The sequence below is a fragment of the Rosa chinensis genome, chromosome 3 (assembly GCF_002994745.2).
Source record: "Rosa chinensis cultivar Old Blush chromosome 3, RchiOBHm-V2, whole genome shotgun sequence".
Lineage (NCBI taxonomy): Eukaryota > Viridiplantae > Streptophyta > Magnoliopsida > Rosales > Rosaceae > Rosa > Rosa chinensis.
The window spans coordinates 5,758,664-5,828,653 of NC_037090.1; the positions used below are offsets into that span (position 1 = coordinate 5,758,664).

General features: G+C 42.1%; 7 protein-coding genes and 3 long non-coding RNA genes across 12 annotated transcripts in view; 5 read left to right on the forward strand and 5 right to left on the reverse strand.

The window, feature by feature from the left end:
- The first annotated feature begins 11,077 nt into the window (after positions 1–11,077).
- LOC112193992 lies at positions 11,078–13,309 on the forward strand. The gene has a single exon (XM_024334257.1). It carries the CDS (start codon positions 11,078–11,080, stop codon positions 13,307–13,309), a length of 2,232 nt encoding a protein of 743 aa, XP_024190025.1.
- Positions 13,310–14,005: 696 nt separating this feature from the next.
- Positions 14,006–15,839, reverse strand: LOC112191762. The gene is made up of 5 exons (XM_024331165.2): positions 15,764–15,839; positions 15,398–15,693; positions 15,246–15,311; positions 14,808–15,172; positions 14,006–14,709 (listed from the first exon to the last, which is right to left on the reverse strand). The coding sequence occupies exons 1-5, from the start codon at positions 15,837–15,839 to the stop codon at positions 14,655–14,657; spliced, it is 858 nt and encodes a 285-aa protein (XP_024186933.2). The 3' UTR covers positions 14,006–14,654.
- A 6,905-nt stretch (positions 15,840–22,744) lies between these two features.
- On the reverse strand, positions 22,745–23,660 carry LOC121052256. Its single transcript, XM_040516911.1, has 3 exons — positions 23,522–23,660; positions 23,371–23,457; positions 22,745–23,297 (listed from the first exon to the last, which is right to left on the reverse strand). Exons 2-3 carry the CDS (start codon positions 23,391–23,393, stop codon positions 22,745–22,747), a joined length of 576 nt encoding a protein of 191 aa, XP_040372845.1. The 5' UTR covers positions 23,394–23,457; positions 23,522–23,660.
- Positions 23,661–26,851: 3,191 nt separating this feature from the next.
- On the reverse strand, positions 26,852–28,470 carry LOC112195395 (dormancy-associated protein homolog 3). 3 transcript variants are annotated; one of them, XM_024335822.2, is made up of 3 exons: positions 28,262–28,470; positions 27,867–28,034; positions 26,852–27,356 (listed from the first exon to the last, which is right to left on the reverse strand). In XM_024335822.2, exons 1-3 carry the CDS (start codon positions 28,374–28,376, stop codon positions 27,250–27,252), a joined length of 390 nt encoding a protein of 129 aa, XP_024191590.1. In that variant the 5' UTR covers positions 28,377–28,470; the 3' UTR covers positions 26,852–27,249. The 3 variants fall into 3 exon arrangements, with proteins under 3 accessions (XP_024191590.1, XP_024191589.1, XP_024191591.1); XM_024335821.2 differs by having other exon boundaries at positions 26,852–27,363; XM_024335823.2 differs by having other exon boundaries at positions 26,852–27,360; positions 28,262–28,469.
- Positions 28,471–41,956: 13,486 nt separating this feature from the next.
- On the reverse strand, positions 41,957–43,574 carry LOC112195343. Its single transcript, XR_005808534.1, has 3 exons — positions 43,307–43,574; positions 42,356–43,199; positions 41,957–42,225 (listed from the first exon to the last, which is right to left on the reverse strand). It is a non-coding gene; the product is annotated as an uncharacterized LOC112195343 (long non-coding RNA).
- A 1,664-nt stretch (positions 43,575–45,238) lies between these two features.
- LOC112193993 (F-box/kelch-repeat protein At3g06240) lies at positions 45,239–46,495 on the forward strand. Its single transcript, XM_024334259.1, has one exon. The coding sequence runs from the start codon at positions 45,239–45,241 to the stop codon at positions 46,493–46,495; it is 1,257 nt and encodes a 418-aa protein (XP_024190027.1).
- A 2,713-nt stretch (positions 46,496–49,208) lies between these two features.
- LOC112193994 (F-box/kelch-repeat protein At3g06240) lies at positions 49,209–50,832 on the reverse strand. The gene is made up of 2 exons (XM_040517265.1): positions 50,484–50,832; positions 49,209–50,090 (listed from the first exon to the last, which is right to left on the reverse strand). The coding sequence occupies exons 1-2, from the start codon at positions 50,582–50,584 to the stop codon at positions 49,358–49,360; spliced, it is 834 nt and encodes a 277-aa protein (XP_040373199.1). The 5' UTR covers positions 50,585–50,832; the 3' UTR covers positions 49,209–49,357.
- Positions 50,833–58,494: 7,662 nt separating this feature from the next.
- Positions 58,495–61,270, forward strand: LOC112193995. Its single transcript, XM_024334261.1, has 4 exons — positions 58,495–60,651; positions 60,797–60,937; positions 61,054–61,089; positions 61,175–61,270. Exons 1-4 carry the CDS (start codon positions 58,495–58,497, stop codon positions 61,268–61,270), a joined length of 2,430 nt encoding a protein of 809 aa, XP_024190029.1.
- A 459-nt stretch (positions 61,271–61,729) lies between these two features.
- Positions 61,730–64,637, forward strand: LOC112191642. Its single transcript, XR_002933047.2, has 3 exons — positions 61,730–62,090; positions 63,015–63,091; positions 64,414–64,637. It is a non-coding gene; the product is annotated as an uncharacterized LOC112191642 (long non-coding RNA).
- Positions 64,638–67,725: 3,088 nt separating this feature from the next.
- Positions 67,726–69,990, forward strand: part of LOC112194862 — a 2,824-nt gene continuing 559 nt past the window's right edge. The window contains exons 1-2 of the long non-coding RNA XR_002934170.2: positions 67,726–68,086; positions 68,998–69,074. This is a non-coding gene — a long non-coding RNA (uncharacterized LOC112194862). The remainder of the gene's footprint in view (positions 68,087–68,997; positions 69,075–69,990) is intronic.

The window sequence follows — 69,990 nt, forward strand, 5'->3', positions numbered from 1 at the left end:
GTTAGCAAAATCATGATTGACACCGGAGCAGCCGTTAATGTCGTCACTACTAGGACCATGCACTTGCTTGGGATCAAGCGGGAGAAAATCCAGTCCACGTCTCTTGCACTCAAAAATTTCGCTGGAACTGTGACAAAAACCTTAGGGTTATTGTTCTTGCATATTAAGGTCGGACCAGCAGAGGGGGTTTATGCCTTCTTCGTGACGGATTGCTATGCGGCCTACAGTGCCATTTTGGGCAGAGACTGGATCCACAGGAGTTACTGTGTACCCTCGACACTTTATCAAGAGCTTGTTATGTGGAATAGGGAAACAGATACGACGGAGGTGGTCAAAGCAGATCCCCGTCCATTCCCGGTCTCCGCAAATTATGGAGATGCCAGATACTATTTGGAGCCTATCATTCCATTGCAGGTTAGTGGCATCGATGGTAAGGGCCGCCCCACAGGGGTGACGGCCTCTAAACTGGTACAGTGGGGGCTCAAGCTCGCAAAAGAAGGCTTGGAAAGGCCTGGCCACGCTGTGCCCAAACCTTTAACCGATTAATGGATTACGACCTCTCGGAGGAGGGGATAGAGGCCTTCCACTCAATACATGAACGGCTGTCATCATACGTGGTGGAAAAAGAGGCTTATGATCGCATCGCGACCTTAGAGGTCGTTAATGAAGAACTTTCTGACCCGGAGGACGAGGATGAAGTCAGCATTCAACTCGCCCCGGCAGCGCTGGACGATACGCCTCCTAAAGTTAGCGACCCTACTGAGAAGGTCAATCTGGGCACAGTGGACGAGCCTATGGAGGTATCTATCAGCGCTTACCTAGAGCCTAGCGAGAAACAGAGGCTCACTGAATTACTATTAGAGTTTAAAGATTGCTTCGCGGAGAAATATGAAGACATGCCCGGCCTGTCACCAGATTTGGTGTGTCATCAACTACCAACTCTTCCTGACAAGAGGCCCGTCAAGCAGGAACCTCGACGAATGAATTCGGAGACCCAGATTCTCGTAAAGGAGGAGGTAGAAAAAATGCACAAATCGGGCATTATAAGGGTCGCCAAGTATAATCAGTGGCTGTCTAATATAGTGCATGTCCGGAAGAAGAAGGGCAAGATGAGAGTCTGCGTTGATTATAGAGACTTGAATCTTGCTACACCTAAGGATGTTTACCCCATGCCGGTCGCGGATATGTTGGTAGATGTTGTGGCAAGACATGAGTTGTTGTCCTTCATGGACGGTACTGCAGGATACCACCAGATTCCGGTCGCTGAAGAAGACAGACACAAGACCGCTTTCCGTTGCCCTGGCTTCGCGGGAGTTTTTGAATATGTGGTCATGCCGTTTGGCCTGAAGAATGTTGGCGTGACGTATCAGAGAGCCATGAACTTGATCTTCCACGACATACTGGGAAAGGTTTTAGAGGTGTACATCGATGACGTAGTCATCAAGTCTCAGAAGAAGGGGGACCATATCGCGGATCTCAGGAAAGTATGTGAGCGCATGCGAAGACATAGACTCAAGATGAACCCGGCCAAATGCGTGTTTGGGGTCCAGGCGGGAGACTTTCTGGGGTTTATAGTTCATCAGCGAGGAATTGAGGTCCCCGAAGACAAGGCGAGCGCAGTCATCAACGCATCTCCCCCGCGGACGAAAAAGGAATTACAGCGTTTGTTGGGTAAGATCAATTTCCTAAGACGTTTTATCTCTAACTCTGCATGCAAAATCCAACCGTTCTCACCCTTGCTGAGGTTACAAGGGCAGACTGAGTTTGTGTGGGAGCCTAAACATCAAGAGGCTTTCGACAGTATCAAGGCCTATTTGGCGAGCCCACCAGTCCTGGTTCCACCCAGAGCCGGGATCCCGTTAAAGCTATACATCTTCGCAGCTGAGGCCTCCATTGGCAGCCTGCTCGCTCAGGACGATGAGGGAGGTGTCGAGCATGCTATATTTTACCTCAGCCGCACATTGACAGACTGCGAGACAAGGTACACCCCTATGGAGAAGCTGTGCCTAACCCTGTACTTTTCAGCGTGCAAGTTGCGACACTACATGCTATCCTTTACCACTTGCATCATCGCTCAAACCGATCTGGTCAAATACATGTTATCACGGCCTATCTTGAGAGGCCGCATTGGCAAATGGGTATTGGCTTTCTCAGATTTTTCGCTCCAATATGTACCACAGAAAGCTGTCAAAGGGCAGGCCATCACAGACTTTCTCGCACATCATCCTACGTTAGAGATACCCGCCCTGAAGGAGTTAGAGATAGCCTCCACCACTACAACTCGACCTGATTTGGCGTGCATCCCTGAGTACGCGGTTTGGTACCAAGCTACGGTCTCTCTGCAGCCTTGGGTATTATTCTTTGATGGCTCCAGAACCGACACACTCGCTGGTGCAGGGATTGTTTTAGAAAACCCAGCCGGTGACCGCTTCTCTTATTCCTTCCAGCTAGAATTCCAATGTACTAATAATCAGGCTGAATATGAAGCTCTTATCATTGGACTCGAAGTCTTACTGGAAATGGGCGTACGGGACGTTCAGATTCGCGGCGATTCTCAGCTCGTTATAAACCAGCTCCAGGAAAAATATAGATGTGCAAGTTGGTTGCTCGTACCATATCTGAATCGCGCCATTGAGCTTCTGGACCAATTTACCGATGTCGATCTGGAATATATACCACGCGAGCGTAACTTTGTAGCTAATGAGCTCGCTCAGTTGGCCACAGGCATCACATTGAAGTATGGGGTGCGCGAGCGCATTTTGAAAGTTGAGCGTCGCACATTGCCTTCATGGCTTGCACGACCCGATCCACCAGATGATCCCGTAGTCGCGGTGCTAGACCCTATTGATGTGGATTGGCGAATCCCGTTGATTGAGTACCTCAAACAACCAGACCCCAGAGCTGACAGGAAGATTCGTTTCCTCGCGCTAAACTACTTCCTTAGGGGCGATGAGTTGCAGCGACGTGGGGAGGATGGTATCGACTTTCGGTGTGTCTATGGCCGCGAAGCTAAACAATTGATGTGTGAAGTGCACACAGGGATATGTGGAGCCCATCAAGCGGGACCTAAGATGCGCTGGCTTCTGCGACGTCATGGTTATTATTGGCCCAGTATTTTGAAGGATTGTATCGCCTTTGCCAAAGGTTGTGAGGACTGTCAAGCGCATGGTCCAGTCCAGCATGTTCCTAAGATTCCTATGCAGCCTATTATTAAGCCTTGGCCTGCGCGAGGCTGGGCACTGGACTTGATTGGGATGATCCACCCTCATTCTTCCCTTCAGCGCAAGTTTATCATCGTCGCCACTGACTACTTGTTTGGACCTAAATTTAGCCACTCACGTGTGTGACCATGTTAAGAAGAAATGAGGGTGAATTGACACCCATTCAAGACAAATAGTTGGTGAAGTCATACAACCGAGGAAAAAGTGTCGGTCGATCACCCAGCTTGGTTTGAGGTTTTAGCAACGGACGACCCAAAAATCAACAAAGTTAGACCATCGGCCATATGTTCGTGTTAATCCAAGTTCAAAAGGGTGGTTACTCATGTGGGCCGAAAGGAAAATTAATGTTCGGCCAAATTTAGGCAATAGTGTCGACTGAGGAATCCTCGCAAGGAAAGAGTTCGAGTCAATCTATGATATTAATTTTGAAGATCTCGGATATCAACAAAGTCGGAGTTTTACGTGACGAATCAATCCTAAAAGGAAGGAAATCCTGCTTCAATTCCACGTCTTGGAGGACAAGTTAGCTAGAGTTTTTGACTTGTATATATAGCACATTGTAAATCATTGTAAAGGTCCTGCACCACACAAACAAATCAATATACAACTTTTACTCAAACCTTTCTCTTACTCTTTCATAGGTACTTTGCCTTCTATTCAACTTTCATAACTTGTTTTCATTTTTAGTTTCTTACTTTTATTTCAGTCGTTACATTCAAGCATTTTACTTTCTTGTTCTTTATTTTATATGCACTTTACTTTTCGCACTTAGGAGTAGTTCGTAACATAGAATTATCATCCATTGATCTCTTTCGGCCAGTCCGGATTGGATTGATGCGATTCGCGATTCACACACATATCATCTCACAACGTTTTGACAACCGAATCCACTTCACCTTCGTCTTTACCGTGATTTGCGAGTACCTTCACCCAATAGATCTCTCGCTCGTCACCCGAACCTTTGAGTTTACCCAAGAAGTGAGTGTGATAGAAGATCCCGGTCAGGATTGACGCCTAACCGAAGTCCTTGCAACAGAGGCATCAGAACCTAAAGGCTGAGAGGGTTCCTTCCTCGGCCTACAATCATTTGAAAGAAGTCAGATCACGCACCATTCAAATCAGAAACCTCGCTTGGCCATTCGGCCGTGAGTTGGCACGCCCGCGCAATTTCAGAAGGACGATTCAACCACAAGTCTCTCGGCTCTCATTTCGGCCGAGACGATTTTGAGGCAAACATCTTTTGGCACGCCCAGTGGGACGTAAAACACTAAGGCGTCAATTGTGGATGCACTCCAATCCCTACTCAGTATACCGGGGAAATACTTGTCTTAAGTGCAACGAAGTTGGCCATACCTCGGCCGAGTGTCCGAAGCGAAAGTATACAAGAACAACTTCAGCCATGAGTAGTGGACCAGGGACGTCAGGTAGTGTGACACCATCACGTACCTCAACCCCGGTCACGTCTACGGTCACGACTGGTCATGGAACTACGGCTGCAACCCAGGCCGTCCTAGGGGTTACCAACACCTCAACCATTGGATTGTCAAGTATGGCCATGATCGTACCAAGCATTCAGACCGAATCTACGTCTATGACACCATTTGGATTGCCTTCCGGACAAATGGCTCTTTCACATCAAAACTCATCACAGTCTGGACAAAACCATTGGGGGATTTATCCAAATTTCAACCCTTCGGCCGAGGAGATAACTCGAATGATGGCCGACGAGTCCAGGAGGACTGTCCATGAGTTAAGGCTCTCAGTGGATGGTTTGGGTCGAGATTTGGCAGCAAGCATCAACAATAACACTAGTACCCAGATGACAAATCTCAATAACACCCTGCTCCTCATCTACCAACAATTGATGGCTAACGGGAATAATGGAGCACACGAAAGCATGGGACACCAGCATAACATGCAGGCTCAAATCCAACCCAACCAAGTCAACATGGCTGCTACGAACCAAATGAATATGCAACAGCAGCCAAGGATGCCAAATATGCAACAACAACCAAGAATGATGTATCCGCCTTATGACATGCCACCCGAAATGGGATTCGGCCAAGGATTTATTCCTCAGCCGAACCAAGTAAACAACAATGTGGCTCAAAATCATCAACAGAACAATCATCAAGGAGGAGGTCAAGACCGACCGGTTCGACTAAATGAGTTCCAAAATTTAGTTGAAGACCTTATGGGAGTCTTACCAAGACGGGTGGAGAGACCAAGTTATGCTAAACCGTATCCTGCATATATTGATACCATCCCGTACCCAGCAGGATATCGCATTTCCTCATTCACATTGTTCTCTGGAGATGCATATCAATCCACTGTAGAACACATTGGTCGATTCACGGCCCAGTGCGGAGAGGCTAGCTCTGATGACAACAAGCTAAGGCTATTCGTCCACTCCCTCACGGGACCAGCCTTTACTTGGTTCATCAATCTCCCACCCAACTCAGTCAATAATTGGAGGGAAATGGAACGAGTTTTCCATGACCAATATTATCGAGCGCAACAAGAGATTAGGTTGGCTGACTTAGCTAAGACGTTGCAGATGAGTCATGAGACTGCGCAAGAATACTTAAGCCGCTTCAAATTAGCTAGAGCACGATGCCGAGTAAGACTGCCTGAATCGGAGTTCGTAGATATGGCGGTAGCTGGTTTGAGCTTCAAATTCAGAGAACATTTTGAAGGTGTTACCTTCAATGATCTATTCGAGCTCGAAACAAGAATCGACCGGTATGATGCCATCTTAAGGGAGGAAGCTCAAAAGCGGGCAGCATCAAAGGGTACGTATTACAAGAATCAGGCAGTTAACGCGGTCGACCAGTTTGGAGTGGACTTAAACGAAGACTCGGTTGAAGTGGATTCGGCCGAAATGGTGATTAAGCAGCCCCGTGTGTGCAAAGCTTTGGAACGGGTTGACCCAAAGCAAACCAAACCACCACTAACCCAAAGCACAAACACGACAAAGACTAACGCACGCACTTACACTTTCAATATAGCTAAGGCCGATTTGATCTTTGATCAGCTCTTGGCCGAGAAAATGATTCAACTTTCTTTCGGCCATATACTCCCCAAGGCCGAAGAGATCAAGGGGAAGACTTTTTGCAAGTATCATAATTCATGGAAGCATGCAACTAACAACTGTGTTATTTTTCGTGATATGATACAGGATCTCATTGACGCAGGAACCCTCAAGTTCCCTGAAAGTAAGCCAGCAATGAAGGTTGACACCAACCCATTTCCCGAAGCCCAAGTGAACATGGTCTATGTCAGAGTCCCCAAGGATGGGGATGCTCCAAGCAAAAAGGCAGATTCTAGCAAGACTACTGGTAGGCTCCAATCATCGGCCCAGCCAACGGCCGGAGGACTCACTATTGGGAGTATCAAGCTTGAGCCACCAAAAGTAGCTGTTTTATGTACTCGTTGCCAGGAAGAAGTCATGCTTGAAGGAGTTTTAAAACTCCAAAAACCAGAGCAGGTTGATAAAACTTCTAATTCGGCTCAGAAAGCCGAGAGTGCACCAACAAGAGCCAGAATAGGGAATACACCTGAAAAGGTGCATTCCAGAGTAGAACTTCGGGGTAAAGGAATTATCTCGGCTGAAGTAGGTAAGGCCGAGACGGACAAACAGAGATTCAGGTCTCAAGTTACCACGAAGCGACCATTGACCCCAGATGTATCGAACAAGTACGGTCCGCACAGTCCAAGGGGAAGTCCGAAGGGTGTGTTCCATCGTCTTGATAAACCAGACAGAAAATTTTCCGAAAGGGAGCCAGTTAGGCGGCGCCTGAACTTTGATCGGCCATTTTATGATGAAGAATATTACGGCCGAAACGAGAAGGACAAAAAGAGATATCCTATAAACGAAGGTTGTAGTCGTGATAGCTATAACCGTGATGGAAACTCCCGGCCACTAAGGACTTTCAAGCCTCCTGTGGTTTCTGACAATCGTTGGCACGGCCGTGTTTCAAGGGATCAGCCGATTGCCCCCATGACGAAAACACAATTGAGAAGACAGCAAAGGCAAGTAGCCGAGGCTAAGAAAGCCCGACTTAGCGAGACAACCAGAACTTCACCTCCGCGACCCGTTAAAAGGTCTGGATATGAAACGGCACCGAGAAGGTTTAGAACATACGTGAAAAAGAGCACTGATCCTCCTGTGGATAAATCAACTCGGGATACTGAAGACATGCAAATCGACTCAAGTAGGAAGGGGATATTGAAGGTTCACTTTAAAGAGGCCCCTCACCCAAAACCGTTGGTTGTAGTGGATAGGAATCGAGATCCACCCTTTACAGCGGAGGGACTCGTAACTATGCGAAATTATCATCTTTTGCATTCGGCCATTGATTGGTATGGTTTGACTAAGAAGGAAAGCAAGCTTTTAAATGAGGTGCGTAGCGATCGCAACAGATGCGAAGAACTTTGGGCACCTAATGTGAGAAGAGGCGTGAGAGCCAAATATCAAGCTTATTTGGAAGATCAGGAAATAAAGGCTGATTATAATTCTCTTCCCATTTCAAAAGGCGACCTACAGTATTTGAGGGAATACTTTAGTATCCACTCGGCCGAAGAATTATTCGGCCTAACGATTGAGGAACAGAGACTTGCGTTCATATTTGAGGAACGCATGGAGAAGATGGATAGAGAAAGAGGGGAAATTCTTCACACCCTGAATTCACCCAAGTCTTCACCCGGTACACCGGCATCGGGAGAAGAAGAAGAAGAAATTTCTGAGTCGAATGGTGATGAAGAGCCTTTCGTAAAGCTTTACAAGGACCTGAACCCGCCCTTTTCAATTAAGGGACTTAAGAGAATGAAGAAGTATCATCGAAAGAATTCTGCTCTTGCATTGTACGGACCAACAAGCAAGGAGATGGACACATTGCATATGATCGCTGAATGCCCAAAGTCAGCAACCCTTTTGCTGGACTTGGATTCTAGCCTTGGTTTAAAGGTTGCTTACCAAGCTGTCCAAGAAGGCATAGAGCTTAAAGTTGGTAATGAGAAAATTCCAATCTTCGATAGAGACCTGAAGTATTTGAAGAGGTTCCATAAGATCCAATCTGCGGTCGAGATATATGGGATGACTACTCAGGAAAGAGAGCTGATGAAACATTTCGACCACCATGTCCGCGAAGAAGAAAATCGTCAACAAGCTCAAGCAAACCAAGATTTGGCCAAATGGTTAGAAGACACTGACACAAATGATAAACAAGACCAGTATTTAGATGACTTAGACCTTGAAGTCGATGGCCAAGGCGATCAGGGCCTATTGGAGGACGATCATGGCCTATTGGATGAGGATATGGGGGATTATGATGACATAGGGGGTTATGATGAACAAGTTGACTACGATGATGTTGATCAGGTTCCTGATGTTCTAACCTCCAATTCGCCAGTTGATACCACCAAGAACACTTTAACTGAGACAAGTGTGCAACCTTCGGCTAGGGAGGCCGAGGAAGCTAATGTCCCAACATCTCAGGACATCAATGACTTTGTGGTGAATATGATTAGCGTTCTGACAACAACTAAGGATGATTTCGACTTGGTGCAAAAAGAGGGAGATTTGGCTGGTGTATATTTTTCTCGGCCGAGTGAATCCATGATCCAAGTAAAAAATCCCATCCTCATTGACGCTTGTATAGGTGGATACAGATTTTCGAGGGTTTTAGTGGATGGCGGATCAGCTGTCAACATCCTTCCTTACTCCGTTATACGTCAACTCCACCCTGCCAGGTATGGCTTTGTTCCAACTGATATTTCTGTTTACGACTATACAGGGGAAGAGGCTGAAGTCAGAGGGGCGTTGCCATTGACAGTAATTGTAGGAAAGAAAAGCTCAACAACTTGTTTCTTCGTCGTTCCCACTGATAATTCATGCACTGCCATACTGGGTCGTGATTGGATCCACCAGAATACTTGTATCCCGTCTTCAGTACACCAACTTCTTGTTTTGTGGAACGGGAATGAAGTCGAGGTTGTACGGTCAGCTCAGACCGCAGATAAAGGAGAAACAGCCATTGATATGGTATATGTGCTTCCGTCTGAGTTTCAAGCTCAGCTGGGACAATTGAATGGAATGGAAGGGGATGTGCGAGAAGAAGTTGAATGCCAAGCTCCAGCACAGGACTTAGCAAAAGCCTACTTTCCAAAGCCAACACCAGCTATGTCTAAGCATATCAAGCCATTGTATATCACGGCTCATTTGGAGGGATATCCGATCTCTAAAGTGTTGGTAGATGGTAGGGCAGCCGTGAATGTGATTCCTATTTCGATTGCCGAAAAATTGAAGAAGACCGACAAAGATGTTGTATCATCTGAGATCGCCATCCGAGATTTTTCAGGTGGCAGGAAGCAGACCAAGGGAATTCTACCCTTAGAGGTCACAGTAGGCAACAAGAGCATGATGACCGGTTTCTTTGTCATAGATTCCAAACCTTGTTATAATGCTATCCTTGGGAGAGACTGGATACATCAGAGTATGTGCATCCCGTCGTCCATGCATCAGCTTCTGGTTTTCTGGAATGGGGACACCGTGGAAGTAGTGGAAGCTGACTCTCAACCATTGAAAGCTTCGGCTAATGCAATTGATGCCCAATACTACGAGGAGGAAATTGGTTGCTCAGAAATTCAGAGGGAAGATGGTACTGGCCGAATTACAAGGATAACCATGCGAAGAGCACTGGCCCTAGGCGCCGAGAAAGTCCACGAGGACTCGGAGCGGCCAGCATTGGCAGACCTGTTTGATCCCATAATCCATGGATAGTGGCCTAAAGAAGGAGACACCATTGGCCGCGGTTGAATCAACAATGAGGAAACTGCTGGCCCATTGGGCCGAAAACTCTCTTCAGAGTGATTCGACCATGAATTTGTTAGAATTTATCACAGAAGGAGCACCAGAGGATGAACTAAAGCTAGAAGACATCGGCCCTGCACCGGCCGAGTTGGAAGACGACCTTACTGAAACTCAAGACCCACTAGAAGACCTGAATTTAGGGACCACCGAGGAGCCTCGGATAGTCAGGATCAGCAAGCTCCTGCCACCCAAGTTGAAGGAGGACTTGAAGGCTCTGCTGACTGAGTTTCAAGATTGTTTCGCATGGAGTTACCATGAAATGCCTGGTTTAGATAGAAGTATAGTAGAACATAGGTTGCCTATACAGTCCCATTGTAAGCCTTACAAGCAACCTCCTCGGCGATGTGCCGCCGAGGTTTTGCCTGAAATTAAAGAAGAAATGGAACGTTTATTAAAGGCCGGATTCATTCGAACGGCCAGGTATGTTGAATGGTTATCTAATATTGTGCCAGTAAGAAAAAAGAATGGCAAAATGCGCATATGTGTTGATTTTAGAAATCTAAACTTGGCCACACCCAAGGATGAGTACCTAATGCCTGTGGCCGACTTGCTTGTGGATGGTGCGGCCAAACATGAAATTCTTTCTTTCATGGACTGGCACGCTGGCTACAACCAAATTTTTATAGCGGAGGAGGATGTTCACAAAACGGCCTTCAGATGCCCAGGCGCAATAGGAACATTTGAGTGGCTAGTTATGCCATTTGGACTAAAAAACGCTGGAGCAACCTATCAAAGGGCCATGAATATGATCTTTCACGACCTAATTGGTCACACAGTCGAAGTATACATTGATGACATTGTGGTAAAGTCGGCCAAGAAGCAAAATCATTTGGCCGACCTTTGACAGACATTCGTACGGATGCGAGCTCACAAACTAAAAATGAATCCTGACAAATGTCTTTTTGGAGTATCGACCGGTATGTTCCTTGGTTTTGTAGTTCATAAAAAAGGAATTGAAATCGACAAAAATAAAGCCAAGGCAATTATGGATGCACCTGCTCCTAGCACGAAGAAGGAACTCCAATCATTCCTGGGAAAAGTAAATTTTCTAAGGCGCTTCATCTCTAACTCGGCCGGCAAAATTCCGCCATTTACTTCACTTTTGAGAATCAAGGCCGACGATGAGTTTGTTTGGAAAACAGAACACCAAGCGTCATTCGACCTACTTAAGCAGTACTTATCAAACCCACCCGTCTTGGTACCCCCAGTGCGTGGAAGGCCTTTGAAGCTATACATATCGGCATCGGATAACTCAATAGGAAGCCTACTAGCGCAAGATAACGACAATGGCAAGGAATGTGCTGTTCATTACTTGAGTCGGATCCTCACCGATGTGGAAACTCGGTACACGCCTATTGAGAGGCTCTGTCTTGCATTATTCTTTTCAGCCATCAGGCTTCGGTACTACATGTTACCCTCGGTCGTCCAAGTCATATCCAAGACCGATTTAGTAAAGTACATGCTGACTCGGCCAATCATACGAGGCCGAATTGGAAAATGGACCATGGCGTTGTCTGAGTTCACGTTTCAATATGTGTCTCAAAAGTCAGTCAAGGGTCAAGCATTGGCTGACTTTCTTGCTCCTCACCCTTCGACCGAGTTTGAGGGAGCTGAGGAGGTTGATATTGGGATCATATATGTGGCTTCCATGACCAATAACCACTGGACCATGTATTTTGATGGGTCTAGTACTGAATTTTCCGCCGGAGCTGGTGTTGTCATTGAAACGCCTGAGGGACAAAAGTTCCAGTTCGCTTTCCAACTAGACTTTACATGCACAAACAATCAGGTGGAATATGAGGCTCTTTGTGTTGGTCTGGAGATTCTCCAAGAGATGGGAGCACGACGAGTTCTGGTGTTCGGGGATTCTCAATTGGTCATTAACCAAATGAATAAGGAATTCAAATGCACAAGCTGGGGACTTTTATCCTATCATGCTTTAGCTGACCAGCTCGCCAACACGTTCGATCGAATCTCTTTCGCCCACCTCCCAAGGGGACAGAACATGGAGGCCAATGAGATGGCCCAATTAGCCTCAGGGTTACGGATCCCCGCAGGAGACGACTCCCGAGTCATCAAGATTGCCAAACGTACCCTCCCGGCTTTAGAAGAGAGAGGAGTCTCAGAGGATGTTTTTGTTATCGACATCGAGCCAGATGATTGGAGACTCCCCATTATCAAGTTCCACAAAAATCCTCAAGGTAATCATGACCGGAAGACTCGGTACTTGGCTGGACATTTCGTTATATACAAAGAAGCAGTGTACCGCAAAAGCTCCGATGATCTACTCCTTCTTTGTATAGGGGGGCAAGAGACTTTGGAAGTCATGAAAGATGTCCACGAGGGAATATGTGGTGCACATCAGGCCGGAATCAAAATGAGATGGTTAATTCGAAGGCACGGCTTCTACTGGCCAACAATTTTAAAGGATTGCATTGAATTCGCAAAGAGCTGCAAGAAATGTCAAATTCATGCGCCGGTGCAAAGAGTTCCGGCCGACGTCCTCCATCCAATTGTTAAGCCATGGCCGTTTCGAGGTTGGGCCATGGATATTATAGGGAGTATTAGACCACCATCATCAAAACAACACGTATGGATTTTGGTTGCCACTGATTATTTCACTAAATGGGTAGAGGCAAAACCATACGTTACTATTTCTAGTCAGACAGTGATCAAATTTGTGGAGGAAAACATTATACACAGGTTTGGGATACCTGAAACCATAACAGCTGACAGGGGTTCGGTTTTCATAGCCGAAGCAATGCATGAACTCACAGGTAGTCTGGGTATCAAGTTGACTCACTCGACACCTTACTATGCCCAAGCAAATGGTCAGGCCGAAGCCAGTAATAAAGGCATTATAAACATACTCAAGAAGATGGTTCAAGAGAATCCCAGAGATTGGCACAATCTGTTATCAGAGACCTTGTGGGCTTTTCGAACGTCCAAACGTACAGCCACAGGGACAACGCCTTTTGCGCTAACGTATGGGCATGATGCTATGTTACCTGTTGAGGTGAAATTGAAATCACTTAGATTCGCTGCTCAAAATGAAATGGTAGCTGACGACTACACTCAGGCAATGATTCAGGAACTTGAAGAACTTGACCAAGAACGAATGGACGCTTACAACCGAATGGAAGCACAGAAAAAGGCTGTGGCCCGTGCGTACAACAAACTAGTTAAGTGTCTAAGTCATTTGCTGAGGAAGATTTAGTTTGGAAAGCAATTTTGCCTATCGGAACTAAAGATAAACGTTTCGGAAAATGGTCGCCAAGGTGGGAAGGCCCGTTTATCATCGATCAAGTGTTAGGAAAAGGTGCATATCAACTGAAAGATCAAGATGGAGAGCTCCATGCAATGCCTATCAACGGGCAATTCCTCAAGAAATATTACCCCACTACCTGGGAGATGATGGAGCAAGAATTATAGTGTACCACCTAGGGAACACCGGCCGAGTATCAGACTTGTAAACTCGGCCGCCTATGTTTTGTTTTATGTTTTTGCATAAACAACGTTTAAGTGTCTCTTGACATCCATTCATTTACGATGTTGGAAGTCACTTTTATTTTTGTCGGTCAAAGTTAAACATGAAGTGTTGGCCGAATCAACCAAATTTGTATTGTCCAGAATCAAGTAATTCATTTGGCCGAGTTAAATATGTCGGCCGAATCAACTAAGGTAATTTTAGCCAAGGTGAGTAGGAGGGTCAGCCAAGCTGAAGAAGTTGGTTTAAACAAGCTCAAAATAAGGTGCAAAACAAGTATTAGAACCTGGTTGGCCGAGATATATGAAGTCAAAAGAGGTTAAACCCATTGACAAAATAGCGGCCGAATGATCAACCGGTCATTGAATGTGAGTCCAACAAATAAGGTCGGTTAGACTTTACAAAATTAAGGCAACCGGGTGAGTTAGGATCCTAGGACCATGTACAAAATATAAGGCCAAGATGAATATCAAATCCCACTATAATTACTAGTCAGAGGGTAGAAGAGACCGAAGAACTTCCTTAACCTTTTCCAAGTCTTCCATACCTTGGTCGACCTTTCGCTTCAAAACGCATTTCTTCTTGTTGTACGACTTGACCGATGACAAAATCAAGCTATACCTAGTGAGATCTTGTTGAGGAACAATGGTTCGGATGGAGACCGAAGTGATTTTGACTTGCTCTTCAGCTTCGACCAATTGCTTTTTCAAATCACGCACTTTTTGCCTTCCCTCATCCAAAGAAGTCTTCAACTTATGAAGTTGGCCAAGATCGGTAGACTGGCGAATGTCTTTATACTCACTCATCAACTTCTCGCCGGTTTCAAACTCTTTTTGGGCTTCTAGGCAGGGAGAGAGACTAAAATTTGCACGGGACAAAAGGGCATGAACTTCATAAACTTCTACTTGAGATAAATGGTTGGCTGAAATAAGTACTTCAACCGCCTCCTTGAAAGCAAGAAAACTAGCCTCGGTTACTGCTCTCGTATCATAACCCAAAAATTGTCTGACCGATTCTAGTGCCTTCTTGGTTTCAGTTGTTTCAAGCTTTTCCTCCACCGGGCTCGTGTTGTTATCTAGTGTATCGAGAAATTGAAGTAGCTCCAGACCAAGATCGCCTGTTGTTTGATCCTAAAACAAAAAAAAAAAAACAAAAAAAACAACGAGCCCGGTGAGAAGTTGTTGAGTCAGCTAGGACGAACAAATCTTGAAGTTGTTGAGTCACTCACCACAGGCTCAGCCGACGATGGGGCACAAACGATAGCTTGATCATTTCGAGGCGTCCCTTCAGTAAGAGAGGTGGTAAGCATTCCAGACATATAAGGATTTGGTTGAGTTGGATTGAGAAGAACCAACTCCAAGGTTGAACTGCTTTGAGTTCCTCGTACATGCACAAACAGTAAAGGTTCAAGTTGTTTCTAGAATATGGGAGCGATGCATACCAAGCCAGATTGAAATAACTTACCGGGACAAGTGTTTGGTTGTTAAGCAATGCCTCTCGGCCAAGTACGCCGATGTCTTCCGAATCCTTAGCAAGGTTATGTGAGTTTGCGAGTGGTTGGTCGATATTAAGAAGCTGGTTCTCACCCAAGTCCTGCAAAAAAGGATAGTCAATAATCACAGACAAGCAAAAAATAAAATCGAAGAAGGGAATATGAGAAACTTACATCCATGTCAATTTCAACCATGTTGCTTTCAGGAGGATGCGAAGAGTGATCAATGCGGTCATCTCTCTACCAAGATAAAGAAAGTCATTTAGCCATGCACAATTCATATAACCAAGACGAGAGAAACACACAACTTTAAATCATGAACCTACCTCGTGCTCAAAGTTTTCTGACTGTGCTTCATCAGGCGAACCTCTACTGTCGGCCGAGCCCGTGTTATTGTTTGAGGCATTACTAGTTTCGGCCACATCCTCAGCTCCAGACATGATGTGATTTTCAGCTAGAACATTTTGGCTATTATCCACATCACCCTCGAAAATTATGTCTTCACTAACCATAATGTCAGCCGGATTCTTGACCGAACTCTCCACCGCGTCAGGTGACTTCTTTACCTTCTTGGTAGGCAGAGCTCTTCCCGACTTTGATTCTCGTTTCTTTGAGGTTTGCTCTGAAAGATAAAAAAAAAAAATTAGCAATTAAAGAAATTAGCGATTGTCGGACAATGAGTTGGGGTTTACCTTCCTTAGACTTTTCTTTGGGTTTCGATTTGGCAACCGGTGCCTTCTTCTTGCCATTACCTAGAACACAAAGCATAACGTTAGAAATGTATTTGAGATCAAAGGAAGTTGTTTGGTTGAGATTACTCACCTTTGTTGGTGGACAAGCCCGGGAATCCGTACAAGGCAATACGCTCGGTTGTCCGCAGGTCCTCTCCAAGTTTCTTCTTGATAAATGTTGACCACCAAGTTTGGAAAGTCGGAGTTGCTCTATGATCAGGTTCGCGGGCGCTCAGGCCGGATCTCTCAAAGTTGCCAAACTGAGTCTGATAATAAAGAGTGACGGCCGAACAATGCGCGGTGTCTGTAAACCCATCTCTCCATGAAGAAAAATGATTCCGGGACATTAGAAAGAAGGCTGGACAACTTTGTATGAAGCCAAACTGACGCGCAACAAAGTTTGGAAGGTAAACCTCAACCCCTGGCCGACCCAGTGTACCCTTGAGACCATAGTTTATGTCTCGAGAAATGAGAATGCTCCCCCAAGGTAGAAGTACTGACAAGTCCAAAGACCTCTCCCATGGTTTCGTTATGTTTAATGCAAGACAAGAAGGATAATCTCGGCTATAACATATGGCAAACTCTTCCTTGGTCATGCTCTTTTTCGAAAGGAAGAAAGCAAAGCATTCTGCTACCGAATGTGCATGAGGACCAAGAGAGATGATCTGGCGGCCGAGAATCACAGTGGAATCAAAAAGATGACTTGGTCGAAGCTGACGAAAGTAAGTTTGCACCCATACCTGGAACATCCATAATGGCCCTCCAACATCCAGTGTCATATTGTTGGTCACTACATTACGCAAAGTACGGTAAAGATAGGCAAGGACAAACGGACCAAGGGCTAAAGGTTTACCCAAGCTAAGGGCCTCCGCAATATCAGCAAACTCGAACAAGCACTTGTTCGACTTCGTGCAAAACACATATTTGCATAACCAATAAAGGAGGAAAGCGGCGTGCTCATGTTGCGTTGGTTCGTGCCTCTCAACCGTGGACACATCCTCGGCAATTGCATGTTCGGCGTAGAAAGTGCTATAGTTAAGCAACTTCCTCGCTTTGGCATCAGCTTTTTGTTTGGCTTTCTTGTCGTCCTTGTTCACTTTGGGTTTCAGGCTAGCATGAAAAGAGGAAGGAAGGTCAGCTAAGGCACATATCTCCTCTCCATTCGGCCGAAAACCAAATATTGCGGCCATATCTAGCAAGGTTGGACTCATTGGCCCAAGTGGCAGGTTCATGGTGTTAGTAGCAGATGACCAAAAACACAAGGCAGCAGCAAGAAGAGGCCGATCCATGTAGATTTCTTGTTCGGACATTTTAATGCTATCATAAATACCAAATTTTTTCCATGAGCGGCCGAAAAAGTGCTCCATCCGTGGCACCCATCTCTTCCACTCGGGTGTCGATTTCGGCCAACTACCTGGCTGTTTAGAATTTGTGTTCCAACTATACCAGCTGGCTCCGCGAGTCAAGCAAGATATGTCCACCAACGAATTTTCTAGAACCTCGTTGATGGCCGGCGGCATACCCAAGCTATAATGGGGTCCTAATACACACTCTCTTCGCGGTTCCTTGTTCTTTGCCAACCGACATATCACAGAGCTTTGGAGTTTGTCCATAGAAGCACTAAAAGAAGCTTCAAATTTGGTTGAGAATTCTGCCAGTTGTGCTTTCATTACAGCCAATTGTGCTTTTGTTGCTTCGTTATCCTCTAGCCCCGTTTCGGTTTCTGACCTATCATCGGCCATGGAAAATTTTGTTTAGCAACAGTGGAGTTTATTCAAACCTGCAAATAAATCACAGTTTCAGTGCATGATAGATTTTGATCCTTGTTTAACACAGAAACCAAAGTCTGCATGTTATTCAAAATTCAAATTTTGAAAAATTGGAAGTTATGCCTTTGGACTAAAGGTCAGTGTTCAGTCAACTCAAATTAGAAAACTCAAGGATTTGTGCCTCTATCCTATCATCGAAGAATGCTAACAGATGCCACAGTCAAATTATAAAATTTTTGAGCAAGATTACATATCAGAGTTGCCAGAGTTGTGCATCTACAAGCAAAACTAATGAAGTGCTTCAGGGGTAATGTTCTCACAAGGGATACAATGGGCAAGTAATGAAACCCAGAATAAAACATGAAAATTTCACTAAAGCAAAGCAAGCTATTTCAGTCTGGCAAAAATGGGAACATCTTACCTCAATGTTCGTCCGGACCCAAAGGTGTTGCTCCAAATCATCATACACAGGCCGCAAATCGTCTGGGTAACGGCCAGCATCAGATCACCCGTCTAACGTGGCTCACCGGCACCAAAGCGAGGCCCCAGGGTGAGTACTTAGATCAGTTTAGGATCTGCCTCAACTGAGAAATGATTTCAAGGTTTCATGGTACGCACTGCAAGAGACTTGAGTTATCAGTTTGGTTTGAGAGAAATTTGGTTTGAAGGACCTGTGCTCATCTCGAGAAGGAACTGGTAATTGAGCTCACTCTTATTTCAAGAAACTGAAGGAAGGAACGCAGGTCAGAGTTATCTAAAAGGATATGTGTATATAATAATGGGATAACTAATATATTATAAAGGTACGGTGCTGTTATATATATATATATATATATATGTATATATATATATATATAATCATGGTTTGGTGTCAGTTGGGAGAAAGCAAATATATTTAATGTTGGTGCTGTTGTGCATGTATTATATATATATGTATATATATATATATATATAATCATGGTTTGTCAGTTGAAAGAAAGCAAAGCAACAAATACCAATTGGTACGGTGCTATTATATATATATTATATATATATATAATCATGGTTTGGTTTGGGGCCAGCTGAGAGAAAGAAAAGCAACAAATATCTTGGTACTGTGCTAATATATATATATATATATATATATATATATATTATATATATATATAATCATGGTAGGGTGCCAACTGACAGTTTACGTGCAGAAGGGTGACTTTTCAAACTTGAAAGTTATACCCCACCAAGTTTAAACATTCAGCTGCTAATCATAGTGTGAACTCAGCCATCTGGACCTTGGATATTTCCTTCATCACTCGGTCAAGTGTAAAGTATGGGTGAGCTCAGCCGAACTTTAAGTGCCAGCTGAGGTTGCAAGTTGGGCCGTCCCTTTTAATGTTTTAACTAGCATTGGGCATGGGCGAGCATTATGTTTCAGACGACATACATGACCGACTATTTTAACAATTAAATAAACCATCCAAGCTCAAGCTCCCCGACATGGTGTAGTACAGTTAAGTTTGTGGGAGAGAATTTAGGTTTGGGGAGGCTTGCGACCGAGCATAATACCCCGGTTGAGCGATACATCACGATCGAGGCTTGCGACCGAGCATAATACCCCGGTTGAGCAATACATCACGATCGAGTTTGGACAAGCAGGGTAAAGCCCAAGGTAGTATGCCAACTCGGCCAAATCCGTAAATTTTATTGTCTTGTTCGAGAGTTACGAGTTTGGATCACCCATCGAAACTTCTTTCAAGTCAATTCAATCGAGCTATATAAGGTATTCTACTCAAGTCTCATAACCACTTGGTTTTTCAGCCAAAGCTTATGAGACTAGGGGGGCAATGTTTGGACCTAAATTTAGCCACTCACGTGTGTGACCATGTTAAGAAGAAATGAGGGTGAATTGACACCCATTCAAGACAAATAGTTGGTGAAGTCATACAACCGAGGAAAAAGTGTCGGTCGATCACCCAGCTTGGTTTGAGGTTTTAGCAACGGACGACCCAAAAATCAACAAAGTTAGACCATCGGCCATATGTTCGTGTTAATCCAAGTTCAAAAGGGTGGTTACTCATGTGGGCCGAAAGGAAAATTAATGTTCGGCCAAATTTAGGCAATAGTGTCGACTGAGGAATCCTCGCAAGGAAAGAGTTCGAGTCAATCTATGATATTAATTTTGAAGATCTCGGATATCAACAAAGTCGGAGTTTTACGTGACGAATCAATCCTAAAAGGAAGGAAATCCTGCTTCAATTCCACGTCTTGGAGGACAAGTTAGCTAGAGTTTTTGACTTGTATATATAGCACATTGTAAATCATTGTAAAGGTCCTGCACCACACAAACAAATCAATATACAACTTTTACTCAAACCTTTCTCTTACTCTTTCATAGGTACTTTGCCTTCTATTCAACTTTCATAACTTGTTTTCATTTTTAGTTTCTTACTTTTATTTCAGTCGTTACATTCAAGCATTTTACTTTCTTGTTCTTTATTTTATATGCACTTTACTTTTCGCACTTAGGAGTAGTTCGTAACATAGAATTATCATCCATTGATCTCTTTCGGCCAGTCCGGATTGGATTGATGCGATTCGCGATTCACACACATATCATCTCACAACGTTTTGACAACCGAATCCACTTCACCTTCGTCTTTACCGTGATTTGCGAGTACCTTCACCCAATAGATCTCTCGCTCGTCACCCGAACCTTTGAGTTTACCCAAGAAGTGAGTGTGATAGAAGATCCCGGTCAGGATTGACGCCTAACCGAAGTCCTTGCAACAGAGGCATCAGAACCTAAAGGCCGAGAGGGTTCCTTCCTCGGCCTACAATCATTTGAAAGAAGTCAGATCACGCACCATTCAAATCAGAAACCTCGCTTGGCCATTCGGCCGTGAGTTGGCACGCCCGCGCAATTTCAGAAGGACGATTCAACCACAAGTCTCTCGGCTCTCATTTCGGCCGAGACGATTTTGAGGCAAACACTACTTCACTAAATGGGTTGAAGCAGAACCTTTGAAGGAGGCTTCTGGAGCCACCATTCGCTAGTTTATTTTGCGTAACATTCTCTGCAGGTTTGGTATCCCTGAGGTGCTGGTTTCGGACAGGGGGGCAGCGTTCATGGGAGGCCCGGTCGAGGAACTGGTCAATGATTTTGGCATTCAATTCATACATAGCACTCCGTATTATGCTCAATCTAATGGTCAAGCGGAAGCTAGCAACAAGACAATCATCACCTTACTAAAGAAGATGTTGGCAGAGAACCCTCGACAATGGCATGACACTTTGTATGAGACACTTTGGGCATATCGCACTTCTAAACGGAATCCCACCGCCACGACGCCGTACGCACTTATGTTCGGTCATGACGCTGTCTTACAGTTAGAAATTAACGTCCATTCCCTCCGCGTGCAAGAACAGCATCATCTGATTGGTGAAGATTACGTTCAAGCTATGTGGCAGGAACACGAAGATTTAAGCGAGCAGCGCTTGGCAGCTTTGGACAGTTTGGTGATGGAAAAACAGCGTATCGCACGCGCCTATGATAAGAGGACGCGTGGTCGTAGTTACAAAGAGGGCGACCTCGTTTGGAAGGCCATTTTACCCCTAGGTGAAAAACTAACCGGTCGCGGTAAATGGACGCCGCGATGGGAGGGACCCTTTGTTATTCACCGGATCATGGAGCGCGGGGCTTTCCACCTCAGGGATGTCGATGGTGACATCCATCGCAACCCCATTAACTGCCGTTTCTTGAAGAAATATTACCCAAGTGTTTAGGAGTTCGAGGATCCACCTGGCCCTGTTCTTGTCCAGGCGGGGGGGCAACCTTAATCTTCATCGGCTAGCATCCTTTCTATATAATCACTCGGCCTTTTCTTTGTGGCCTATAGTTCTTGTCTCTGCTTCCCCGATGAACATTGGGGGGCACCTAAACATCTAGTTAGACCTTATCAGTGGTGTGAAGATTATGTAACAGCCTATACATGAGGCTTGTATCATTATTGTATTCTGTATCCAAGTTATCCCAGTTGCTTTTTTGTTCAAATTGCATATCTTGACAAAGGGTGTGAAGATTAGATGTGAGAGCCTATACAAGAGGCTTCGTTTTAGACTAACAATTTTTTTGCAGATTTCCGTTTAAAACAAAAAGTTCATTCATAAAGTGGCTTTGCGGCCAAAAAGCATACAACAGAATAGAGCAATACAATTTCACATGCAATTACAAGGCCAAAAGTGGCTCTGACAGGAGCGTAAAGTTCAAAAGTGACTGGATCCGGTTGCGGGGAGAAGGATCTGGGCGCTACACCTCAATGTATTCTTCCTCTTTTCACCCAGATCCTCCTCCGATCTGAATCGCCACCGCTGTCATCAGTACCGGAGGAAGAGGGAAGGGAATAATCCTTCATACCCCTTCCTTGAGCCTTCCCTCCGGGCAGGAGTTGGGGTCCGGGGCGAGCGCGACTCACAACCACATCTACCTCCTGGGGAAAAACAAAAACCTCGTACCCAGGCCCCAGAGGTAGACCGCGGAGGAAGAACAGTATACCTCAAAGTGGCCTTCCGCCCTTCCTCCCCATGCTCCTCGCGGGCAGTCTGAAGAGTTGGACTCCTCAGAATGTGTTTCTGCCGCGTTAGGAGCTCGGCATGTTGTTCGGTTTAACTGAGACTGGCAAGTTCATCCAGATTTTCAGAAACCAAAGACATGCCGCCGGACCTGAGATTAGGCCATGAGGCCTACCCAGGTCTTGAGATTAAGACATGAAGCCTAAGAATTTGTGGCTAAGGGTGAAGGAATCATGGAGGGAAGATTTTAGAAACTGAAGAAAGAGCAACAGGTCTTGCGAGGTTATCTTTGGGAAAAACATGTTGGTTTGGTTATCGCTGTGCTCTGGAAACCGGTTTAGACTAACCGTGCACAGCGCAATAAGCGGTTGGGGTACTATCAGCGCCATCAATAAGAGAATCAATGCAGTTAAATGCGATAATCTTGGAAATGGAAGATATTGAAAACGCGTGGGAAGCAGGGCAGTCTCCAAAGAGATTACCGCCCAAATTGGGGTTATCTTTTCAACGGTTTTGCTTTTCATTAATTATCAGAGTTTAAATGATATTTGGGCGGGGCAAAGCGGGCTAAATATTAAATATTAATGTTATTCATACAAGGCAAGATGGGCCTAAAACAAGGGGCCTAAAGTTTCCGACCCGCATGGGTCAAGCGAAGCAAAAGTTCATCTAGACGAAAACTAGCGTCGGCAGCAGCTCGCTCTGCTTGTCGGACAGCTTCGCGTGCTTGGGCCAAGTTCTGAGAGATCGCTTCGAAGGCTGCTAAGGGCTGGTCTATCTGAGGTTCCTCTTGCTCAAGTTGGGACGTCACCACCACCAACTGGGCCTTTGCTTCGATCAGTTGGGCTTGGAGGTCCTGAATGTGGGTGCGAAGATGGTTCTGCGAGATCCGTAGGTCCCTGACGCGAATAGCTCGATTTCCCAAGGAGTCGCGAGATGCCTCTGCTTGTTGAGCAAGGCCGCGATAATGAGCCTGAACCTGTCTAGCCTGCGCGGTCGCTGTCGTTCTCTCATTAATCCGTGCCGGGAGGTTTTGTAGAAGTTCGTATATCTCAACAAATTCAGCTTCAGTGATAGTGCGCTCGCGGTGAAGCACCATCAAATATTCTTGAGCTCTGGTGGGCGCACCCGGCAGTAAAATGTCAGGACCCAGCGTGTTCAGATGGCCGACGACGAACCTGTAAAGGAAAAGGTTATGGAAGTTTGGGCGAAAGTGTGGATAATTCTTAGCATGAACTTCTTGCTTCTTACCAATCGATCAGCCAGTGGTTCATCTCCTGCCAAGGGGTCAGCACGAGGGTCCGAGCGACTGCGCTTGCGAGCTAGAGTAGCTGCGACCTGTCAAAATCAAGAAGTTAGAATAGCCCGCAGAACATGATCCTGAGGATAGAGGATTTCTTACGGTTTGTGGATCGTCGTCATCAGAAGAAGAAGAGTCTTCGGCTGCGGGTTCAGCGAGCACTGCTTTCTGTTTTCCAGGTTATCCGGCGGCCAGGGAAGCACTGGTCGTGCGACGGCCAGGGCGCGGCGCACTCCCCTAGTACAAAGAAGTATGAGTAAAAGGGAGAACAATGAAGGAACTTGCAGAGGGTAAAGTTACGGTACTTACTTCTGGAGGAGGTTCACGAATTACGATGCCAGCCTGGGCCGGGCGAGGAGCTCGCGCCGGTCAGACCACTTGAAGAGGCCGGGGCCTAGTAGTGTCTTCAGAGAAGCGAGCGAGCATTTCAATATCTGCAGAATAAGGATTCCTCAGCTCGCCGAAGAGAGTTGCGAAGAGTTCAACGTCTGGTTGGGTCCAGCAATTGACGGAGACTTCTTTCCACCAAATCTCATATCCTTCTTCAGTTCCGTCTACAGCGTCGAGGGTCTAGGCCCAATCAGGGAGATCGACTAGGGCGAGCATGCTCTGTGCCGGCGGGGGCCCGAATCTGCGCCAAGAGGTGTTGTAGTTCCAGGCATCGTACAGAGGGACTGGTACCAATTGGATAAGGCTGAACTGGCGGGCAAAGTGATTGGGAGCATAGAGCTCGTAGCTGAGTTCTTCGGCGGCAATTCTGATGTCTGAGCAGGAGATCGCGAGGCGAAAAGCCAGGCGAGTGCTGTCGAGATACCGAGGATCGCCAGGAAGAAAACCATATTCGAGCACAGATGGGAATCTTCTGCTCAGAATTATGTCACAGTATGGCATCTCATCCAGCAAATAAAGATAAGAAAAGCACTCAGAATAAGGAGGAGACGAGTACTTGTCCTCGCGGCAAAACCATCGACCTAAGAGTTGGTCGGCCGGTGGAAGTAGCGGGATATCCTCACGGCGGAAGAATTGAAAGTAGGTCTGGATCCAGAAGTCCAAAATCCAGAAAGGACCAGATATGTTGGTCTCAAATGGATGCATCGTCGCTTGGTATAGCATGCGATATAGGGCCCCCAGTACCGGTTGTCCGAGCCCGACGTTACGGCCGTTGTAGAGGGCTGTCGCTATGTAGGTCCAAGTACCAGTGGGCTTACAGGAAGAAGTGCAGAATATGAACTTACAAAGCCAATATTCGAGGAAAGCGATCCCTCCGGTCGCATTGTGTTCCCGGCTGTAATACTCCAACCATCGCGGGTAGGAGCCACTGTGGGCGCTGCGACCTTGCTGGGCCATGGACGAGGTGAAATTGACAGAGTCAAATTGGCCATGCACATAAGGCTCGCCATCGATGGGCAGGCCAGTGATGGCGAGAATATCCAACAGAGTGACACTCATTTGACAAAATCTGAAGTCAAATGTGTTGGTGGCGGTATTCCAAAAACAGAGGAAAGCAGCGAGAGGCGAGCGATTGCCACCGCGAGGAAGATGGAAACACAGGTCAATAGTATGGGTGATGCCTGCTGCATTCCAACAAGCTAGATCTCGTGCCCGCGTCTCGCGATACCAAGAAGTCTCCGGTGAGCTAATGGAGGATGGCCAATTCCCTATCTTGGCTCGATGGTTTTGGGCACCCCAACCGCTAAAGTCTCCAGGGGTCCTTTGGAGGACTGGAATGGGTCGGCGAATAGGAAGGCCGTATAGGGCGATAGCATCGTCTGGGATAACACCTTGCGGCGCTGGACCCAGTCCGGTGTGATGATCGGAAAAGCGAAGGAGTAGGGGTCGATGAATAGAGGTTTCAAGATGAATGCGAGCACCAATGTTGATGCCTCAAGTCCGAGCAGCCTTTTCGTTTAACTCTTCTTCCTGGTCGATGATGATTTTCTTAGGGGGAGCCATTTCTGGGTTATTTGCAGAGAAGATGTTGGCAGAAATGAGTCTTTTTTGGGTTTAAAAGACTGGAAGGGATTCTGATGTGACAAGGTTGCGGCTGTGAGTTTAAATAAAGGATTTTGGGAGGGAAACGATGCGACAGAAAGCGTTTCACAAACGAAAGGACGCAACCTTCATTAATGGCATCGTTTCAAGCGACCGGCACGTTTTTCTAGTCCCCTTCAATCAGTTACATTCTAGCGGGCCCGATTTCGGGGCATGGGGGGCAATGTTTGAGCCCAAAAGTAATTTTGGCAAAATCCTCTAGTGGGTTCGAGCCAGCGGGCCGATACCTGCGGCCCAAAAATAAAACTACTCGGGTTTGGGTTATAGCTTCGCCCATTCCGTGTTTCATAAGGAGACGCAACCTTATGGAAATCGAGTAGTAGAGGTTAAACAGGAAACTTCAATTAAGAATCCTTCTAAGACAAGGAGCAGTCGAAAACCCTAGGGCATAAATACAGGGTGAAGCGGCGAAATCGATGACCTCTCTCTAATCAATAAATCCCAGCGATTACAAAGCCTCCCCGGAGCAAACCCTCAACCTTGTTGAAACCCGGTGACCGCCCGCCAGTCCTAGTCTCCTCGCGAGCCGACTGTCAGCCTCACCAGATCAACCTGGCGATCGTACTTCCAGTCCTAGTCTCCTCGCGAGCCGACTGCCAGTACTACTGCCACCGATACACCCAGTGAAGCAAGGGTAACGCCCTCGCACCCAGCGAAGCTAAAGTCACGCTTTAGCAAAACCCGTGCTTTCTCAGAACTTCCCAGTGATTGCTCTGCTCAACCTACAACGTTGAGTATCGATTTTGGTGACCAAAGAGATCACAACCAAAGTCCTTATCCGTAAGGCAAAAGTCATTTCCCAAAAGGCAAGAAAAGAACCCTGTGACGAGGTTGGTGCTCTCCTCGTCCACAGCGCTTGAAGAAGAAGTCAGGTCAAGGGACTACCCCAACGACTGCACCCCGCGGTGCTGGCACGCCTGCGCAACCACAGGCTCAAAAGAGACTGTTTGCACACCAGCTGGTTTTGGAGCCAAACAACCATGAGTTGCGTAGTAACGAAGCTAGAGATCAACTTTCTTGGGAGAAGGTTATGGACTTCAACATCCGACACTAGTCCTCCCCGTTGACGCTTACATATGTACAGCTTCTAACAAGAGTCCCCGTCTTCTCTTGCGGTATGAAAATAACCTAGCCTTAACATGCAAGTTTGATTATATGGTCACATTCAGGCTCTTCAAAGCTCCGTCAGAAGTAGATGGGGTACCTTGATCGATAAGATTTAATTTATATATCTGTTACTTGTCAAGGTAACATTTTAATCCATGTCTTGCTTTATTTGCCTTCACTATCTAATTCACCAAGATTGTTCTCCAAAAAAAAAAAATTATTCACCAAGATGTACGTTCCTACATATCTACATTTAGAAAAACTGCAATTCAATTATTCAAATGCATCGTGTTCATGCTTTCGTCTACAAGTTCGGAAGAACATCAACAAAGGAAAAAAACGCCACAAGTTTTTGGAAGCTTAAAGAGTAAACTAGTACCTCGACATATGGCATATTACAAGACACAAACTACTGCTGCACAAGATCTGCCACTTACAGAACACCTTTACACACTTCCGAAAAACAAACATCCACACAACCAGCAACACTCAAACTTAGTTAACATAGTGCTCAAACTTAGCTACTTAAGGGCTACATATAACGAAGATACAGTCGACGCACTCTCTTTCCCGCCTTGGTTGGTTTCGTAACATGCTCATAGATATATCACATGCTCTGAGGACTGAGTAAGGCACATCGTCCGGGAGACCAACATGCTACATACCTCCGCTCATATGTCACACATCGTAAGAAGATGGGGTGCTCTTTGCTCCAATGACCTCGGTTGCCTTCTCGTACGCATCCGACGTGGATCTTCTTCGAAATCGAAATGACTCCCTGCCTCCTAATCAAAACATTATCAGTATTTTTGTATGAAACGAATGAACACAAGCAGGACAACAATTGCACTCTTAGTGAGTTTGTATTTCTTTATGATTTGTATCTCCAAACTTACTTAAGAATCTAGTCAACAACTTAAAATATTTTGATACATATAAGATGCTTAAAAGTAGGTAAAGACTATGAATCATTTGTTCAGAAATCAACAAGGACATATAAGTCATTTTATATGAAGAAGGAAAACATCACAATCAAAACCACCAACTTGACACTGCCCTTATCTTTAAAATAAAATGGCTTAATCACAAGTTAGTCAATGTAGTTTTAGCCTCATTTTTCATTTTCGTCCCTGCAATTTAAGAAATTGCAATTCCATCCAGATACCTAATAATTGTCGACGACTACAGAAATTCCAGCTGACAATTTGACACCCCCAGACTCCAACATCACCGGAATCTACGTGCAAAGTAGTCAACTAAGGGCATATATGACATTTCAGATGCTTACCAGAAAAGGGAGACACCGGTGGAGTAGATCCAGCTGGTGAAGCCGGAGTGGAATCGCTGCCGGCGCTCCCATATCCTGGGGGTTTCACTATCATAATACTCCGCGTAACTTTTGCCGCCTCTTCCGTTGAGCCCTCACCGTACGATCTCGCGCTTCCGCCATCAACTCCTACAAAAGATCGATTTTTCAACATCAGGCCAACTGGATTTAGTGGTTGATTGCATTTTAGATCATATATAGAAACCCTTGCATCCCGAAGAAATAATGAAAATCATTTGCAAGATCTCGACTTTACAATAAAACAAATTATAATTCATTGCAATATTATAGTTTATTGAAATTTAATCAGGTTGATTTGAGGTTAGTTATGTTTCGTGTGCTAAATTGCGACGCACCCTTGCCGGAGTTGGATCGTAAGCCGAGAGATTGGGTCTTCCGAAGCTTGCCGAGGCCGATGTCTGGCCGAGGCCCAGCGACGGTGTCATCCCAAAGCTGGTCAAGTAGGCCCATACTGCTCGCCGGAGAATATCAGCTGAACGATGGTGGGGGGATTGGACTAGAGAGAGAGAGAAGCAGATAGAGAGAGAGAGACTGAGAGTGGAGTTTGTGAGCGGATTTAAAGACGTTGAGGGCGTTAAAGGTCGAACAAGTATTCGGTTTCTAGAGAGATCTGGCGCGTTCATTGCTTCTGGTGCGAAGGTGATGATGTGGATTATGGATCGAGCAGCACGTGTTTGGATAAGACCGAGGCGGGCCCCAAGCACTCAGGAGATTTTATGGGCAGCGATCACATGCGATGCTAAGGGACATTGGGTCATTGGGAGATGTTATGTCACGTGGAGAGTCATTTTCTTATGTCACGTGTTTATCCAAACAAATCTATAATTTGCACAGAATACGGTGTATCTACCAATTTAGAAATCATCACTATTGTTTTTTTTCGGGGGAAAATCATCACTGTGATAAGCTCATTTTCATTTTCACTCATTCATTGAAATTTTTTATTTCTTGAGAAATTTGTTTTGATTTTTTCTAAGGAAATAGAGAATTTATTAATTGATACGACTAATATATCGTACATAAGGACATTAAGTATAAATTTGAAATAGTAACAAATCAATTAATAATTGATATATGAATTAAAGCGACCTGTTGGTAAATTATAATTCCAATATTGTAAAGGTCATGGGTTCGATTCTCATTGACATATGTAAGGGTGAGTTGCGCTAAGGGTTTTTTTTTTTTTTTTTTTTTTTTTTTTAAAAAAACAAGTCTATGAGGTACTCCATTAGCTTGTCTAGGAGCAAACTAAACATGAAATCTCGAGCTTGCACCAAGTAAATCCTTGATTTCAGTAATCAAAGCACTCAAAGGAGAAGGATTGATCACTTTTCATGGTACTAAGAGCTTGGACAGCAAGCAGGCAGTCACTTTCAACTAAGGCTTGGGCAACATCTAGTCCTTGCAGCAATTCAATACCAAGCTTTATAGCCGACAACTCAACATGGAGGGGAGAGCTTATAAAGTTTACTATGTGAAAAAACGTAGCAACAAAATGGAATAGCGGTAGACCTGAGTTTTTATCTATACGGGGGCGTAGTAAAAAAAAGGGTTAAATACTTGTTACTCCTCAAACTTTTCCCCGAAAAACAGTTTAGTCCCTCGCATTTGAAATTAAACTGGATAGTCCTTATTCTCTCTAATTCTCGCACAACAAGTCCACGACAGGCCCAAAATGACTATTATACCCTCACTTCCTCTTTTTATTATTTTTCTCTTTTTTTTTTTAATTTTTCTCTCCTTTTTTTCCTTTTTTATTTTCATTCTCTCTCTCTCTCTCTCTCTCTCTCTCTCTCTCTCTCTCTCTCGCGGCCCGTGCCTTACGACGATGGTAATTTTTCATTACCATCTAGGTACCAGAACCAGAGCAGACATTGCTACAACGTCTGCTTCACCGCCGCCACTTGTTAATGGGGACACCGCCGAGAAACCCAAGTCGTTCCGGCCCAGTTCAGGTCGCTCAGGGAACACAAGGACGGCCTCGAATGCACTGTCTGCCTCACCCGAATCGAGCCCACCGAGGTCCTCCGCCTCGTCCCGAAATGCAAGCACCCCTTCCACGTGGAGTGCGTCGACACTTGGCTCGACGCCCACTCGACCTGCCCGCTCTGCCGCTACCGGGTCGACCCGGAAGACATCCTCCTAATCGAAGACTCCAGAATCCTGCACTACCAGAACAGCCAGCCCCAGACTCCCCGCCAAAATCCTGCACGACGTCGTCATCAACATCGAAATCGACCCAGGAATCCGCAGCGTCTCGGGGCGCCACTCCTCCGCCTTGAGTAGTGACCCGGCTCCTCCTCTCACGACAATACGTCGTCATTCCGGAGGTCCCTCGACAGCTGGATCTGGTTCCAGAAAAAAAATCGAACCAGTGGCCGCCGCCGGAAGCCAAGAACGTCCGAGAAAAGACAGCCTCCTTTTAAGCCACGACAAAACGAGGCTGGAGCAAAGAATCATCGTCTCCTCCCCCAGATCAAGCAATTAATACCGGCGGTGGTGGGTTCCACCAACGATGGAGCTACATACAGCAGTCCGATCTTCTCTACCTTCGCTCCGAGATGATCATAAGCGAGAACGGACTGACACGTTAGAGGCAGGAACAAAGATGTCCTTCTTTGACAGGTTCTGGTACCTCTCGGGAGGCAGCAAATTAAGCAGATCATGGTAATTAGGGGGCAGCTTCGATTCCCAAACCGCATCCGATGACACCGCGCTGAGGAACGCCCGGTTGAACCTAGACAGGTTGTAAATCTCTGGCGGAGTCAGGTACATGAAAACGCAGGAGACGCAGTTCTCTGGGATGTGGATGAAGATGAACCCAGTTCGATACGAACTTGAGAGAGAGAGAGAGAGAGAGAGAGAGAGAGAGAGAGAGAGAGAGAGAGAGAGAGAGAGAGAGAAAATAAAAAAGGAAAAAAAGGAGAGAAAAATTTAAAAAAAAATAGAGAAAAATAATAAAAAGAGGAAGTGAGGGTATAATAGTCATTTTGGGTCTGTCGTGGACTTGTTGTGCGAGAATTAGAGAGAATAAGGACTATCCAGTTTAATTTCAAAGGCGAGGGACTAAACTGTTTTTCGGGGAAAAGTTTGAGTAGTAACAAGTATTTAACCCTAAAAAAAATTAATAGTTAAATATCTATAAGTACATTGGACTATCCCTATTCAACACATGACTTTCCCAAAGCCACAAGGAAATCAGAAGATACAAAGGATTAGAAGAATATCTCCCTTGCGCTTCCGATGGTTCAAGGCTATAAAGGAAGATTGTAGAATCGGATCATCCAAGAGGAAATCAAGGAAATCGTGCTCAATGATTTTGATAAGATGGTATTCTTTTAATACATATCATTTTGCATGATTCTAAATTGATTTACAATGCTTTCAAAATACATATCTTATAAAGATTTGATTGCATATTCAAAACAGTTTTTAAACCTTTTCATATTTACCTTATTCGGAGATTAAGAAAAGATTTGTTTGAGGGGGAGTCTTGCTCCTCTATAAAAGGTTTTGAAACTGCATTTTTGGATGTAGAGTTTCGGAGTTAAAAAGGGTGTTGCGTGTGTTGCATATTCTACACAAAACATTTTCATAAAAACTCTCCATGATTTATTATTGTGTGTGTTTTCTTTGATGAACTACATGAGATCAGAGGGAAAGAATGTTGAGATAGTGCAGATTGCTTTACTGCTATAGATCAGTTTGTTCTTGTGTAGAATAAGTTGTGCAAGGTGTAAACAAGTCAGCTGATTTGCTTGTAATGTGGTTGTGTTAAATACCACAACTTGTTTCTTGTAAAAATTCTGATTTCATAGTGTATTGTATTATATGTGTGGGCTACAAAAACAGCCTCGCAGTGATGTTTCCTCAGTGGTGAGGTTTACACTGCGTTAGCAAGTCTTTGTGTTATGAGTTGGTAAATTTACGCATCTTTACTCAAAATAGTTCCATCTAGTATTTTCAATTGGCATCAGAGCGGGCTCTAGAACTTTCTAATGATCCGGGAATGATGGAACATTCACGTGATAGGGCTGCTGGTGGATCTGTAAATAGTCCTCCATGGTTCGATGGCGGATGTGAAAAATATACTCAGTGGAAAATATACATGAAATCTTATCTCTATGCTCAAGATGAACATGTGTGGAATATTGTAGAAAATAGTTGGACCGTACCTATGGTGAAAGAAAAAGGAGAAAGCTCTTCCACTGCCACTCCCAAACCAAGGAAGGACTGGACTGAGGAAGAAGTTCGTGATCTGCAAGCAGACTTCAAGGCTAAGAACAGCATTTTCACAGCCCTATCTGAATGGGAAAAACTGAGGATCAGCCATTATGATACTACCAAGCAGGCATGGGATCTTCTACAGACTACATACGAAGTAAATAAAAAGGTAAGTGCACAGAAATTACAAGCATTTATCTTTGAGTTCGAAACCATGACTATGGGAGATGATGAAACCGTGGATGACTTTCATGGTAGAATTCTTAAAATTTTCAGTCAGTGTCATAGCCTGGGATCACCTTTTGATGAAGATAAGATAGTCAAAAAGATACTCAGGGCCTTGCGAGAAAAATTTCATTCAAAAGTCACTAGTATAGAGGACTCATTTGATATCGATGAGTATCTACTCGATGAGCTCATTGGAAATCTCAAAACTTATGAGATGAGGTTAAAACCGGAGAAGAAAAATAAAGGAGTAGCCTTCAAGGTAGTAAAAGGAGTAGAAGAGGAAGAAGAAACACTAGATCTTGCTCTACTGACAAAGGAATTCAAAAGATTTCTCAAAAGCAAGAACTCCTCTAGAAATCCCGATGCTTATAGGAAAAACACCTATGGCAGAAACAGTAGCAGCAGTGACTACAATGGCAAGAGTGGAAAATGAAGCTTTAAGGGAACTCACTCTGGAAATCCTAAATGCTATGAGTGTGGTGGCTATGGCCATATCTCTACTGACTGTGGAAATAGGAAGCATGGAAACAACAACAACAACAAGTCTCTTCTTTCAACTTCGAGTGATGATGAGTCTCAAGAAGTGGACAATTTGGCTCTTGTATCGTCACTTCTACCTGATTCTGACAGTAACGAAGCATTTTCTGATGATGAAACAAATATCCGCTACAAACAACTCTACAAAGCTTCAAAGGCCACATTACTAAGAAACTTAAGCTTGGAAAACGATGTTGAGTTTCTAAGAACAGAAAAAGAAAAAGTGGAGCACATATTGGAGACTTCACAATCCACATGGGAACAGGAAAGAAGCAACTTTGTAACTGAGATGGCTATCTCGTCAAGTGATCAGGGCTCATCAAGTTGGAAGGCTGAAAAGGCTGAATATCTCAACAAAATCAAAATGCTGGACCTGGACATGAGGGGACAACAAGCTCTAAATCTGGAGTTATTAGCTAAAAATGAGTCCCTACAAGATGAGCTGAAATCGACTCAAGATAAATTCACCAGATTTGAGGTCAGCTCTAACACTATGACCAAATTACTTGGAGTAGGAAGAGCACCACATGACACCTTTGGGCTAGGATACACAGGAGAGAATTCCAAAAGTACAAAGTTTGTAAGAGCATCTGGATCACCAGTCAAAAAGGAGGAAGTTGCATATGATGATCAAGTCTCAATACTAAGAAGCATGAAGGAAGGTCAGCCAGCACACACTTCTCAGGTCAAAGTTGACCAAGAATCTTCCACTAGTCAAAACAAGTATCCTAACTCTAGAACTTTTATTCCAACTTGTCATCACTGTGGTAAGATAGGCCATATCAGACCTAGGTGTAATGAGAGATTGTTAATCTCTCAAGTATCTCAAGAAAAATGTACTGTTGAATCTTTACAATGTGAACTTAGAGAACAGAAGGAACTCCTTAATAAACTAACTGATTTGTTCTCTCAGAAAGTCTTTCAAACTAGAAGAGGAAAGCCTGTCTGGACCAAGAAAATTACAAGTAAGTGTCTTCTAGCCCTTACTAAAGAAACTGATGATCCATCTTCTTTGGCAAGTGCCAGTTCAGATTGGCAAACTACTCATATAGAGGCCACTTGCCTGGTAGCTTTAACCGCCTTGGCTGACAAGCAACGAGATTTCTGGTATGTAGATAGTGGTTGTTCCAGACACATGACAAGCCTGGTTTACCTCATTTGAGGATGAAAGCACGACCGGTTCAGTCACCTTTGGAGATGGACGAAAAGCAAGTATCCTAGATCGGGGTACAGTAAACACTCTAGGTATACCAAATCTTAAAAATGTGCTGTATGTTGAAGGCTTAACTGCAAATCTAATCAGTGTCAGTCATTTGGCTGATGACTCTGAAGATGTTTGGTTCAACAAACACAGGTGTTTGGTGATGAATCAGAAATGAGAAAGTATCATGGGAGGTAAGAGATCTTTTGATAACTGCTACCATATTCAAGCTAATGAAAATTTCAACCTGCAGTCCTGTTTATCTGTAAGATCCACAGAGGAAACATTTGAGCATTGGCACAGAAGAATGGGACACGTGAACTATCAAGATTTGTTGAAGCTATCCTCCAAGAAATATGTTAAGGGCCTACCTAATCTAAATGGTAAAACAGACAAGATTTGTGGTGATTGTAAAATTAGAAAGCAAACCAAGGCACCTCACAAGGTGGTAAACTCAGCAACGACCACAATGGTACTGGAACTATTACATTTGGATATGCTGGGACCTGCTCAATCTGAGAGCATTGGAGGTAAGAGCTATATACTAGTTGTTGTGGATGATTTCACACGATATACTTGGGTAAATTTCTTAAAAGACAAGGCTGAAACGTTTGAATCATTTAAGAATCTGAGTCAAAAATTGATAATTGAAAAGAAATCATTTGATACTAGCATAGTCAGGGTAAGATCAGATAATGGCACATAATTTTAAAACACTTCCTTTACTAACTATTTTTGTGAGCTTGGTGTGTCTCATGAGTTCTCATCTCCAATTACACCATAGAAAAACGACATTGTGGAAAGGAAAAATATGGTTCTGCTGGACATCGCTCGTGTTATGCTACATGCAGCAGGATTAAGTACAAATTTTTGGGCTGAAGCTATAAGTACTGCATGCTATACAATTAATCGAGTGTTCTTGAGAGCAGGTACTGATCAGACAGCATATGAGATATGGAAAGGAAAGAAGCCAAATGTAGGACACTTTCATGTTTTCGGAAGTCCCTACTACATTCTACTAGACAGAGAGCATCTCGGAAAGTTTGATGCTAGAAGTGATGATGGTGTATTTATGGGGTATTCCTTGAATAGTAGGGCCTACAGAGTCTATAACAAACGAACTCGTGTTGTTATGGAGTCTATTAATGTCTCTATTAATGATGAATGTATGAAATAGGAATAAGCGTGTGCAGATACATCATCCTCTTCAATCACAACAACAACAAGCAATGATATTCAAGCTGAGGAAGAGGATACAACTAATGGCATCTTTGAACCTGCCCCCACACTGAGAAGAGGCTACAAGCAGGTACAAAAAGATCACTCTAGTCAGAACACCATTGGTAATCTATCAGATGGACTGATAACAAGAAGGTAAGCTGCAGCTCAGGTAAATCAAGATGAGGTAAGTAAAGGAAATGCTCTGTTATGCTTTATCACTGAAAATCTGATAAGTATGAATGTGATATCCCATTTCGGTTTCGTGTCCTTAATTGAACCAAAAAATGTTAAGGAAGCCTTGTTAGATGATCACTGGATTAGTGCTATGCAGGAAGAGCTGAATCAATTTACTAGGAATGATGTGTGGTACTTAGTACCACGACCTAGTAACTGCAACATTATAGGAACCAAATGGATCTTTCGAAACAAAAGTGATGAAAAAGGAAATGTGATTAGAAATAAAGCTAGGTTAGTGGCTCAGGGATACTCACAAGTCGAGGGACTTGATTTTGATGAAGCTTTTGCTCCTGTTGCACGATTAGAGTCTGTGAGATTACTTTTGTCTGTGTCATGTCATCTTAGATTCAAACTATATCAAATGGATGTCAAAACTGCATTTCTCAATGGCGTGTTACACGAGGAATTTTATGTGGAACAACCTCAAGGTTTTCAAGATCCACATCACTTGGACCATGTGTACAGACTGAAGAAGGCTTTGTATGGACTGAAACAGGCTCCTCGTGCTTGGTATGAAAGGCTTTCAAATTATCTTGTGTAAAAGGGGTATTCCAGGGGTTCCATTGATAAGACTTTATTTGTGAAACATGAAAACAATGATGTTATTATTGCTCAAGTGTATGTTGATGACATTGTTTTTGGTTCCACATCTAGGAATCTTGTCAGAGAATTTCAATTAATCATGGAAAGTGAATTTGAAATGAGTATGTGTGGTGAGCTAACATTTTTCCTTGGATTACAAGTCAAACAGCTTAACACAGGTTTGTTTATTTCTCAAACCAAATATGCGGAAAACCTAGTCAAGAAGTTTGGTCTTCAATCCAAGAAAATAGTCAACAATCCCATGAGCACCACCAAAAAGTTGAGTGAAGATAAGGAAGGGAACTCAGTTGATTCCTCTATCTATAGAAGCATGATTGGAAGTTTGTTATACCTCACTGCCAGTCGTCCTGATATCTCCTACAGTGTGGGAGTGTGTGCTCGATTTCAAGCTCAACCCAAAGAGTCTCACTTAGAAGCTGTAAACAGGATCATCCGATATGTTGCCGGTACAATTCATTGTGGTCTTTTCTATACCTTCGACACTAATGTAGAGATTGCAGGATACTCTGATGCTGATTGGGGAGGAAATCTGAAGGACAGAAAAAGCACATCTGGGGGATGCTTTTTCATTGGAAACAATCTGGTTGCTTGGCATAGCAAGAAACAAAACTGCATCTCTCTATCTACTGCCAAAGCTGAGTATGTTGCAGCTGGGAGTTGCTGCACGCAAATGCTTTGGATGAAGCAAATGCTTCATGACTATGGCATCTCACAAGGTAAGTTGTCCATCTTCTGTGATAACACAAGTGCTATCAACATTACAAAAAATCATGTACAACACTCTAGAACAAAGCACATTGATCTTAGATATCACTTTATTCGAGAACTGGTTGAACAGAATATACTTGAACTCAGTTTTGCGCCCACAAATAGTCAACTTGCTGACTTGTTCACTAAACCACTTGACACTACTAGATTTGAGATGTTGAGAAATGCTCTAGGGATATGTTCTAAGCAATAAGGCACAAAGACATTTGTCCACTATTGAATGAGAAAATTGTGATCGTAGTATACTCTGACCACTGTCACTAGTGAAATGCATATATTTTCGGCTATGTACATTTTATGGCCATGCCTTATTCTGGACAAATGATTATGTACTCATGATTAGTCATTGAATCACGTCACTTTACTCTGTACTTCACTTATAGCTTTATGTGGTGGCATGTTTAGTGTTCCTTGTCATGGGAGAATAGGTGAAGTAGACAAAATGCTTAATATGCTCAGATGGCTAATTTCCTCTTCTCAAAGTAATCAGGTCCTTGTTGTGGTGAACTTTCAAGGATTTGTAAGAAATGAGAATGGATATATGTATCCTATCACTCAAAGTAATCAGGCCTTGGTTGTGGTGAACTTTCCAAGGTTTGCAAGAAATGATTTGGTAGGTGAAATGTGTACGTAAATTGTGAAAATTCAAACAACAACTCGAGACTCTCTTCTTGGAACATCCTTGTTATGCTTAGTACCCTAAGATCGTCTGGTCTGGGAGTTACTAAGACGGGTCTTGTTACATGAGTTCTTGTTTACACAATAAAGAAGTCTATGACTCAAATCAAATAAGTATCTGGGAACAATGTTTCCCACTCCTTCTAGGAGATCTCCTGAGCTCAGTCTATGTGTGAAGTTTTCCTCTTCACTTCTTCTCTCTTTCACTGAACATGTCTCTAAGCTCCATGTACTGCTCATGCTTACATTCTTCACCGGTTTACTTAGTCATGTCTAATAATGAGTACAAACTCTATTTGTTGATGGAATACATCGTGGTTGATACATGGAAATATTTTCCTTTCATTCATTGATTAGTGCTCTTTGTGTTTCCACTATGCTATATTTTCTCTGTTCAATATGACAATTGCATTCATTGCCTTAATACTTAGCACAAGAAAAGATTATGTGATAAAATTGCTGGTTTTGTGATTATGGTCGTCTCTTCTAGTTCTCACTTGATTGCCATCTGGTTGCACTTAATTTCCTTATTGATTAAGCCTAAGTTGAGGGGGAGAAGTAATTTGCATGCGTGTATCTCGGAGAACTAAATTGTCACAGTTTTCTCTAACCCTACTGGTTCCATATATATAGCCTCTCTTGTCTCTCTCGGATTTTACTCTTGTTTGTCTCAATGTGTAGGTTCGTTCAAAACTGTTTTTCTCACCATGGTTCGCACAAAGATCACTTCTCGACTTGGTGGACATCGGCGTCTTCTTCCTCCAGAGGAGGGCCGTCAGGCTGCTACCAGAGCCAGCATCCTTCATTCCGGCATGCACCGTGAACGCAGCCGGAGTCCTCTTCTTCGCCCTTCTCCTTCTGGTGCACCTTCTGCTGTTCCTCTTCCTCCTGTTTCTCTGGATAGCCTTCGCGACACCATCCTGGTGGCTGACTGGAGGATTGCATGTCTCACTACCGACATGGACGACATGCACTCTCTTCTGGTTCGTACTCATCATGCCCTGACCAACCTCACCAAGGAGATCCGGAACATGCAGCGCCACCCTCCCGGGTTTGACGCTCCCGGTCCATCCACCGTAGTCCAGAAGGCAGTCGCACCTGAGGAGAGCTCGGGTTCAATGGATAGCGAGGAGTTTCAGGACAATGTCACCAAGCTTCTAGAGGAGTTCGTCGGGCCTTTCCATTCAAAGGGGGAGAAGTAAAGCAAGATTTCTTTTTATTATTTTGCAATTTATGTTGTCTGCATTTTAATATCTCTTGGACAATTTTTTTTTTTTTTTTACTTTTGGGATTGTAAGTGCATAAGCACAAACTAATTGGGATGCTTATTATTACTATAATATGTGAAATTTATTTTTGGCAACTTGGATCTGGAAAAGGATGGAAACTGATTCCTGATCCAAGAAGCACATCTTTACTATCTGTCGTTTTCTAACATGCAGGGTTTCAAACTTGAAAAAATCATGTGTTGAATGGGAATGCCCAAAGGGGGAGATTGTAAGTACATTGGACTATCCCTATTCAACACATGACTTTCCCAAAGCCACAAGGAAATCAGAAGATACAAAGGATTAGGAGAATATTTCTCTTGCCCTTCCGGTGGTTCAAGGCTATAAAGGAAGATTGTAGAATCGGATCATCCAAGAGGAAATCAAGGAAATCATGCTCACTGATTTTGATAAGATGGTATTCTTTTAATACATATCATTTTGCATGATTCTAAATTGATTTACAATGCTTTCAAAATACATATCTTATAAAGATTTGATTGCATATTCAAAACAGTTTTTAAACCTTTTCATATTTACCTTATTCGGAGATTTTGAAACTGCATTTTTGGATGTAGAGTTTCGGAGTTAAAAAGGGTGTTGCGTGTGTTGCATATTCTACACAAAACATTTTCATCGAAACTCTACATGATTTATTATTGTGTGTGTTTTCTTTGATGAACTACATGAGATCAGAGGGAAAGAATGTTGAGATAGTGCAGATTGCTTTACTGCTATACATCAGTTTGTTCTTGTGTAGAATAAGTTGTGCAAGGTGTAAACAAGTCAACTGATTTGCTGGTAATGTGGTTGTGTTAAATACCATAACTTGTTTCTTGCAAGGGCGGATCCACATAGAGCCCAGCTTGGGCAGTTGCCTAGACTGGATTTTTGATTTTACATTGATTTGGTGTAGGCAAGGGATGTGAAAATTACAAAAATTAGGCAAAATCAAGGTAAAAACAGGGCAAAACCAAGGCAAAATCTTCACAATTACCCCCAAAATCTGCAACTTCTCTCTAATTTTCCTCCCTTCCCCTCCTGCCATTGACTTGCCTTACCTGAAAAAAAAAATCTGGATCTGCCCCTGGTTTCTTGTAAAAAATCTGATTTCATAGTGGATTGTTTTATATGTGTGGGCTACAAAAACAGCCTCGCAGTGATGTTTCCTTAGTGGTGAGGTTTACACTGCGTTAGCAAGTCTTTGTGTTGTGAGTTGGTAAATTTACGCATCTTTACTCAAAATAGTTCCATCTAGTATTTTCAATATCACATATAAATTTTGAATATTAATAACATTTCAATTTTTAAGTTGGTATATAAAAAGAATTTCAACCGTATCTAGAAAAAAGAAACAATTCTAAATCAATAAATCAAACATTTGAATTGGGAGGGGGGGTGAAAAATTGCAAACCACACCCCCTTTTATTTTTTTTAATAATATTTCATGTTACCTCTTTTTGCACTTCCTAAAACATCCTTAGTCAGATTTTTTTCCTTTTTCTTTTTGGGTCTTTTCCTCTCTCTCTCTCTCTCTCTCTCTCTTCCCGACCACGACCAAAACTCTCTTCTCTCTCTCTTACTCCAAATTTCATGTCACCTCTTTTGGCATTTCTTGCTGCTGTTACTGATTTTGTTTGACGGAGTTGGGTGGATTAGTTTTGGGCATGGAATTGAGGCTAATCAGTATTAGGGGTTTGTTCAATTTTGTTAATTTTTTGTGAGTTTTGGTGATTTGGATTTTTTCAGGGTTTTGATTGGGGGTGGTTTTGGTCGATAGAGTGAGAAATTTTTGAGATTTCATTTCTGGGTTTGGTAGAGAGAGTTGGATTTGTTTGTTGTTTTTGCTTTTAATTCAATGGGTGAGGTTATGTTGGATCTGAAAGTTCATGTTTTAAATAGAGATTGATGCGGAAGCCCGTGGGAGACTGATTTCTTCGTCAAGATAGTGGGAGTCTAGAATGTGCAGAATCAAAGTCTGCTCCTTGGTTTTACCTTTCTTTGGTGTTTGGTAAGACTCAATATGATAAGCCGAGACATAATGCGCACCCTTCTCTCTTGGTGCACAATAAGTACTTTGAAGTGGGCCTTCCATGTTGGGGAATAATGCTATCTGAATTGAGCTCCATGCCTGCGGTTTTGCGTCTTGTTATGTAATCTAGGTTTTGTGCAATTTGATATGAGCTAGAAGATAAGGAACAGTAACAAGGATGGAATTGCAAAAGAGAAAAGCAAAATTAAACATGAAATTAGAGTAGACATAGTGAGATAGTGAAGAGAAAAGTTGGGATTGTGACCTGGTTTGGAAAAACGAAGGGTCGAGATTGGTAAAGTTTCAATGGAGAAGAGAATCTGTAGTTGTTTGGAGAAGAAAGACAGAGAAGTGAGAGTTTTGGTCGTGATCTGGAAGAGAGAGAGAGAGAGAGACCCAAAAAGAAAAAGAAAAAGAAAAAGAAAAAGAAAATCTGACTGAGAGTGTTTTAAGAAGTGCAAAAAGAGGTAACATGAAATATTATTAAAAAAATAAAAGGAGTGTGGTTTGTAATTTTGAGTGTGTAAATTTCACTCCCCTTGAATTTAATTAAGGGGGGTGAAATTTGCACCCCCATAATTGCAAACCACACCCCTTTCTATTATTTTAATAGTATTTTTTCTCACATCTCTTTTCACTTCCTAAAATGCCCTTGAGTAAGATCCCTCTTTGTTTTTTTTTTTTGGTCTTTTTTGGTCCGTGGACATCACACGTTGAACTAAAGCGTGGGACTGTTGACTGTCTTTTCCTTCTACCAACTCAGAAAGAGTGAGCTCCTCCTCTGTACTCTCTCTGAAACAGAGCTCTCACTCTCTCTAACTTTTTATTTATCTCTCTATCTCTGAGTTGCACGCTCTTCTGATTCGCATGGTGGTTTTCTGGCTTTCTTAAGCCTCCGAATTTGTCACATTGTGTTCCCTATACGCCTCTCTCTCTCTCTCTCTCTAGCTAGCTCTCTGCTCTGTTTCATTCATTGTTTGCTTCCTCTGTTTTTTCTATTCCTCTGTTCTCTGCTTCATCTTTCATTTTCTCTGCTTCATCTTTCATTTTCTCTGTTTCCTTCTTCTTTTTCTTCTTCTTCTTCACCAAAACCCATCCATGACTGTGAGCAACAGCACCGGCAAAGAATGCCTTGTGGTGGAGGTGGTGGCGGCCCACAACCTTATGCCCAAAGACGGTGAAGGCTCATCGTCCCCATTCGTCGAAATTGAATTTGAAAACCAGAGGCTCCGAACCCAGGTCAAGTACAAGGACCTGAACCCGGTCAGGAACCTCAAATTTAAAAAATGGGGACCTAACCTTCTGCAAAAATCAATAAAAGCCCAGATTTCAGATTAATCAGCAAAACAGATACAAATCAATGAATCATACAATTTAATTCCCATCTAAAACTGGAAAAACAGATTCAAGAGTGAATTTGACAACTGAACACCTTGGGACTATCCGCTTCTCCAAACTAAATGCCAAAACCTGTGGGTATTTGACAATCATTTCTGAAGGCAATTCCATCTTGTTCAAGAAAAAACCATTTCTTGCATTATTTTCTTCTCCGACTTAAATTCTTGAAGGCAGATTGAACATCATCCCCAACCCCATCTCATCATATAAACTTGGCTACTTCGATTCCATATCGACTTACTATTCTCAGTACCAACGCACGTAGTGCAGAAAAAAAAAATTAAAATCAAAAGAACAGGAAGTAAAAAGGTGTACCAAAACCAGCAAAACTAAAAATCAAGGAAAAGAGAAAGACCAAATCATGAATACCACATACTCAATTGACTGACATAACCTGTGGGAATTTGACAACTATTCCTGAAGGCAATCCCATCTTGTTCACCAGAAAATCCACTGTTTGCATTATTTTCTTCTCCAACTTGAACATACACTGAGGGAACTTCTTCAAGGCAGAGTGAACATCATCCTCAGACCAACCCCATTTCGTCATATAAACTCAGCGACTTCGATTCATTATGGACTTACTATTTTTAGTACCCAATTGGCCTAGTGCCACTGCAGATGTTGAATTATCAAAACAAAATCCAATTTCCTTAACCCGACGAACTAATGCACCAAATTTTTCCTGATCTTGAAGCAATACCTGAGTAAAATGAGCTACAAACAGAGAAATGCATGATTGGGGTTTTTTTTTTTTTTTTTTTGACAACTAGCAACTTACCAAGCTTGAAGAATCTGAAATCGAAAAGTTGAAAACTGAAACCGAACCTAGAAATCTACTTGAGCCTTGAAGACGTCTAATCGTCTATGCTTTGCTACTGAAAATAGAATACCCAGAAGCAAAAAGTAAGAGAAACAGAAATCGATTGAATACCCATATACCCATAAATCGATTGAAGAGTGAAAAATAGAAACCCAGACTTACCACTGTCGCACTGTCAATCAATCATGGCGTCACCGTCAAAGAGAGAAAAGGCGTCCGCGCGCCATGCTGCCGTGCCGGGGGGGGGGAGAGAGAGAGAGAGAGAGAGAGAGAGAGTGGGAGAGAGGCGAGCTTTAGTTTGAGTTTAGGTGAGAGATCGGGTTTAGAAAGTTTCAATGGAGATTGGAGAAGAGAGAGTTTGTCGTTGTTTTGAGGAGAGAGAAAAATAAGAAGGGTTCTGTCGTGGAGAGAAAGAGAAGATAGAGACCAAAAAAACTCAATGACATTTTAGGAAGTGAAAAGAGATGTAAGAAAAAATACTATTAAAATAATAAAAAGGGGTGTGGTTTGCAATTTTGGGGGTGCAAATTTCACCCCCCTTAATTAATTGTAATTATTGTATTGAATACTTTGACCGGGTAGTGGGCTAATGACTTGATCTTCTTATTAAAGTAAAGAGGCTGGGCTATGGGGACTAAAGATTTATGAATGAGAAAGTACAGCTGTGGGGCTTAAAGCCGTAAAGTTAGTCAAAAATTTGTTGGCAGTATACATAATTATCTCTTACAGTATTACCTGCATTAGACTTGGTGACTGCATAATCCCTCAGTTGGCATATGCTGGGTCGCCCATTTGGCGACCATTCCCGATCACACCTCCAGTGCCCCCAAACAGGACGTTAGGCAGAAAGGAGCCGTCCGAGTTCAGTTTCAAGAACCTCACCTTTATGAGCAGTCCAACGCTTGCAAATTTATTTTGATAGTTGCATATCTTTGTAATTTAGGTAGATATTGATATTGGGTCTATCTCGTCTTAATTCTTTGCACGAAATACAGTGTATTTATGAAATTTCAAAATCATCAGTTTGACAACCTTAATTTCATATTTTGTCATTCATTTTGATTTTAAAATTATCATGTCAATCCCAGATAATTATTACGGCAAATTTCATTTTACCACCCTAAATCATTTGTGCCCTTGCATTTTTAATTTCATCACGCATGTCTCTGTACTTACCAATTTCAATCAATCTTGTATAACTCTTGACTTTTTTGCCAACTACTGTGTGAGGTATTTTGAAGTTGTAGTCACATATGATTTAATTATGTATGCCATATTAGTGAATCGTCATCATACAAGAAAGTCCATTAGAGCCACATTTTTAGTTTACAAAATACTTGACAAAAAAATGAATTATTGAACATGATTGATTAAATTGAAGAGCAAAGAGGTACATGTGATGAAATTAAAAGTGCATAACCACAATTGATTTAACATGTAAATGTTAGAGAGGTAAAATGAAATTAGCTCTAATTATTATTATTTTAAAATTAAGAAACTTTTTAGAGTATCTATAACAACTTCTCAGCTTCTCTATATTTTATTTAGAGTTGGCATGTATACTAATCACATTTTGATAAATGAAGGTCAATATACAACATGAAGAAGATCTCAAGTCGCATTTCAAACCGTACATACTGGCCAAGAACTGTTAAGCGGAAAAAAGAAAAGGATTATATACAGGTAATTGAAATAATAAGCTAGCCACTCTATAGCTTGTTGGCAAAACAAGGAGCCACTACTTCATTGTTTGATTTTTTCAAAGGAGAGAATAGAGGAGGGTAGTACTGTATATAGTAGTTGTCACCTCGTTTCTCTCCCCGCCCCAAAAGGAGAATAATGACTGGTTCTTCTTGCGTGTCGAGGGCAGGAAGCAAACCCCAAAGCATTCTGTAAGTTTCACCATTATGCTCAAACTAACTAAAGCTGAACTCTCACCAAGGTGAGAATCTCCATAATTTATTCCTTCATGCAGGGTTCCACCGTATTCTATGTTATTCAATAGAATCCTACGTCGAAATATATATAACCCCTTCCAAAGAGATTCTTCCTCTTTAATACAGAAGAGAATAAGTAGATCGAGGTAGTGGAGCAATGGAAAATTTCAGCAAATTGTCAGAAGAGATGGTGGTGCGAATCCTATCACGATTGCCTCCTAAATCTCTGATTCGATTCAGATGCGTCCGTAAGTTGTGGTACAATGTAATCAATAGTCCTAACTTCGTAGCCAAGAACCTTACTACTTCCAAGCACAATAAGTTCAGTTCATCCACTTGCATTCTTGCCAAGCATACTGTCCTCAAGGACAGCAACATTAAGGATAGGAATGAAATTTTGGAAGTCCTCAGGGACAACAGCATAGAAACAAAGAAAATTTTACTCTCATTGTGTAACCTTTGCAACGACAACGATGGTGATGACCCTAATCTTAATTATGTAGTCGACGACTTCACCGTTCCGCTTCCTTTAGGTCTACTTCCATTTAGTCTAGAGATTGCAGGTCATTGTGATGGGATCATTTGTCTAAATAATTCATTTCTTGATGACATAGTCTTGTGCAATCCAGCAACCAAAGAATCCAAACTTCTTCCGAAGTCTTGTCTTCTTCTCCCTCCTCGACATCCAAATGACTACGATGAAATAGAGTCTGATGTAAATGCTGTTGGATTCGGCTACGATTCCAAAGCTCAAGAATACAAGGTTGTTAGAATTGTATCATTTATTACTGGGGTTCATAAACCACTTCCTTCGAAAGCAGAAGTATATACCATTGGCACTAATTCTTGGCGAGAGATCAAGGATCAAACTGAAAGTCATGTTTTCTGGGCTGCTTCTTTTAAGTTGTTCTTGAAGGGATTTTATTTTTGGTGGGCATCAATCTGCCCACCAGAGCAGGAAATCATCCTCTCATTTGATATGAATGAGGAGCTGTTTCATGATATATATATTCCAGAGAGTGTCCGTCATGACATAGTTCGATGTAATAGAGGTCTTGCAGTGTGGAAAGAGTCCATTGCTCTTTTGGCTTACGGTGGAGACAGTGGAGCTCAATCTTTTGACATATGGGTAATCGATGACTTCGGTGTCTTTAAGAGTTCATGGATAAAATACTTAACCATCGGACCTCTAGAAGGCATTTCGATTCCATTGATATTTTGGAAGAGTAACGAGTTTCTTATGGCTGCCACTGATGGACGTCTAGTGTCCTATAACCTTAGCACCCAAATGTTCAAGTATCTTCCTATTCATGGGGTGGAAGATCCACCATATATTCAAGCCGTTGTTTATGTAAATAGTATTGTTTCGGTCCATGCAAGCAACAAACTTGAGGGCATAAATAACTCTAGCTAGTCCAATAGGCAATAAGGAAGATTTCAGAACTACATAATGATGACATTTTCAACTCCAAAAAAAAAAAATGACGGCTTCCTCTACATATTTATATTTTTTTTGAAAGATTCTGATATAAGGATTGTTTGTTCTTTGCAGCATGTGAACAATTATTATTGTAGTTAGAGTTTGAGCCTATTTCGATGATGGTGTTCTTCACTACTGGTTTTCTCAAAATCTCAAACCTTATCTTTTCGATATATGAATTTTAAATGGTTGAAAAAAATATATGCCATTCTCAGAAAGTAAAAAAAATAAATCAATTTGCAAGTAAGTCACTTGGAAAGTTGAAATAGTTGGAACCGCTATGGTTCTTGTGCATATGCGTATTCCTTGTTTTGCACTTCACTTCTGCTGTTAGCAAAAAAACCCCATTGGTCTTTTGTTTTTGAAGCTAGACAGATCGAGAAAATTCGAGCTTCAAATAATAAAAACTACATAACCCCCTAGGGATGGGAAAAAAAATGACCAACAACTTGAAGCCAACCTAGATTGCTTTAACAGATAAAAAAAAATTAATGCTTTCGTGAATACCTTTTGTATTTGTTTTTTGTAACTTGCTTTTCATATTGGTCTCGTACTACTGTTCACTGTTATTTACCATCAACAAACTCCTGGAACTTTGGAAGTGACCTAAGAGCTAGTTTGAGATTACTGTGGATTTTTTTTTTAGGATATGAGAATAATCAGCTACGTTTTTGGCTCCTTATAACTTTTGGTACCTGACAAAAAAAATATATCAATACGGTACCTGAAGTTCTTTGCCCGACCGAGGATTGGTACATATGGCCGTTAGCTCCGTTACCTAGTCTGCCAGCTGGCAATTTTGATCATAAAATGACCAATTTACCCTTTATTCTTTTTCTGTTTTGTTTTTTCCTCAAATTTTTTTTCCTCAGTTCTCCTCCATTTTTGTAATTTTCAAGCTTCTTTTCATGGAATTACAAACCAAATTGATGCGAATCCTTCTGGGTTTTTACTACTCTTTGCATCACGAATCCATTGAGGTATGTTTTGAATCTTATGGTTTAATCTTGTGAGAATTCCCAAAATGTTGAATTTCTAGAGTTCTTGATGAATTTTCAAATTCGGGTAACGAATTGATTCGACCGAACATTGGGTATTGCTCTACTGTGTCTTACATTGATTCAAACGCATCATCTTCTCCAGACCATTGCCAAAAGAAGAAACCCAGAATTAGGGCATATTAACTTCATTTCTTGGATGCCTAAATAATGGCCTTGTTTCAGACTTTCAGTACATAAGCTATTTGGAATAGCTAGCAAACAAAACAGATAGCTGGGCCATAAGGAAGACTAAAATATCTCTAGCTAACAATGCAGCTATACTCCTTGGATCTGGAGGCAATGCAAAAGAAACAGAGGCAATGAATTTATGCTCCTTGTAATGGCCGCACTAGAGTCACACAGTCTCTCACACACTCTAGAACCTTGATTTCATTAACGGTCAAATTCCGATAAGGGGCCGAGAGCAAATGGATTAAGCTGACCCATTGCCATGGCCTCGTGAGCCACCGCCTTCCTCTGCAACCACGCCGCCGCATTAACCTCACCTTACTCGCCTCGAAAGACCAGAACCATCGCAAGAAGCCTTCGGAGGTGGAAGAGTTCTCTCAGACCAACCACCATCACTGCCAATCAGGACCAGAAGACGGCGTTGCAGTACATGAAGCTCGGCAACTCGGACCTTGAAATTAGCGAAATCACTCTAGGCACAATGACGTTTGGTGAGTAAAACTCGGAGAAATCTGCCTCCACGCGTCCACCATCGCCGTTTCTTTAGGTGGTTACCCTCCACCACCGGCCGTTCAGACCTGGGTTTCTTCTAAAAAAAAAAAAAAAAAAAAAAAAAGGGACCTGGGTTGCTTGAGCCCAATACAAAACACAGCAGATGGCTAACGGAGGAGGCGTCTTCCACCATCGGATCGTCATTGTTTTAGGGCTTCTTGTCCATAGACTCTTCTTCTTCTTGTTCTTGTAGTTCAACCTTGGGGCTTTCTGGGGTTGAAGGCGATAGGAACAGAGAGAGAGAGAGAGAGAGAGAGAGAGAGAGAGAGAGAGATATGCTTAAAAAAAAAAAGCAAAAAATTAAGGCATGAAATGACGAAAATACCCTTAAAAAATTGCCAGCAGACAGACTAAGTAACGGAGCTAACGGCCATATGTACCAATCCTCGGTCGGGCAAAGAACTTCAGGTACCGTATTGATATATTTTTTTTGTCAGGTACCAAAAGTTATAAGGAGCCAAAGACGGGGTACCGTACGGACCATTTTCCCTAAATTAAAACAATTTCATGTTTGTTAAATAATACTTTTAAAAGTGTTGTCAGTACATAAAACAGCTTCTAAAAGTAATCTTTGAGTTGCTTCTAAAATCTGCTGTCTGTGACTGATAATTTTTAATTAAAGCTATTTTTTATTTATTTACCAAACACAATATAATCTAAAATTTTAGATAAAAATTTATTTTTCTAAAAGCGAAGCAATTTTAAACGGGGCATAGAACTGCTCTTTCATTGTATAGTAGGTTTATATTGATATCATTCCAAGTGATGTTAGAGTGATCCGACTGATCTCAACTATTATGTTATGACGTTACTGACATGTGGTTGGTAACTTAGCTCAACTAGATTAATTTATGACATGTCTCCAATCTTTTTTTTTTTTTCTTATTCAAAGTTGATTAATTATACAACAAAAATATATGAGATTAATTAGACCCGTTTTTATCATCGCAAAAGGATAGGTCCAATCAATTTAAATGGACCTATTCGTTGGGGTACTTCTATATCTATGCATGCCTCAACCTTTGGTCTTCTTAACTGAAATCATACTATTTACGCAAACAACAGCATGGATGTATTGGGGATCTTCCACGCCATGAATCGGAAGATACTTGATAGTTTTGTTACCAAGGTGATAGGAGACCACACGTCCATCAGAGATAACCAAAAGAAGCTCATCACTCTTCCAAAATACCAATGGAATCTCGCATTCTATAGGTCCAATGACCAAGTGTTTTGTCCATGAACCTTTAATCCCACTAGAGTCATCCATTACCCATATATCGAAGGATTTAGGACCATCTCCTATGCAAGAAATAAGAGCAACAGATTCTTTCCACACAGCAAGGAACTTAATAATACCGTCTCTGGCACAAATACCATCTGGAATCGGTATCTCTTCAAATGTCTCTTCACTCATATCAAATGCAAAGATGGCTTCCTTATCCGCTCCTGGAGTAGGATAAGTCAGTGCACTCCAATAATAAATTCCCCTGAAGTGTATCTCAAATGAAGGAGTCCAAAAGACATGACATTCTTTATCAATTTTGATCTCTCTCCAAGAATGAGAACTCAATGTGTACACCTCTGCTTTAGAAGGAAGTGTATAAGCAATCCCTGTAATATATGTTATAACTCTAACAATCTTGTAATCTTGAGTTTTAGAATCATAGCCAAATCCGACAGCATTTACATCCGATTCTATGCCGTCATCATCTTCTGGATGTCTGCGAGGAAGAAGAAGGGAAGACCTAGGAAGAAATTTGAATTCCTTTATCGCTGGATTGCACAAAGCAACCTCCTCATTAACAATATTAACAAGACAAATAAGACCATCACAGTGACCTGCAATTTGTAAACTAAAGGGACATATACTAAAAGGAAGTGGAACAATAAGGTCGTCGACAACAGAATGAAGGTTTTGGTCATCACCATCATTATCGTTGCAAAGATCAAGTAAAGAAAGGAAAATGTATCTCCTATCATTGTTGTTGTCCCTAAGGACATAAAATATTTCATTCTTATCCTTAATGTCCTTGAGGACAGTACGCTTGAAAAGGATTCTAGTGGTGGACGCAAACTTGTTGTTCTTGGAATTAGAAAGGTTCTTGGCTATAAAGCTAGGAGAAGTTATTAGATTGTACCACGACTTATGAATACATTTGAAGCGCATCAATGCTTTAGGAGGCAATCTTGAAAGGAATTGCCCGACCATCTCTTCTGACAATTTGCAAAGCTTCCCCATTTGCCTCTTTTTCTGGCCTCTATCTACTTGTTCTCTTGATTCAAGCTTTTGTTGTCTTCGCCGGCCGATATGGTTTCCACTTCATATGATGACTCTTGAACTCTTACATGTCATGTTGATAGCACATTACCAATCTCCATATCATGAGGTTGCTTTTTCTTTGACAAACTGGGTGTTTCTTGACGAAGAATTTGCAAAAAAATGGTGATTATTTTCTCTTGAGGTTAAATTTCAGCACAATCTGAGGACATTGGTTGTAAAGTCGGGAGATAATCCGAAAAATGAGGAACAAGGACCCTTTGCGAGTTGAGGCTGGGAAAGAAAAACTCCGTAACACACTCCTTCCTCTTACTTTTTACTCTTTTTTTATTTTTTATTATTATTAATATATATATATTTTTTTTTAAGGGGTTCGAAACCCAGTCAAGCGAGGCTCATCCGCACTTCTTCCTCTCTTTACTTGGTTCAATTGGATCCCCTCATTTTTAATGCAGGGCGATCGAAAACTTTGCCGGAAAATCAAGTCACCCACAAAATCTTTGTTTTGTCAATGGCGTTAAAGCCTTTTTTTGTCTTTTTCTTTGAGAAGATGTTTAGATTCTGGTCAAATTGAGAAGCTTTAAAAGAAGAAACATACAATGCATCATTGTTAGAAGAAAAAATTCTGGGTATTATGAGTTTTAAATAAGTCTGAAAAAATAGGTTAGAAAAGAGATGTATATTAAGAAATTAGAGATGTGCAAATAAAATTTTCAAACTAAAAAGTTGTCAAAAAAAAAAAATTATAATAAATAACAAAACTCAGTACCCCTAAATACTCGATAGGGTATTGAGGTATTAGAGCATCTTTAGCAATACTAGCCATTTTTAGTCAAATTTTAGCTAAAGTAGCTAAAAAGTTATTTTAGCTAGCCACTTTAGAATTACGTCTGCATCAATGCTCTCTATTTTAGCTAATTGAATTTATATTTTTTTTTAAATGAAGATTAAATAGTTTAAATGTATTTATTGTTAAAGGAAAAACATATTGTGTGCCTTCGTCAAAGTGATTGACGGAGAGGGAATCAAGCAATTATCGATTAACATCAATCAGAATGGATTACGAACCAATCAGTAGTTAATGTCATCATTGTAATTGTTCTTTCCATTGTAATTTTCTCCCTATATAAAAGGGTTATGAAATGAAATGAGTAGACCAATTTCCAATCTCAATTTACTTTAACACGTTATCAGCACGCTCAGAGCCAATAGCCAATAGAAAAAAATCATCATTTTCTAGTTTTCTTTCTATTGAAAAGAAAAAAAAACCCTAGAAGAAACAAAATATTTTCTTCTTTTTCCTCTGCCGCCCTAAACAAAAAAAAAATGTCTTCTCCCCCGGCGGCCCTTCCCACCCGATCCCAACTCACCAGTCGCGCGTTGCAACTTCCAACACAGCCCAGACCAGATCGTCCGGCCTCCATCTCCCTTGCAGCACACCAGGCCGCGCTTCACCTCCGCCTGCACATCACACAGCCCCTTGTGCTCTTCAATAGCACAGACCGGCCTCAATCACACATCACACAGACCGGATTCAATCAACCTTCACACAGACCGGTCTCACCTGCACCAAATTCCATCACATGCTCCAGCCTAGTCCATCCTCCTACCCACGCGGCCAGCCCACAATGTAGATCGCTGCAGAATCCGGCAGCCCTGTAGCCCCGCCCCGCCGCTTTCGCAACGCAGATCGCTGCCCAATCCGGCAGCCCAGCAGCCCGCCTTCAAGGTGTTACTGACGTCAGCCCACCAGTTCCCGGCGTCAGCCTATCAGCCGGTCGATTTCCCATTTCCCACCAGTTCCTGTCACCACTCGCCCCAATCGATCTACCCAACCCATCAGCAAACCAGAAGGAAGGAAAGCAGGAGGAGGAAGAAGAGAAAGAAAAAGGAGAGGAAATAAAAACTCAACCGGCCCAAAGAAAAGGTCCGGTCGAAAAAAAAAAAAAAAGGGGGAATCCCAGGCCGGAAAAAAAAAAAAATGCAGCAGGCCCTGTAGACCCAGACAAGAAAAAAAGAAAAAGTAGGCTTGCAGCCCAGAAAAAAAAAAAGAAAAAAAAACAAGGCCCATTACTGAAAAAGAGGAAGCGGCCCAGTTTTTCTCAAAGTCCAAAAACATCGCTACACACGCCTGCATCAACACGCGCGTGTGCTAGAATTGTTTTATCGAAATCAAGTATGTTTTCTTTATTTTATTTTATGATTTTAACAAAGCATGCTTTATACTTTATTGTTTATGTTTTTATTATATTTTGTTATTAAGCATGTTTGATTAGATAATTTTAATCATTTTAAGCATGCCTTGTTATTTATGTTTTACATAATTATGTTTAAGCATGTTTTAATTATGCTATAGTTTATACTTTATATTGAACATGCCATATATATTTTATTATATATTATTTATGCAATTGTGAGCATATTTTGTGAATTTTATTTACTCTTATATAATTATTCCTAAGCATGCCTTTATATTATGCTATTATTTATATTTTATTATACGCATGATATATTATTGCAATTATTATGTGTAGTATATAATTTGTTGTATATTTGTGAAATTTGAGCATGCAATGTAGCTTATTTTTATATGATATATTTAAATGTACTATGATTATTTTTAATGCAACATATCAATACCGTTTGGCCATGATAATGAAAATTCATGCGCATTATACACTCACTTACTGTGATAAAGTATTTTCACATAGCATCGACAAAAAAAAAAATGTGACCATTACGAATCTTGGTCTTGAAATCTAATTCATATTTTTGGAAAATAATTTACGTGGATGTCTTTATGACTGCGTAATTTATATATTCTCTCTTGTTTTATATAGATGGTTGATCCAACTCGACCTGAGTTTGACATCTTGGACTCAGAAGGACTTGAGTACCATCGTTGGGTTTCCGATATGGAAACTGCCTTTGTGGCAAAAGACTACACTGCCACCATTACTGATCCCAAAGATGATGAACTATCTAATAAGGTGAAAGCAGATGCCTTAATTTTTCTGAAGCGACATATTGATCCTAGCCTACGCTGGGAGTACCTTCAGTTGAAGACACCCAAAGCACTGTGGGATGCCCTTAAAGGACGTTTTGGGAACATTCACGATACTTTGCTCCCAGGACTGGCTGTTCAGTGGAATGGAATCCGCTTGCTTGACTATAAAAAGGTCAATGACTTCAACAAGGACATGTTGCGCTTAAAGGCACGTCTCAATTTATGTGGAAGGGAAATCACAGAAGATGATATGATCTACAAGACTCTTACCACCTTTCCTAATTCAACTTTTATACTAGCGAACCAGTATCAGTTGGATTATGACAACAAAAGAATCACAACCTTTAATAAGTTAATAAGCCTACTGCAAGTGGCTGAGAGACAAAATAAGATTCTCTTGAATAACAATGGCAGGCCCACTGGGACAAAGAAAATTCCCGAGGCTAATTATGGAAAAATGAAAGGTGGAAATAACTCCAATGCAAGGGGGTTTAGACGTGCTGATCCCTACCCACGTGGCAACAATGCACCACGTGGAAAGGGACATGGGGATCATGGAAACAAGATGCCAAAGGAAAGAGTTGACAATGAACCATGCTATAGGTGTGAATTCATTGGGCATTGGTACAAGAACTGCCAAGCAAACAACAGAGTAGTAGCCAATTACAAGAGGTATAGAGAGTCTAAAGAACAAGAGGCTCACTATATGGAAGAAGGAGGTCATGACCTAGACGTCAACCTTACAATTGCAGACTTCAATGACAAAGAGGAACTTGCTAAGTCAATGGATGCTCTTAATCTTGACTGATCTGCTTTATTCATTTTATTTTCCAAAGATAGTTGTGAAGGCATAATGCCTCATTTTTAATTAGACTATTATTTGGTCTTAAAGAATGGTTTGATGAATTAGATTTCTGAACAAAGACCTTTGATTTGCTTATCGTTGGCTTATTAATAAATTTTGAATTTTATTCTGAAGCACTGAATTTATTCAAATTTATTTCTATACACATATTTACATGGTTCGAAATAGCAGTATAAAGATGTAAAGCAATACATCTAGAAAAAAGAAAAATTATTAGAATGAAAAGAATATCATTCTACGCAAATAGAAATACTCTAAAGAATATGAGTTATATTTTCTAAATACCTCCCATTTATTTGTAGGAATGAATGGAGGAGAACTTGAGTGCTTAGATGATAGTGGGACTACCCACACAATATTAAGAAATAGGCAATTATTCATTGAACTAATAGTCTATAAATTCCTCTGTGACTACGGTGATTGGATTATGAAAACTAATAAAATGGCGAGGAATTGCCAAATTTTTGCAGCCTAATGGCGCAACATTTCAAGTCACAGACGCTCTATATGCACCAAGAGCTAATCGAACCTTGTTAATGTTTCAAAGAAATTTGTGCCAACGGTTATCATGTAAAAACACACCGTAAGAATAGAAATGAATACCTTGATATTACATCTAATGACTGTGGAAGGAAACACATCTTAGAGAAACTTATGAGTCAATTTAGTGGACTGTACCTCACTACGATTCGGATCATTGAATTCTATATTGTCACCAATAATGAAATGTGGGACACTGACTCATACAGGCTTTTGCATGACCGCCTTTGGCACCAAGGTCATGACATGATGATCCGTATTTTTAAAGAACTCACACGGACATCCCTTCTTTCGTGTGAAAAATAGGAGAAAAATCCGCCACACTGAAGGTGTCGGTTCTAGTATTGCTCAAATGCAGTCATTACCTTCTGAAGTACTAGAAGCACTACCTCCCTCCCATTATGCCTCATTGACTATTTCAAAGGCAAATCACTCATTTTGCAAAGCCTGCTCTTTAGCAAAAACAGGATTGAGACCTTCCTATGCTAAAGATACAAAACAAAACATTCCATTCTTACAAAGGATACAAAGAAATGTCTGTGGACCTTTCCATCCAGAATGCGGACCAGCAAGACCCTCCTAGTTGCCAAAAATGTGAGGGTGATTTTGTGACTTTTGCAGCAAGACCCTCCTAGTTGTGCGAGACTAGGCCCAAAGTCGTTCAATGGTTGTCCCAAGAACAACTTCGTTGTAACCTGTTCAGCGTAACAGCAGCTACTTGGCTTGACTATAACAACAGCTACTTAGCCTGACTATAACAGCAGCTACTTAGCCTGACTATAACAGCAGCTACTTAGCCTGATGATAACAGCAGCTACTTGGTAGCGGTTTAAACTTGAGTTTATAAGAACAGGACTCATAGGCAGGAAAGGTGTGGGAGCTGGACGCATGAGAGTTTAGCAGAGTGAGAGAGTTCCGGCAACAACATAATTCTGGGTTTTGGGTTAAAGCTGTTTGAATTTTGGTGGCTAGATTATCAGAGATGAAGCTTGATCTCTTGCTTGTATTTCTGGGCCGTTGTGGCTTAGTTTTCTACGGCAACAAACCCGTCCTTTATAGAGGCGATTGAGAGGAAGGGTTTGCACCAAGAACCAGAGGCTTTGAAAGGGTATTCTTGATTTTGGTGGGATCATTCTAAGGCCTTCAGCTCTTGTTTTCCCTATGAAATCAAAAGAGTGAAAACCTGCTTTGGTCATGCGGGTAAAGACCGGTGGTGCAGGTACAGGGCGGCGATGGAAATCCCAGATTTCATGCTGTCGTGATTTCTGAGAGGCCATAATCCCTTGATTTGTGCTATTGTAAACCGTGATTGCAAACATCTAAGTGTTATCGGAAATTGGGGCAGGATTTTGGAGGATGGGAGTTGAGAGGCTTTCGTATAGACTTGGGATTCTTACCCGAAAAAGGACGGAGTAGTGATCCCAGCAGCAACTCGATGGAAACGATATTCCTGAATTGGAGAAGACGACTCCAACGTCCTTCTTGGGCTATGGGCTCTAATGTTGTGGTCTTTGGGTAAGGAATGGATTTAGTGGGCTCTAAGTCTTGTTGGGCTTGTTTTCATCTCTCTGCTAGCCCATATTAAGATATTGGCCCTCGAAGCGTGAATTTTGGTTCCCAAGTCCAAAATTACCGATGGGCCTTATCATAATGATGGGCCTCGCATGATCTGTTACCTTCCACACCATATCCCACCATATGAGCCCCAAACGTAGCTTGGGCCTACGGGTGTCGCGTGATAAATAAGCATGTTGGTCGGTTTAGAAATCCTTGTCAATCGCTTGAATGTTTAGGCATTTCGTATCGCTTGTTGAATAAAGAATTCTCTCACCGAAGAATGGGCTTGCTCGGAGACCCAATGGGTTTGATGACTCGTTCCTTTTGCATGTCACTTAGTCAAATTCGAACTTGTGGAAATTTGGGTATCAACATTAGCCCCCTTGATTTTGTAGCTCGTGTGACCATGTTACGGGCTACATAATCAAAGATTTGGAGACTTACCGAGTGATTGTATATAATCCTCCTCTTTTTTTTTTTTCTTTTTTTTTGTATCTACCCCCGTATCTTATTGATACGATTCATGACTTATTAGGCTTCCCACGTGGCGGTAGACCTTCACCGTCATTGGACTCCTAGTTAGAAAAGAAGAATCCTACTTTTTAGCCACTTTCTCCTCTAGGAAAACAGCATTGGCGTGCAAGTCGTTTCCGTTTCTCCTCGTTTTCTCCCATGTTTTGATTCGAACGAGGCGCTTTTCTCCAGGAGTCAGTTTCTTGGTCCAAGGAAAGAACCTCATCTTCTTTTAAGTCTAATTGGCTTGAGAGAATCCATTCCTGCTCCCTTATTCTCTCAAGGAACGGAGTGAGCGCACCGCACTCACTAAGTAGACGATCTGTGATTTTTCTTCTACGTTTGGTAAGCCTATCAGGTTGCATCCTCTTTTGCTTGACTATCTTCATCCTTTGCCATCTTCGTCTCTTCTTTTCTTTCTCCTGTTTCAAAACCCGCCGTTGCCGTAATCTCACATTTGGCCAATGCGATGCCAGGTTACAGGTGCAATTGCCTATTGCTGGTGCGATGTCGTCGATTTGCTGCCGTGATTGATTCATCGGATGTTGCATGTTCCATCCTGGTGTTACTCATTCTGTTATCTCGGTCGCTTTTGGCTATATTCATCTGCTGTCATGATTGATCCGCTGTCGGGATCATACTGTGCTTGATCTGTTATTGATTGGTAAATATTCCTCCCCATTTCGCATCCTAACTTGTTTCTATATTTATACACATATATATATATATATATATATATTTTTTTTTGGTTTGGCTCGGCCGCATGCACTCAATAGCCTTGGTTTTGATTAGTCCCCTGCCTGATGTAAGAATATATTGATTCAGTATAAGTAACTTGGTCTTTTATGCGTGGAGGATTCCCCCCCTTTTTTTTGTTGCCGTGTTTGCCATTAAACACGACGGGGCTTGTTGTTAGTTTGCTTGTTTCATCCTATGAGATGCGCTTATTAGCTTGGTTGGGACTTTTTTTTTCATCTTTTAGCTTAGCCCTTTGCTTGGTGTGTGATTATGAATTGGCTGAGCATGGAGTGGATTGGTTTGTTGTTGTTGTTGTTTTATTATTATTATTTTTTTTGCGTTATGCTCATTATGCGTGGAGTCTTACTGCTGTGGTTGCAATGGAGCATGTTGTAGCTTGGTATTGCGTAGTTTAGTTTATCATATAGATTGTGCCTGTTAGCTTGGATTGAATGCATCGGCTTTGCGTTTTTCATTCATTTTTTTCTTCTCTTTTTTTTTTACTCGGCCTCCTACTTGACTTGTTATAGTTAGTTGATTCAAAACTGATTACTTGTGAATAGCATGCTGTGATTCGATGGCTTATACTTTCTTTCTTGTTAAGAAACACCTTATCGCATGTGCAGGTCCCTGTATTCTTCTAATCTCATCATGGCTCCCGAGGTGTGTAGTTTAGTTGATCACCATTTCGTGCTTGAGGATGGTCTTAAGAAGGACTTTAGAGGCAATTATGAAACTTCCATAGACGTCAGTCTTGAGCAGATTTCAAGGTTACTGATTGAGAGAGGGGATTATCCGGCAGTTCCCATAAACTTTGAGTATCCCTGTGGTTTAGTTACGGGATGGCCACAATGGGTTGACTATGAACTAGGAGATGAGGCTGCGAGAATCAGACTTTCAGAAGCTGCTGCTCTTTCTTCCGTATTCATCTCTGCCCGTTGTGATATCAACAGGGATGTAGAGTCTCTCCGTCATGTAGTTCGAAGGTGGAATCCTCATACGCATACCTTTGTTTACGAGTGGGGAGAGTTTACCCCTACCTTGGAGGATGTCTTGAATATTATGAGGCTTCCCATTACTGGTTCCGTCAACCCTCTTGGCTTTGATTTTGACTCAGAGAAGTTGCAGGTTCTTGTAGAAGGGGCTTCCAGTATTAAAGGAAGTAAGCGCCGTTTCTCGAATTGGGTGAAGCATTTTTGGGGTGTTACCGAAAATGGGGTATTTGTCCCAGGTAAAGGCTTTGATTCTGGCTGCCGTCTGGAAGCGATGCTATCCCTGTGGCTGACGAAGTTTGTCTTCATTGAGTTTTCTTATGAGTATGTTGAAGAGCGCTTATTTCCCTTGGCGATTGCAATAGCAGCCGGCAGTAGGTTTCCTCTGGGACCAATGTTCCTTGGTCACGTTTACCGTATGCTTGACCATATTGTTGCTGACGAGTTGGAGAGCGTTGGTCGGTGTGGAGTCACTACATTGGTTTCTACCACCTTTCTGCAGGTATTCATCTGGGAACGGTTTAAAGGATTGAAGATGGAGCCTCTGACCATGAGTCTTTCTTTGGAATTGTATAATAATGACAAGGAAGGCAGCAAGCAAGCACAGACTGAGTATTTGCCACCGGTACTTCCTCTGCTGTGCCGTTGGTTTAAAAGGAGACAAGATAAGACTGTGTTTTCTCCGAGCATGTTAGATAACGTGAATAATTTCATCTGGCAGCCCTATCTCCAGTCTTCTGAGTTTGAGACTTTTTCGTTTTCTGGTAAAGAAGAGCAGTGTACTACAGCTCTAGGTCGGGTTGAACTGTACATGACTGTTTGCCCAAACTTTATTCCGTCCATCAGTGAGGATAAGGAAGACTTGGACATCTTCCCTGTTGTTTATTCTCCTGACAGAGTGATGCGGCAAGTTGGCTGCCTTCAGGACGTTCCCTCACCTCCACCTCGCTCTCTTAACTCTAAGATCACAAGCTTTTCTCATATGGAGCGCAGATGCGTACTTGACTTTTCTGGCAGAATTGCGGACTTCCCATCTCAGCTGCCAGGGAATGCCGCGAATGCTAACGCCTCCCCTGCTTATAGTTGTTATTGGAGGGGAGTGTTGTGCAGGTTCAGGCTTTTTGTGGAAGCCGGTGGTCCTCAGCTACAGTTGGGACCTATTACCAGCAGCAGATTGGCTAGCCCCAAGGCCGTACTGACTTATGCCGAAAAGCATAACCTTACGTATACCGAAGTGTACAGTGATGGCACCAGAAAGGTTGTCGGCTATTTGAAGGGCTTTGAAGCTAAAAGGGTGAAGGGAGAGGGAAAGAAGTGCGATAAGAAAATAGGTGATAAAGGTGATGCAAGGGAGCACAACACTCAGAAGCCTGTTCGGCGTTTCAAGCCCAAGGTGGATTTTGACAAGTTTATGCATACGACCCAACACGGAGTCAAACTGATGATCCCCCCAAGCATGCCGCTTCAAAAGAACAAGGAGGTCAAGAAGAAAAGGTCTTCAACACCCCGAGCAGGTGGTACTTCCCAAACAAAGCAAGCGAATGCTACCAATTTCGAAGTGAAGAAAAGGGTGAAGAGGGAGGTTGGTGTAGATTTTGATGTCCCTCTTCGTCGAAGCAACCGTGTGAAATCCAAGAGTTCCCCTTTGCCTCGTGGTCCTCCAACTTATCTTGAGTTATCTGATTCTGATCATGGAGGGGGTTCTCAAGGGGGTCTAGCCGATTCTTCTAAAGAAGATCATGCTACTCCTTCAAAAGGGGCCTCTGATCATCTGCCTGAAGTGCTTCCCATGGTTAGCCAAGATAGTGACAACCAGGTTGTTTCTTTTTCTTCCTTTCCCCCTTTTTTTTTTTTACAACTTCTCCCTTATTACCATCATATATATATATATATATATATATACATATATATATATAGATATAATTTTTTTTTTGGGAGCTAAAATTGCTTCTTTTCTGTAGGTTATCGAAGATGAAGGCATGAGTGATGGTGATAAGGCCGTCACAGATGATGGCACGAGCGATGGTGACAAGATGACCGAAGATGAAGGCATGAGTGATAGTAACAAGGTGGCCGAAGATGAAGGCACGAGTGATAAGCAAGTGCGCAACATCCCCCTTTTGCTCATCTATCGCTCTCCTCCTTTTTTTTTTTTATTGCCAAGATCATCTTCTCTCTTCTCTTTCTTTTTTTTTTTGATGATGTTGCTTTCCCGCAGGCCTTAAAAAACGGCGGTGTGAGCAATGACAATCGGGTATATCCCAGCTGTTCCTTTTCTTCTTTATTGTATTTGTCACATGCATGGGGATTCCTTGACTCACAAAGTACATTCTTCTTAGGTTGATGCGGGATTCAAGCCTTTGCAACATATTCCGGGTGAGAGTGAGAATAATGATCAGGTAGCTCGTTTACTTGAAACTGAAAGCTTGGATTGAAAAGATTTTTTTGTATTAGCGTGCTGATGTGTTTTTGAATTGGAGTTTTTGGCCTTTCATCTGCCTGCTGCCATATGCATGTTCGTCGGGTCTTTGGTTTAAGATAATAGCATGAAAGAATAGATAAAAGTGTAATATTGACATGGAGATTGGATGGTTAATGTAATACCCCGAAAAATCCAAATTAAATTCCGTGGATTTTTATAATTGATTTTGCGGTATTAGGAGCGAGTACGAAGCCTGGAGAAGTTGTGGAAGTAGTTCGAACGATTTTATTTTTGAAAACGAACGTTATTTAGGGACCCGCGAAAGTTGACTTTTTATATGTACCGAATTTGGGAAAGCTTCCTTCATGAAAGTTGTAGAGCTCGTCGATACGATCGCGTACATATGTGGAACGCAATATTCGGAGTTCGTATGAATAAGTTATGAATATTTGAAATTTGGAAATTTTCTATAAATATCAGAAAAATTCTGATATTTCATTAAGGACGAAAGTTTTGAGTTTTTGCGGAACAGTCCCCCAGAACTCTCTGTTCTCTCTCTTCGGTTTCTCTTCAGAACCCTCGGGTTCCGACCGACCCGACCCAGATCCATCTCCCTCCTCCGACGTCCTCCGGCCACGACCCGGCCCTCTCCGTGATCGCCGTGCTCCGCCAAGTCGCCCTCTGCCATCGATTTGCTCCGCCGCTGCCCCGAAAGCTGGATCGAAGGAGCCACAGTTCCGATCGGTGACCCGGCCGGACTTCCCGTTTTCCGGCATCTCCTCGGCCGATCCTTCCCATTTTCGTGATCTCCTCTTCATGCTGATCATCCCTATGTAAGTCTTTCATCACGATTTTGTGTATAGAACGCTAGATCATGGTTTGACTTTTTGGACGGTTCTGATTCAATCTGGGTTTGGATGGACGATCCAGATTAATCCAAACTTCAAAGCTTGATCTAGGACGATCTAGGCCAAACCAGACTTAGCTCCAGTTATGAAAGTTAATCACCCTTTAATTCTGAAGAAGTTTGTAGTTGGTCACTTTGCCATCGGAGGTGGTTGGCCCGGCGTTGACCGCCGCCGTTGACCGCCGGTTTGACCGCCGCTTGTGGCAGCGCGTGGCTGCGCGTCCGGCCGTATTTTTGTGTTCTGTTTTCAGTTTATTCATCTGTGCATCGATACGAGCGTTTTGATATATTATAAGATTATTTTAGAAAAAGTTGATAAATAGTGGATTTACGTTTTTACGTTTATCTTCGGTTTTCGATCTGTGAAGATCAGACCATCGGTTTTACTTCAAATTTTAGTATGTTGATCGTATGACTGTCCCGGTGACTTTGTGACGTCACGGGCGAAGATCCGACTGTTGGATCTTCGTATAATTGTGAAATAGTAATTCGGAAGGCGATTCGTGAGAATCCGACCGTCGGATTTTCATGAAATCTTGTGGAGGTGTTTATAAGGACGATTCAGGAAGATCCGACCGTTGGATCTTCGTGATATTTTTGGAGGATGATCCTAAGGGCGATCCGTGAGGATCCGACCGTTGGATCATCATATAATTTCGATCCGACCGTTGGATCGTCTTTATTTTCAGATCCGACCGTTGGATCATCTTTATTTTCGAATCCGACCGTTGGATCGTCTTTATTTTAGAATCCGACCGTTGGATCGTCTTTATTTTAGAATCTGACCGTTGGATCGTCGTTTAAGTTTATTTCGTGTTTCGTTTACTAAGCAGAGACCATACTTGATTAGGTACTTGACGGTTTGAGTTGACGAGCGTTTGGAATATCGTTATAATTGACTTTTTGGAAGACGCAGCTGGATTAGAGGTGAGTAAATCTCACGTGGTTCATATTACGAACCCAATAAATTTAATTACTTTATTTTTGTCGTAATTGTGTGAAAATATTTATGGAATAAATATTTGTTTTAAATCATATGGACTTGATCAACTACGGTCCATAGGTAAGTAAAATGATTTTATTTTACAAATGAATTTCATGGTTTTTATACTATAGTTGGTATTAGTGGTCATTCCTGAGCGGATGATTACGTATATATATATTTACGTGAAATATATGTTAATTGGCGTGTGATTGGTATGATGAAATGATTGAGAATTGATTGGATATTATTCAAGCTATTAATCTCCCATTTAATTGTTGAATAATGAAATGTTGATCATGAGATGTGAAAGCTATTTTATATGGTCAATTATGAATATGTGGAAATTATTTTAAGAAGTAAAGATTTGTCTTGAAATAATATGTCTCTTTATATGGGTGTACATATGCATTTATACACATTTATACAATCTAAAACTTATAAAGATTGTATGTTGAGAAATTGATTATGTCTAAAAAGTACAATTGTGAAGCCAGGTGATTACAACAACCCCGTGCTTAAGTGAATTACTGGTAAAACTGTTTTGGTGTTATGAGGAGTTAAGCTGTGGGCCCTAGTCCCTTCAGATAGTGCACTATTATACTCTTAGGAAGGGTGGTACTTTGAGTATACATACTTTGGAGGGTGTCCTTGGTATGCTGCGGCTTACCCGTACTTTGGGAATAGTACGTCGGTCCCTAGTACGTGGATTTGTGATTTGATACCAGTCAACCTGGTTGTCCCATGCTATGGGAATAGTACGTCGGTCCCTAGCATGTGGATTTGTGATTTGTTACCAGTTAATCTGAAAATTCACTAAAAAGACTGAAATTGATCAAATATATATCCATGATATATGTTGAGCATGTGGAGGTGTTATGTGAAATTGATCAAATATCTATCCATGATATATGTTGAGCATGTGGAGGTGTTATGTGAAATTGATTAAATATCTATACATGATATATTTTGAATATGTGAAGGTGTTGGTAAAAAGTAAATCAAGCATGTGTTACTTTAATGTTATTTCACATATTAATGATGCAATATTTGCTGATTGAGTTTTAAAAGAGAGTATCGAAAAATACATATTTATATGTTTATGTGATTTTTGGAATTACCTTGTGAGTGTGTTGATTGTTTACCTGAGTTATAATAACTGTAATTAAATAAATCAACAGTTCTTTCTTGTTTACTCACGAGCTTTGCAAAAAGCTTACCGGGTTTGGTGTTGTTGCAATCCCGGTACACTATTCAAATTGTGTAGCGGGTAGTGTCACAGGTCAGGAGATTCAGAGCAGTGATCGTGCGGTTTAGAGAATTAGTATTAGATTTATAACATTTGTTTTGTGAGGAGAATTATACTCTTTGACTTTTATAATTTGTTTTAGTGAGAGTGTGCTGTAATAAGTAGCTTGAGGATTTGGTTTATGTAATATCAAGAGGTGTAATTAGTGGTTGTTTCTGAGAGAAAAAAAAATTCAGAATGTATTTGTATTATTATTAGTCATGTTCCGGATTTGAATCCTTATTTCAAAATTCGGGGTGTGACAGTTTGGTATCAGAGCGTAAGGTGCATATTCAATGATTTGTCAATACTTTCCGAGTGATGGCCCGTCTGCAGCGGATCCCCATCGTGTGCTCTTCGGTATTGATCAAGTCATTGGTATGTAAGAGTGTAGAAGTCATCTAGGACGTTAGGTCGTATTAGGAGTTATGAAATACCTTGGTGTGTTAGTATATTGGTGATTAGGTACTTGTATTGACTTATGCTATGTTTGAGTGTTGTACAAGTTTAACCACGTATTGCTATGCTTCTAAAGTAATGGACAGATTGGGAAGCATCATTAAGGATTGAGGTAAACCATTAGGTTGAGGTATAGTCTTATGTAGGAACATGATCTTTTGAGGATGAAGTGTAGGCATTAGAGATTGAACTGACTGTTCCACTTGTGGTTGATTTGATTAAATCTATTCTTAGGTTGAAATGGTGAAAATGTTGAGGATTCAAGAGTAGTTGGAAATAGAATTGATCTCACAACTCAAAGATGATAGGAGTGTGAGAGATTATGAGATAGAGTTCTCAAGACTATTGGTTTAATGGATGCTAACTTTAGCAAGGTGTAAGGAATAGAGGTGCCTTATTAGCCTTAAGATTTTTCTTACTAAGGCGAAGTGTGATACTAGAAGACCTAATCCCTTGGTGCGTTGTGACAGGATGTGCTTGATGTCTATAGTAGACTTTTGCGTGTGACTTCTTTTTGTGAAATGATGTTCTATGTATGTTGCATGATGCATTTTTCATTATTAACAGATGATTCTTTTACCACTTTGTTAGTGCTTGGGCAATAGAGCTATTACTCTAAGCTCCTCCTAGGAAGATGTCAATCATGAAAGATGTGTCTAGCATAATTTGCTGAGGTTTTGAAAGAGCAATTGGTGACCAAGATTCGATCCTTGGTGTCATCGTAGGGTTAACGCAAAAAGGAGACGACATGCATTCAGTCTTATTAATTCAGTTATTTTACAAAAAAAAAAGACTACGCTATACTAAGCCAAGTCAGCAGCTCCGGAAGGATTGAGGCTTAGCTCAAGAGAAACGTGAGAGCCACTGTTGTAACCGCCTGAGCCACCGGAATAGTAACCAAATGAGCTACCGCCCTCGGATGTAGTCTTCGGGTTACCAAGGATGTTTTCACCGTGCTCAGGGAACAGAGGAAGAGTCTCGACCTCTTGGTGATCTCCTCCTCGTCGTTCCATGAATGATTGTAACCCAAGGGTTAGATCGATCGATCCATCATCATCAGTGGAATCGGTGGAACCGAAGTTGAGATCGATGGATCTGCCACCATCAGTAGAACTTGTGGATCCAAATTTGAGATCGAGGGATCCACCAACCCGAACGTTCCGGATTTCCTTCAACTTCTGACTCTCACGAGCCTTGAGGTTCTGGAACCAAAAGAAAACGTTCTTGTTCTCGATCTGCCCATACGGCTTCAGGTGGAGACAGATCCCCTGTATCTGCTCTGGATTTGGGTTTTTAAGCCCCCTGTCGTAGTAAAGCTCCTGGAGGATTCTTAGTTGAGCTGGTGTAGGAGCCCACCGGTTATTGGTTGGCCTGATAGGCGTGTTGGCACTACTCCCGGCTGCTTGGTTGCTTCCTCCCCCCTCGGTTGGTTGCTGTTGTTGTAGTTCCATGTGTTGCTGGGTTTGGAGCTCCATTAGTTGCAGAATTCGTGGTTCCATGGTGTTGGGTTGAAAGGAAGTGAAAAGTGAAGATCAATAGTGATTGAGTGTTTGGGGCGGATTAATCTTAGAAGGATTGAGGTTGATGATGGGGTGTTGGAGATTTGAAAGCTCAGAGGAAAGAAGTGATTGAATCAACTAGATGGGAGAGAAGATTCGGAAGGAGAAGGATTGAATCGAAGAAGATAGGATCTGAGTTTTGAAAGAAGAGGAAAGCTGAAGAGTTGAGAGAGAAGGGCTGGAACTCGGGAGAGATTTTTCTTTCCTTTGGAGTGAACAGTTGCGCCCTCAGAATGCACCTATTTATAGAACGAGGTGAGCAGATCTCCACCGTTGGATGAACAATCTCAGAGATTCAATCTACGCGTTGGATTAAAGTCGCCCGAAAACACGGAAAAGCTGTTGGCGCGTGGAGAGCGTGTAAGGAGACCGAGAGAATTTCGAGGCGCTGTGGCAGACAGCTTTAGCCGAAAGTAAATTTGACTTCCGTAAATCACGGAAAGGATAAGTCGTTTCAGATGGGCTGTACATGGGCTTGTCCCGGATCAATGCCCTCACTGTAGCTATGGGTGGAGGCCCGTGGGGCTGAATTTCTGAAATAGTTTTGGGTAAAATTGTGGGCCAGATTTCTGCAACAGTTTTGGGTATTTTGGGCCAGACTGCCGAAACGGTTGAGTTTAAATAGAAGGATTGGTATGGAAAATAACGTGAGCAGCTTGTGCTCCAGTGGTTGGGGGCAAAGTTTTTGAACAACAGGTTATGAGTTCGAACCTTACCTCTTACAATTATTTTTTTTTGGACTTTGTATATGTTCAGTATACGGACGTATTTTATACGTAGAGCTGTAGCTTAGTAGATTTCTACAGTTTTGGGAAAAGTGGAGACAGTACAGTCAAGCGTGGAAGTTGAAGTAGAAATTGATGTGGCCATATTTGGTGGTCGGTTAGTATTTTATATGAGCTACCGAAAACCTTAATCGGGAGAAATTGACTTACGATTAAATTTCGGGACGAAATTTCTTTAAGGAGGGTAGACTGTAATACCCCGAAAAATCTAAATTAAATTCCGTGGATTTTTATAATTGATTTTGCGGTATTAGGAGCGAGTACGAAGCCTGGAGAAGTTGTGGAAGTAGTTCGAACGATTTTATTTTTGAAAACGAACGTTATTTAGGGACCCGCGAAAGTTGACTTTTTATATGTACCGAATTTGGGAAAGCTTCCTTCATGAAAGTTGTAGAGCTCGTCGATACGATCGCGTACATATGTGGAACGCAATATTCGGAGTTCGTATGAATAAGTTATGAATATTTGAAATTTGGAAATTTTCTATAAATATCAGAAAAATTCTGATATTTCATTAAGGACGAAAGTTTTGAGTTTTTGCGGAACAGTCCCCCAGAACTCTCTGTTCTCTCTCTTCGGTTTCTCTTCAGAACCCTCGGGTTCCGACCGACCCGACCCAGATCCATCTCCCTCCTCCGACGTCCTCCGGCCACGACCCGGCCCTCTCCGTGATCGCCGTGCTCCGCCAAGTCGCCCTCTGCCATCGATTTGCTCCGCCGCTGCCCCGAAAGCTGGATCGAAGGAGCCACAGTTCCGATCGGTGACCCGGCCGGACTTCCCGTTTTCCGGCATCTCCTCGGCCGATCCTTCCCATTTTCGTGATCTCCTCTTCATGCTGATCATCCCTATGTAAGTCTTTCATCACGATTTTGTGTATAGAACGCTAGATCATGGTTTGACTTTTTGGACGGTTCTGATTCAATCTGGGTTTGGATGGACGATCCAGATTAATCCAAACTTCAAAGCTTGATCTAGGACGATCTAGGCCAAACCAGACTTAGCTCCAGTTATGAAAGTTAATCACCCTTTAATTCTGAAGAAGTTTGTAGTTGGTCACTTTGCCATCGGAGGTGGTTGGCCCGGCGTTGACCGCCGGTTTGACCGCCGCTTGTGGCAGCGCGTGGCTGCGCGTCCGGCCGTATTTTTGTGTTCTGTTTTCAGTTTATTCATCTGTGCATCGATACGAGCGTTTTGATATATTATAAGATTATTTTAGAAAAAGTTGATAAATAGTGGATTTACGTTTTTACGTTTATCTTCGGTTTTCGATCTGTGAAGATCAGACCATCGGTTTTACTTCAAATTTTAGTATGTTGATCGTATGACTGTCCCGGTGACTTTGTGAGGTCACGGGCGAAGATCCGACTGTTGGATCTTCGTATAATTGTGAAATAGTAATTCGGAAGGCGATTCGTGAGAATCCGACCGTCGGATTTTCATGAAATCTTGTGGAGGTGTTTATAAGGACGATTCAGGAAGATCCGACCGTTGGATCTTCGTGATATTTTTGGAGGATGATCCTAAGGGCGATCCGTGAGGATCCGACCGTTGGATCATCATATAATTTCGATCCGACCGTTGGATCGTCTTTATTTTCAGATCCGACCGTTGGATCATCTTTATTTTCGAATCCGACCGTTGGATCGTCTTTATTTTAGAATCCGACCGTTGGATCGTCTTTATTTTAGAATCTGACCGTTGGATCGTCGTTTAAGTTTATTTCGTGTTTCGTTTACTAAGCAGAGACCATACTTGATTAGGTACTTGACGGTTTGAGTTGACGAGCGTTTGGAATATCGTTATAATTGACTTTTTGGAAGACGCAGCTGGATTAGAGGTGAGTAAATCTCACGTGGTTCATATTACGAACCCAATAAATTTAATTACTTTATTTTTGTCGTAATTGTGTGAAAATATTTATGGAATAAATATTTGTTTTAAATCATATGGACTTGATCAACTACGGTCCATAGGTAAGTAAAATGATTTTATTTTACAAATGAATTTCATGGTTTTTACACTATAGTTGGTATTAGTGGTCATTCCTGAGCGGATGATTACGTATATATATATTTACGTGAAATATATATGTTAATTGGCGTGTGATTGGTATGATGAAATGATTGAGAATTGATTGGATATTATTCAAGCTATTAATCTCCCATTTAATTGTTGAATAATGAAATGTTGATCATGAGATGTGAAAGCTATTTTATATGGTCAATTATGAATATGTGGAAATTATTTTAAGAAGTAAAGATTTGTCTTGAAATAATATGTCTCTTTATATGGGTGTACATATACATTTATACACATTTATACAATCTAAAACTTATAAAGATTGTATGTTGAGAAATTGATTATGTCTAAAAAGTACAATTGTGAAGCCGGGTGATTACAACAACCCCGTGCTTAAGTGAATTACTGGTAAAACTGTTTTGGTGTTATGAGGAGTTAAGCTGTGGGCCCTAGTCCCTTCAGATAGTGCACTATTATACTCTTAGGAAGGGTGGTACTTTGAGTATACATACTTTGGAGGGTGTCCTTGGTATGCTGCGGCTTACCCGTACTTTGGGAATAGTACATCGGTCCATAGTACGTGGATTTGTGATTTGATACCAGTCAACCTGGTTGTCCCATGCTATGGGAATAGTACGTCGGTCCCTAGCATGTGGATTTGTGATTTGTTACCAGTTAATCTGAAAATTCACTAAAAAGACTGAAATTGATCAAATATATATCCATGATATATG

Coding starts and splice junctions, on each gene's coding strand:
- LOC112193992 (XM_024334257.1), top strand. CDS start 11,078: ATGGATGCACCTGCTCCTAGCACGAAGAAGGAACTCCAATCATTCCTG.
- LOC112191762 (XM_024331165.2), bottom strand. CDS start 15,839: ATGCTTTGTGTTCTAGGTAATGGCAAGAAGAAGGCACCGGTTGCCAAA. Junction 15,173..15,245: donor TGGTTGAAATTGACATGGAT/GTAAGTTTCTCA, acceptor CCTTTTTTGCAG/GACTTGGGTGAGAACCAGCT. Junction 14,710..14,807: donor CATCGTCGGCTGAGCCTGTG/GTGAGTGACTCA, acceptor TTTTTGTTTTAG/GATCAAACAACAGGCGATCT.
- LOC121052256 (XM_040516911.1), bottom strand. CDS start 23,393: ATGAACCACTGGCTGATCGATTG. Junction 23,298..23,370: donor AACCACTGGCTGATCGATTG/GTAAGAAGCAAG, acceptor TTTCCTTTACAG/GTTCGTCGTCGGCCATCTGA.
- LOC112195395 (XM_024335822.2), bottom strand. CDS start 28,376: ATGGGCCTACTTGACCAGCTTTGGGATGACACCGTCGCTGGGCCTCGG. Junction 28,035..28,261: donor ACGATCCAACTCCGGCAAGG/GTGCGTCGCAAT, acceptor GATCTTTTGTAG/GAGTTGATGGCGGAAGCGCG. Junction 27,357..27,866: donor ACCGGTGTCTCCCTTTTCTG/GTAAGCATCTGA, acceptor ATTAGGAGGCAG/GGAGTCATTTCGATTTCGAA.
- LOC112193993 (XM_024334259.1), top strand. CDS start 45,239: ATGGAAAATTTCAGCAAATTGTCAGAAGAGATGGTGGTGCGAATCCTA.
- LOC112193994 (XM_040517265.1), bottom strand. CDS start 50,584: ATGGGGAAGCTTTGCAAATTGTCAGAAGAGATGGTCGGGCAATTCCTT. Junction 50,091..50,483: donor AAATGTATTCATAAGTCGTG/GTACAATCTAAT, acceptor ATTTCTTCCTAG/GTCTTCCCTTCTTCTTCCTC.
- LOC112193995 (XM_024334261.1), top strand. CDS start 58,495: ATGGCTCCCGAGGTGTGTAGTTTAGTTGATCACCATTTCGTGCTTGAG. Junction 60,652..60,796: donor GCCAAGATAGTGACAACCAG/GTTGTTTCTTTT, acceptor TCTTTTCTGTAG/GTTATCGAAGATGAAGGCAT. Junction 60,938..61,053: donor AAGGCACGAGTGATAAGCAA/GTGCGCAACATC, acceptor GCTTTCCCGCAG/GCCTTAAAAAACGGCGGTGT.